Here is a 72,089-nt window from a genome sequence, read left to right as displayed (position 1 = left end):
GATATCAACATATACAGTAACCGAGTGCAAAGATTTGTCACAAGATGATGAAGATTGCGCTCAAGATTGTTGGCTAAAACTTGATGATAGTCTCAAAAAAGGAGCGCTTACTATATTCAAATTGACGTGTACGTACAAGCAAATCTACGAACTAGACCGCAGGCTTAAGTACGACGATCCATATTACAATGCTCTTTTTGTGATTCATAGTTTTCTTATACGACCAAAACCACGTGTGAAAAATGGTTTCACAGTAGAAGAGGCCGCAATTTTATACGAAGACATCAAAAGTTTTGCTTCGTTCTTCGGGAACCTTTGGAACAATGCCTGTCAACCAGCATACAATATTGTCAGTCAAGAAGAGTTACAGAATGAATATGAACATCAACCTCGTATTGGAGATGAAGTTGCAGTACCGAACCTTTACGATTTTTATGTAGACAAATTGCATTTTTCCATGGATTTCATAACAAATCACTTGTACAATATTGGTTTCCAATACGAGCGGAACACGGAAAAAGTTACATTTTCTCCACCTACCGAAGATTCAGCCGCTCACCAGTGAACTAAAAGAAAGATGAAGTTAGATAAAGTAACATTTTACATATTTTTTGTCATATGGAAATTGTAAACAGTTTAATAACTTTAATAAGATCCGTTATATATGTCATTTTATTGTCTTATAATGCTTAAGTTATACCTGCCACATTTTACACTGTCTTTTAAATCCAATTTAATCCAATTAAAGTAAATCAAGTAAGAAAAATCAATGTATTGCCAGATATTTTCAGTACGTTGATTAGGGCATATTGTAGAGCTGAATAAAATCATGATGTTGATGAAGAAATAAATACTGGTTTAAATGTTGCCACTTGTATTTTGAATATATATACTTCGGTTATAGTTTATATCTAAAATGGAATGTGTATATGTTGCATAAGATATACATATAGATACCATACGATGTATGATACTATCAAAAAGTATAAGTTGTGATATTATAAAAGTGCATTCGATTAATGATAATATATAACAAAAAGTGTCCAATGTCTCATCCAATTTTAAAATTAAAAATAAAATTAATGGAAAACCATTTTTTTTACGTATATTATAAGGTAATATGATAATCAAAATTCAATAAAATGTCAAAATTGAAAAATAATCTATTTTTTGTTATGTGCTATGCAATTGAGCATTATTAAAAACTAATAAACATTTTAGAAAAACTATCGTTTCTTTGTAGAAATATCCTAAATGTTTTATTTGATATTTTAATTTTGCTTTATTATAATATTTCTATTATATTTTAGTTTTTATCAAACGAATAACTTAGACTTTAAAGTAAGGACTTTAAAGACAGACTTTCATTTTTACTTCAATTCAATAGTCGTTTATATTATAACAATATCTAAGACGGTCAATAAGTAAAACAACACATAGGGCGTGAACATTTAGTTGCCTATACAATACGCCTGTTCTAACTGAATTTTTTCAAATTCATTGTAATTGACTTTCAAATGATACCAAACCACGAATTTCGGTAAAAAACTATTTTTTTAAATTAAAAATGTTTTTATTATTACCTATTACAATGTCTTACAAATAGTTTAATGAGAAATTAATGTATCTCAGACAGAAATTATGAAAAGGTAATGCTTTAAAAATATTACAAAAACGCTTATATAATGCATGGAATTCAACGTGGTGAAAACAAATAAATTAAAACAACCTGTCAAAGTTAATTAAATGTATATTTAAAAAATGCTTCACCATTTTATTGTTAAAATATTATTGATTATCATGTGATATTTTTTTAGAAGTATTTTGCGTGGCTTACAATTTTATTAATTACTCGATGAACTTAATGTAAAAAATAGCTAATATACCACTATTGTAAGTGGCCTTTTCCTTGATATTGTTATGTTTAGGGTAGGTATTGTACGTGACAATATAGAGCAACAATAAAAAAGCCCTTACAAGTTTTATAGAACCTATTATACAACTATCAACAGCAGCTGTTGTAACACTAACGAGAGCACAGGTCCACATTTAGGTTCTAAATAGTCGTTGAACATTTCCTTATTAGAAGATATAAGGTTAGATATATATTTAAAAAAAACAATAAACAGAGAATGTTTGCACGGACTAAAATATTAATGGGTTATATTTGGAATTTTGCTATTTTCTTATTGAGTTAGTAATATTATGTTAGTAAGTCTCTACTCCAGTTACGTTTTAGCCTGCGTGGAGGGTCGTCAGGGATATTGGCCGTGTGCATGCGTTTTATTAGGAGGTTTGAGTTTGAATTTAGTTTTGCGTGGAATCTAAAGTAATGTATTTTGGCTAGTTCGTTAACAGTGACTATTTTTAGGTCTTTATGTAAGTTATTGTTTGTTATTTACCAAGGTGCATTTGTAATTATTCGCAGTGTAATATTTTGGAACGCCTGTATTGGTCTTATAGTTGTCGGTTTAGCTGGTCCCCATATTTGTATTCCATAAGCCCATATTGGACGAATTATTGACTTGTATATAAGCAGTTTAGTCTTGAGTGACAGATTAGACTTTAGCAGAGGGCGCAAAAGATGTAGTCTGATATTTGATTTTTTCCTTTTTTCTTTGAGGTGTGGTCCCCAGGTTAGACGTTTGTCAAGAGTTAGACCAAGATATTTTGTTTCATTTTGAGTAGCGATAATTGTATTGTTAAGTATTATAGCGGGACTTATTTCTGGACGGAGGGCGAAGGTGACTTGACTGGACTTGTTTACATTGATTTTGATTTTCCAATTCCTAAACCATTTCTCACAAGCGTTAGTGTGTGATTGGAGATGGTGAGCCGGATCGTTTATATTTTTGTGACGACTTAGAATAGCTGTATCGTCAGCAAAAGTAGCTAGTAATGTGTTACAACTTTGCGGCATATCAGCAGTAAATATGTTATAAAGGTCGGGAGAAAGATCGCTACCTTGAGGGACCCCGGCCTCAATTGTGTAGTAAGATGAATAAGCACAACCTTGTCTGACAATGAATTTTCTATCTTGTAAATATGATTTTATAATGAGATATAAAGGGGCTGGAAATATTTTTTTCAATTTGAAAAGTAAACCATTGTGCCAAACTCTATCGAACGCTTGTGTGACATCAAGAAATAAGCCAGTACAATATTGCTTGTTTTCAAAAGATGAAGCGATCGCATCTGTCAGTCGGTGGATTTGATGAATTGTGGAATGCCTTGCACGAAACCCAAACTGGGCATTAGGGATTATATTGTGTTCCTGTATGACCGGTCGAATTCTTTTTAATAGTAATTTTTCAAAGAGTTTGCTAAATGTAGGCAATAAACTAATAGGCCTGTATGACATAACTAAGTTTTTTGGTTTGCCGGGCTTAGGTATGACAATAACTACGGCTATTTTCCAGATAGGGGGAAAGTAGGAAAGTCGGAGTATAGCATTATAAATAAAGGTTAAAAGGAGAATACATTTTTGGGAAAGGTTCATCAATAATTTATTGGTAATAAGATCATTACCAGGAGCTTTGCCTTTAGGTAATTTTTTGATTGTCGCTTGAACTTCTCCTGGGCTGAAAGGTTTGACAGGCTTGGACATTGGCAGAGGGCTCGATAGAAAGTCATTGACCATATTAACGTGGCTTATATCTGGTATGATGTCTTGGTGTGGTTTGAATGTATTACTAAGATACTCAGCAAATAATAAAGCTTTTTCGTCATCTGTTATAGCTAAGGTACCATCTTCTTTAAGTAATGGTGGGATAGTTTCTTTAGTTTTAGTTAGCCTTTTGGTAGCTCGCCATAGAGAGTTGTCCATGGGGTTGAGAGATCTTATGTAATTTACGTATTCTTCTGATTTATATTTTTGGAGTTCTTTTTTAAATTTATTAGCTAAATGATTAAATACGCGTTTATTAGAATAATAACGAGTGTGTTGCAATGTGGCTCTAGCTCTTCTTTTATCAACAATTATGCATTTTATATGGAGTGGGAGTTTATAATTAGTTGTGCGTTTATTAGTATTTGATTAAGTAGCTGCATTATGTGCTGAGTTTTTTAAGAGTTGAACAAAGTTATAAGCCGCCTTATCAATGTCTCCTTGAGTTTTTAGTGTAACATTTAGATTAATATGTTTGTTCAATTCTTCTTGAAATTTTCCCCAGTTAATAGGACCATTGGTGAGGGATGGTCTAGAGGACATTGTAACTGCTCCAACTATGGTAAGAATTACAGGCGAATGATCACTAGAGAGATCACAACTGTTTTCTATACTCGTTATTATATGGTTTGGTATTTTAGTAACAAAAAAGTCGAGAATATCGGGATGCCTATTGATGTGAGTTGGCCAGTAAGTTAGGCCTGGAGGAGAGATGAATGAAAAATGTTTATTGGTTATTAATGAATGGAGAATTTTTCCTCTTTGATTATTTGAGTAGCATCCCCATAATGTATGTTTTGAGTTAAAGTCTCCATCAGCTAAAAACGAATGACCTATGTGTTGAAAAAATTTTGAAAATCGTCTTGATGTATACTATAACTGTTGGAATAATAATTAATATTCTATATATCAAGAAGTATTTCACAATATATAAATATGTTGTTTATCTGTATAATAAAAATACGTAGTTGTTAACCAGGAAATGTTATAGAAAAACAAAGTTGTTTTTGTAAGCACACGTGTATGTGTAGACGCGTGCAACCTTGAGGGTTAATATAAATAGCATTTGATCTAAGGGCTCGGGGCTCAGTATTTCTATTCAGTTTATACATATTACTAGTGTATTATTGTTTCACTGTGTTGTATATATTCTATGTATAATATATCTATTATTGTAATAACATTATTTGTGTTGAATACTTGATTATCATCTAGTACTACTACTCGTATTCTGATACTAAATTTATGTATAGTATTACAACAGGTTATGGGCCCAGACACACAGACATACAGTCAAAGGCACACCGGACATCGAGAGTCAAGTATTTGAAGAACAAAATTTTTTTTTGAAGATCACCAAGTAAGTGTATTATAGTAATTAAGCAGCACCTGACGAAGTGTATATTGGATATACATTTATCAAAGTCGTTCAAGGGTACTATACAAGTACGTAATCTATTGATATGGAAGAATCAATAAAGATTGCCAAGCTATGCAATATTGAAGGTTGGACACTTTGGAAATTTCAGATGAAGGTAATACTAACTTCATATGAGTTGGGTAGTTTAATTACAGGAGAGTATACAAAACCAGTGCTAACAAGCAAAGAAGCTGACGCCCAGAAAAGATTTAAAGAGGATCTATTATATTGGCAACGTGCTGACTCTAAATGCCAAAAACTGATAGTAACATCGGTTGACAACGGTCCAATGCAATACCTGATTAACTGTAAAACATCGTATGAAATGTGGACAAAATTACTCGCTGTCTATGAGCAGAAAAACGAGGCGAGTATACATTTAATACAACATAAATTTTTCAGTTACGTAAAGGACTCGGCTGACGATATGTCGACGCATATTACCAAATTGCAAAACCTACAGAATCAACTTAGTTTGATGGGACAACCAGTCACAGAATCTATGCTTATGACGAAAATTCTAATGACTTTGCCATCGAAGTATAAACATTTTTACAGTGCATGGGACTCAATGCAGCTAGAAAGTAAGAATTTAAATGAACTAACATCTCGGTTACTTATTGAGGAGTCGAGAATGAATCAAGGTAGTTCGGTAGTTGAATCTGTAGAAGAAAATAATGCTTTAACTGTTAGAAAGTTCCAGAAGAAATTTTCTAAAAAGACAGGCAGTGAAAAATTTGGTGAACGGAAAGTTGGGAATCCAAATGTGGGTACTAAAAAGATAGGACTCTGTTTTTATTGCAAAAAGGGCGGTCATTTCAAAAAGGACTGCAGGAAGTATAAAAAAGACCAAGACGATGCCAAGGGAAATTCGTCACAATCAAGTGAAACAGGACAAGCTTTTTACAGTGAACTGTTATTCACAGAACAAGAATCGGATAACTGGTATCTAGACTCTGGTGCTACTAATCATATGACGGGACATAAAAATTGGTATGTTCATTATAATCAATTTAAATCGCCAATTAAAGTGAAAATAGGCGATGGCACTATTTTATATGCGCAAGGTTCTGGTCAAATCAATATTATATGTTATGTTAGAAATAATCAGTATAATAATTTTATGACTAATGTTTATTATGTACCTGAACTAAAATATAATTTATTCAGTGTTGGTTCTACGTTGGACAAGGGCATAAAAATGAAGTCAGATAATAAAAAATGTATATTTTTACTAAACAACAAGATCATTTGTGAAGCGGTACGCAAAAATGGCTTGTATAATGTTAATATTAGAATACAGAACCAGCCAATTAACAAAACGGGTTTCGTCAACGATGTGCAGCCAGAAGCAACGGCCGTAGTAGCGGGTTCATTAACATTGTGGCACGAACGTATGGCACATCAAAACATTGGTTACGTAAGAAGTTGTTTACTTAAACATAATATTAAGGTGGAGAGTGACAATAACTTCACATGCGAGGCATGTATTATGGGTAAACATAGTAGAAAATCATTTCAAAGTCGTACGGACAAATCACAAAAAGTGGGAGAATTAATATTTACTGATCTTTGTGGACCTTTCCAGACAGATTCTCTAGGCGGGTCAAAATATTATCTTGTTTTTAAAGATGATTTTTCACACTTTAGAACTGTATATTTCTTAAAACATAAAAATGAAGTTAAAGACAAACTTGAATTGTTTATTAAATGTTTTAAAAATGAGACAGGTAATAAAATAATAGCAATACGTTCGGACAACGGCGGAGAGTTTGTTAATAAACAGGTTTTAGGAATATTAAACAAGTATGGAATCCGTCATCAGAAAACAATAGCTTACACACCACAACAGAATTCTTCAGAACGCGAAAATCGTACGTTGGTGGAGGATGGTCGATCAATTTTATATTCCAGAAATATGGATTTATCATTATGGGCAGAAAGTATATCATACGCTAATTATACTTTGAATCTCACAGGTAAAAGCTCAATTAATAATAAAAATTCATATGAGTTGTATTATAATAAATTGCCTGACATAAATCACTTAAGAGTTTTTGGAACTAAAGTGTATGTACATGTACCCAAGGAAAAACGTCAAAAGTTAGATGCCAAGTCTAGAAGCGGTATCTTCGTTGGATATTCTATTGACAAGCGCGGGTACAGGGTTTATTTTAATGATACGAAAACGGTAAATGATTGCCGGGACGTTATATTCACTAAGGAAATAATAAATACAAATGAAGTTAGCATAAGCGAAAGTGTTACACAGGTTGACGACGAGAAGGAACAAGTCGTGAATGAAAAACCAGTTCAAAACGAGGAAACAGTAACCATACCTATAGTCACGGACACTCATGGGTACAGTTTACGAGACCGCAGCCAATTACAAAAACCGGTAAGGTATCGGTGCATGCTAAGTATATCAGAACCAGTTAACTATTATGAAGCGATAAACAGTGAGTATGCAAATAAGTGGGAAGAAGCAATGAATGACGAGCTTAAGTCGTTAATTGAAAATAAAACGTGGGAACTTGTCGACAGACCGATAAATAAAAGTGTTTTAAACAATATGTGGGTATTTAAAATTAAGTACAATGTAAATGGTCAAGTCGAGAGATTTAAGGCGCGTTTGGTGGTTAACGGGTCAAGACAAAAACCAGGCGTGGATTTTGGAGAAGTTTTTAGTCCAGTATGCCGATATGAAAGCATACGTACAATATTAGCAGTTTCTGCGGCTAAGAAACTTGAACTCAAACAATTCGACGTGAAAACGGCATTTCTTCATGGAGAATTAGATGAAGAAATTTAGATGGATCAACCATTGGGTTTTAATGACAACTCGGGTAGAGTATGTAGATTACTTAAGTCTTTGTACGGATTAAAACAATCACTAAGAAATTGGAATTTTAGATTTAGACATTTTCTAGAAAAATATAATCTTAATCCAACTGATTCAGATCCATCTGTGTATATAAATCATGATAATAATGAAATAGTTATTTTAGCTATATTCGTCGATGATGGTTTAATTGCTTCAAACAGTATTGCAAAATCACAAGAACTCATTTCAAGTTTACAGCAAGAGTTTCAAATCACACAAGGAGATTTAGATAATTTCCTAGGTATGTCAATAGAGAAACAAAATGATGGCTCATTATTCATTCATCAGGCCAAGTATGCAAATAATATTATTGAAAGATTTAATATGAATAATGCTAAAGAAGTTTCTGTCCCCATATCTCAAACAGACACGTCATTCGATAACACAGATACGCAGGTATTACAGCCAGGTAATAACTTTTATAGACAAGCAGTAGGGTCACTGTTATTTCTGTCACAAGTAACAAGACCGGATTTAGCGTTTGCAGTTAATTATGCAAGTCGTTTTCTTGCAAAACCTACAAATGCACACTGGCAAATGGTCAAGCGTATAATGCGTTATGTTAAACATACTTTAGATTATGGTTTGTGTTATAAATCAGATGATAATTTATTGTTGAGTGTCTACAGCGATTCGGATTATGCCGGCGACATTCAAACACGAAGATCTACTTCGGGACATTTATTTGTTGCGGGACCTTGTACAATAGGGTGGAATTCACAACGTCAAGCATCAGTTACTCTGAGTTCAACTGAAGCTGAGTTCGTCGCTAGCTGCGAATCGATAAGAAGTTTAATTTGGTTTAAAAGATTGTTAACTGAATTAACTAATGAAAAGGGATTGTATAAACCTATTTTGTATATAGATAATCAAAGTACTATTCGTTTGATTAGGAATGCAGTTTTTCATAAGAGGTCAAAACATATTGATGTTCGGTATCATTTCATTCGGGAGAAGTTTGAAGAAGGTGTATTTGAACTGCAGTACAAAGAAACAGAAAACCAACTAGCTGATATCTTCACGAAGCCATTAGCCAAGGAAGTGAAGAGTGAAGAGGATCACAGAAGATTAATATAGTGTTAAGAAAATATTAATTAAGGGGGTGTGTTGGAATAATAATTAATATTCTATATATCAAGAAGTATTTCACAATATATAAATATGTTGTTTATCTGTATAATAAAAATACGTAGTTGTTAACCAGGAAATGTTATAGAAAAACAAAGTTGTTTTTGTAAGCACACGTGTATGTGTAGACGCGTGCAACCTTGAGGGTTAATATAAATAGCATTTGATCTAAGGGCTCGGGGCTCAGTATTTCTATTCAGTTTATACATATTACTAGTGTATTATTGTTTCACTGTGTTGTATATATTCTATGTATAATATATCTATTATTGTAATAACATTATTTGTGTTGAATACTTGATTATCATCTACTACTACTACTCGCACTCTGATACTATATTTATGTATAGTATTACAACAATAACGAGGAGGACAGTATACAGCGGAAATAGTAGTAGGAACATTGTTAATTTTTATTGACACACTTGTCGCTTGTATATGTGCTTCTTGGTACGGTTTAATTTCGTTATGTTTAATGGTATTTGATATTAAAATAGCAGTACCAGCATGAGCTGTACCATCAGGGTGGTTAGTATTGTATAATTTGTACTTATATATTTTAAAGGGTGATTTATCAGTAAAGTGAGTTTCACTAATTAGTGCTATGTCAATATTATTGTCGTTAAGTAAAGTTTGTAGTTCATTTTTGTGTTTTAGAAGTCCGTTGGCATTCCAAAGAAGGACTTTGAGATTGTTATTATTGAGATTAGAATTATTTGTCATTTTTTAGAATAATTTTATTTATTACTGTTGTTAATAGGGATATTAAGGGATTGATTAAAGATTTAAGGTCGGATAGAAATGAAGAAAGTTGTTTAGTTAAATCGTTGTCAGTATTAGTTTTGTTTTGGGTTTGAGTATTGTTATAAGAGTAAGGTTGTTGAGTTACGTTGGCATATGTTCTATGTATGTTGGGGGAATGTACATTGGGATCTATTATTTGGGTGTTACCAACAGGGGCCTTTACATTGTTTACAAAATTATGTTCGATATTATGATTTAAAATATAATTATTTCCGTTAGATTTTAAATTTGATGTTCTACGCTGCTGTTCTTTTTTGAATACCACACAGCCTCTGTAGTTTGCTGGGTGATCACCCCCGCACAAGACACATTTGGGGGGCTGGTCATTGGTTTTTTGGCATGCATCCGTTAAATGTAAGCCTTCACATTTTTCACATCGGGGCTCGTGATTACAATAACGCTTGGTGTGCCCAAAATTTTGGCACCTCAAGCACTGTATAGAGTAATTATTTAATTTAGGTTCTTCAAATTTGACTTTTGAGTAACAAATTGAGTTTACTTTGAAAATATCATTATTGTTAATACTTGGTTCGAGATCAATAAAAAACATTGGAAGGGGTTTTTTGGATTGTCTTTGTAGAACATTAACTACTTGTTTGACATTGAATCCAAGTTGTTTTAGTTCATCTTCAATCAATTTTATTTCCGTGGAGTGATGAAGGTTTTTTAGAACAACGCGAAATGGCTTTTCTTGTTTTAATTGATATGTGTGAAAATCAACATTGTACTAGAATACGTACAATTTTACGGTATGACTCAGGAGAACTGAGATGTAGTTTGAGTCCCAATGTATTGCTTTTACAAGTGAATTCTTCGGAACCAATATTTTTTTAATGATTTCACAAAATTTTAAATAATTGAGTTCAGTTTTGATAAATATTGGAGGTGGTTTGTGGATTATAGTTCGTATTGTTCGTTAGTTTGTACGGTTTCCATATCATTGTTATCAGTTTGAAGTGGTGTATATCGGTTTAAGATTTTCAATTTATTATTTGTGCTATGTTTAGGAAAGGTGAAGAATCGGGCGATAGTGAGTGCGGTCTTTTGTTTGACGGTAATACTGTAGTCCAGACGTCGTTTAAATCATCTGCGTTTACGGATTTTAGCGAATCATTTTTATTGTTATTTACTTTATGGCTTCGGTTTATTATAGTTATCGGGGTTATCGGAGCGTTTATAGTTTTAGATAACGGCGTTGACGGTGGCGTATGATTACGACTGCCCATTTTGAGTCATTAAAAATGTGTTGTTGTCTTACCCAGAACCCGAAGGATCTCGATGATTTCGACGAAGCAAAAACGTCCACGATCGGTGTAATTAGAGCTTTCAAACAAGACTAATTAATAAAAAACTGAGTATTCCACATACACTTAAGTTGATAAAAACACGATAGTGAAATTAACATGTGTGCACAATACGAGAACGTTGCGGTGAAAAAATGTTAAAAAAGTTACAGTGTATACAGATAAAAAGAAAGCCCACATCAGAGTAAAACCAATACCTTCTCGATTTGCATCGAAGCTAAAATATCCATTGCAAAAACAGCTTGATGGATCAAACCTTTTGATTTTGAGTTTTTATTTGAAATAGTTTAATTAAATGTAGAAAATAATGTTTACCGTGTTACAACAGACATTTTACCATTTTTGTCTACACATAGTATATGAAATTGTATAATTAGTACACCTTAAGTCATTTACCTATGTCTAACAAAAGAAATTTAAGAAAAGATGCTTAAATTTTCTGGATGAAACGTTTTATGATGTTATCTTAGGCTATCACTGTACTTCACTTTTATTATATTTAAGGATATTTTTTATGTTCAAAGAGAAAGAGGTGATAATTTAAAACTTCTGAATCAATAATGTACCCTTTTTTATTCTAATTTACAGTTTCTTTTTCCTTATCCAGAAGTTGATTGTTTTGCACGAAATTAAATTAAACGGTGCACTCTGAATAGGAATAAATATCACATTAGGAGTTGCTAGGGCTGGGTATTTATCACCGTTGTTGTTTGTAAATGATTTGGGACTTTTTTTGGAAATTTGAAAGCGATTTCGGAACAACAATTATTACCAGCTGATTAGGTATATTATGTCCTAAATTGTCGTTTTTTACCTTGTACTGTACTTATTAACATTGATGAAAGTTATATTCAAATAAATAAATACATTAAAATAATTGTATGTTTTAAACACATTTAATTAACATTTATCAATTTAACACAGATTTAAATACATTTTATTTTATTCTTTTGGGGCGCTTTTTGTAGCTATTGCAAAGTTTTTTTTTGATTCAGTAATTATAGAAATAGATGGATTTTATGAACTAATAACAAATATCTGTCAAATGTTATATAAACCAATAAATGAATACACAGTTCTTATAAGTGATGCACTCTTATAAGAATTGTGTATATATCTATTGGTTTATTTAATATTTTAGATTTTTGTTATTAGACCATCAAAATCATCTATTTCTATAATTTCTGAAACAAAAAAAAACTTTCTTTAACTCCATACAAACAGTTTCTTAACAATTATTATTAAATGATAAATGAAGTAAAATAAATAAATACATTAAAATAATTGTATGTTTTAAACACATTAAATGAAGTTGAAAATTAAAATTTGTCAATTTAACAAAGATTTTAAATCTTCAATATTGTCCTGATTGTAAAAACTGAACGTGATTTGTAGCTATTGCATCCCTTATTGGACTTGCGTATGCATCTATTGCTATATGTAATCTTTGACAAATATTTGCTATTAGTTTCTGAAAAGTAATTTTTCCTATAGTACCTGAAAAAAAAAACTTTCTTAAACTTAAAACGATAGATCAATTTATATAAATTGTTAGAATACAAACAGCAGTTATACACCGCACAACTGACTAAAAAAGGTTAAATGCGAGGAATTTTTACAAAAAAAAATACCTTTTCTATTTCACGTTAACTCTAAATAAACAGTTTCTTAAAAATTATTATTAAATGATAAAGGAAGTAAAATTAATGTTTACGGTCAAGTGGCACTTCGTACTCTGTGGTACCAACAAATTCCGCTGCCGCATGCACCGCAGTTTCTCTGGTACCTGTAGGATTACCCACATTATCCAAAAACTGTTTTAGTGTTATGACATTTTTTTGGGCTGGATGAGTATGGTCAGCATTGACATAATCTAATATCTCTTGAAAAAAGCAATCTAGGGTCTGAAATTTAATTACACTAATATTATCGTTCCATCGTTACTGGTTACATAAAAAACTGATAATACAATTTAAATTCGTTTAAACTAGAGACCAACATAAATCGAACAATCATTAACATAATACAAGCCAGAGAACTGCATAATTTCAATAAATGTATAATTAAATAAATTCACGAAAAAAATAAAGTTTTTCCATTATTCAATTAATCAAGATGAACTTAAATATTTACCCATGAACTAATTTTAATATTATCCACAATTAAATTAGCTATTTACTTTAAAACAAAATTTGTATGACTAAAACTCATTTAAGGTTTACGAACATGGGTCGGATGAAATTCCAGATAAATAACGTTTTTTATTCGCCAACTAAAAAAAATTGTATCTCCATAATGAATCAAATATATTTTACAGAATTTAACCGTTTGATTTAAATGAAATACATACTCGTACAATAAAAAGAATTATTAAATTATAATTATCAATAATCTAAATTAAGATTTAATGTTATGTAGAAAAAATCACTTGGTAACTAAAAAAAAAAAAAAAATTATAAATAAAAGTATAATTTTTGTACATTAAGGAAAACGGAAAGCATCAATTTTTTTTACAAATAAAGGCTAAAACGCAGAGTCACTTTCTGAAGTGTCTACCGAACCGATTTCAATAATTTTTTTATTGTTTTATAGTTTAACATTTTCTCTATGGGGGCTTAGAGACAGATTTTTTATTTTTGTTTTCAAAAAATATTTATGAGCATTTTTATGTTTACTTTTTTATAGTTTTATCTAATACATCTAACTACTTTTTTAATCGCTAAATAAAAATCGGCTTTTTAGCCCCACAGAAAAAATAGTAATCTTCGTATAAAAAAAAAAACTTCAAATTCGTCCAATAAATACGCCAGAAAAAGACGAAAGTAATTTTTTATCAAATTTTCGTCTAACTCGAAGAAAAATAACTTTAGAAGTATTATAATTAGAAAAAATTATAACATATGTTCATCTTGAAATAAGTAGGCATATGAAAAATGGCTATTAGATCAATGTTTGCCAAATATTACCTATCCTATGCCCCTTAAAAAATAGCGCTTTCCGTTCCCCTTATCATTTTATTTATGGGAAATACTTTTTTAAATTTGGAGCATTTTTATTTACTAGAGCACCTGGTTATTAGCTATTCACTTTTATCACTTTTATTTATAACAATTCTTGTAGACCTGTGACCTCTCCGTCGCCTCTATGCTTTGATTCTATTATGCCTGTTTTCTACAGTACCAATCCTCTCGGATAAAATCACTTTCAAAGTAACGCTTTGATGCTTTTTTGTAAATACAGCACCTCAATTTAAACTTTCTAACTTTGCTATTAGTATGGCCATAGAAAATTAATTGAACAAAAATTTAAGGAAAAATGGTTAGGTATGTGCTCTAAGATTATTGTGATGTTTATTTGTTTTATATTTTCGTGCAATTAATTAAGCAGATTAAGGTATTGAAAGCGGGCGGGTTTTAATAAATTTCGACCATATCAATTTGTCTCCAAGTTCATTTGTAATATGTATGAACTTGGTAGTATTAGTTTTAACGTATACAATTGTTTCTACGACTTAAAGTCATTTTGCTAGTACATGAAACCAATTTAGACTTAAAGACCGGACATAATTACGCCTACTTCGGGTGATCGGATTTTAATTCTGTAAAAATATTTAAGCTTATCCGCTTTTTTTCCATGTTATTGTGGATGTAAATTTTTGAATAATTATTTCATTTACTTAAAAAGACTAGAAAATGAATAGGATTTAATCATAAATTTAATTGAAATATTAATAATCGATTCCATCAGTAAGCTAGAAATGAGGCCATTAAGTTCTAATATTTTTACAGAATTTAAATCGGACCATCCTAAATTGGCGTAGTTTTGTCAGGATTTTACATCTAAAACGTCAAAAATACGTTTCAATGGAAGAGCTAAAAGGCCGATTTTTAATTAAGCTATTAGAAAATAAGTTAGAAAAAAAACTGTAAAATACAAATGATTATAGTAAAATTTTAAAAACAAAAATTAGCCTTTAAGCTCATTTAGAGAAAATAGTATGATGAAGTAAAAAATAATTTAAGCACCCATACAGGCTGAAACAAGCGCCCACATAAGAGCAGCCAATATGACCTGGTTTTTTTAATGTCTTAATACACTTAAGAGATTTGATAATAGTGGAATACCATACATGTTAAACGTTTAGTTTACTGTACGTAATTTAACACAAATAATCTACAAAATATGTATAAGTAATTGTTGGAAAAAACTATATATACCTGTTTTTCCTGTTTTGTTATCTTCACAACACAGTTGACTGATTGAGTAAAAAATGTTAGACACAATAAAATAATAAACTTCATATTCATAATTATTGTAATAATATTTTTTCGTTTTCAATAAGGCTACAAACTTTATTTGAAATCTACTACACAATGATTCTTATGCTCAAGAACAGGCAGTTTTAAAGTAAAAAGTTTTAGGTCAACCATGTTTTTACTATATTTACATATGTCAAAGAAATTCACACTACGGTTCACTTCGCAAAAAAATTCCACCAAAGAGTGGACTATTTGTTTAACATGTCATGACTGTGTTGTTGATTCAATAGAAAACTTTTAGAACAACAATTTTCTAAACGTTTCTTCGGGACTATTTTTTAGTGTTATAAAGTTTGAATTGCAATCCAACAGAAAAGCCAAAATGAATATATGTAGGTAGAGTCTTTGAAATCAGTTGACAACTACTACATTTTTATTTATGTAAACATTGGGAACAAACCCGCACAACGCCCAAAAACTTGATTTTCTCATAATTTGATGAGAACAATGTATCTCAGTTTAAATATGGGCAACATTTTTTTTTAACGCTCTGTTGTTTTAGTTTCGGATACGTCCAGTAAAACATCAAAATTTAATAAAATCTTATTTACTATCTGATTAACGCTATTCCTAATATATATTTTGATTTATAGCAGATATCAAAATGACAGGTTTGGGAAATAAGTTTTAGAATACGGCGTGACCTACTAAGTTATTTGTCTTACAACGATTTGTTATTTGGTTTCTTCAACGGTACAAAAATGTAATAATGATAAAAACTCATTGGCGTGTCGCTACAATATTATATTTGAAGCGTGAACTTGATACGCATAATAAACTAGAAAACCATAGGCTACTTGTTTTCTTATTTATTTTTTTATCATGTCCCTTACGCCTGTAACACATGTGTTTAAACATTAAGTATTTTTTACCCATACAATTACTTGTTATTCTGGCTTTTTTCATCGGTGCAGAATAAATAGCAATACTGTGTTTTGTATCAATCTAACGTAAGGCATTTGTTTTGTGATGAGCTGTTTTTCTTTTGTATGTTTACCACCGAGCCAAATTCGTCTGTATCTTAATATTTATTTCTAACTGTATAAAGCGTTCACCGAATACTTTATATTCAACGGCATAATGTGCACATCAGTTTAACAATAACATATTTTTTTGGGTTACAAAAAAACCTGCTTTACGCTTACAGGCGGAATCAATCATTTTTCGTAGCAACTAAATGGCGTAATGCCATTTTAAGACTCAAAACTATTGACGTGTTTGTTCTTATATACTACTAGGAGTTTTATACGATTTAAAAGCCTTAACTCAACCCGTACAATAATTTTCAAAATATGTAGCAACCGTTTAGGTTAGGTATATTATGAACTTTAATATCTTTAGGAGATTTACATACATATCCTATACATTTACATTTAACGTGTTATCCATTTTTATTTAGTTCACTTCAGTTATAATAAATTTCCAAATTGGTCACGTGACGGTTTCAAATTTTCTAAACCGTTATTTTTCAAATCAAAATATATACTTAAACGACGACGCGCCATACACAAATAAAAATTTAGAAAATGTTTTGAAAAAAAACAGAGAATAACAATCGACATTATGATATTTATGCATGTGTTTGTACACCTACTAGATTGCTCTTAAATCAAACCACAACTACAAAATGTATAGTTTTTAAAACTTCATATTTAGGTCATAGCAAACTCTGGGTTTATTAAAAAACAAATTATTCAACACAGTTTTAAATAATGATTAAAAAAAGATTAAGACAATTATTTATTTTAACGAATATCCAACTAGTAATTCCATATAAATTTCTATTCGAACATATTTAAAATAGGTAAACAAATTAAAAAAACTGTTTAAATAAATTTATAAAATGAACAAAAAAAATGCAAATTTAATTTATTTAATTACAAGAAACTGAAATTTTTAAATGAAATCGGGTTTCTTGCATAACATAGTAAACTAATCAAAGAACTCGAGTCTCTTTACAGAATTGAAATTAGACCATCCTATGTAGTCAAAATAGACGGGGACCCGTTAGGCGGATCGCACGTCAAGTTAAAAAAAAAAAGAGAGTGAAGGGGAAATAATAAAAACAAATATATAAATTAACAACAAAACATGTTATCGTGATGGGATATATTAACCATGATGTAGATGTTCTACTTGATAATAGTATACCTGTTGTAATTTTGTAGAAATTTGCCCCTTTTTAAATTACTACACAAGTTATAGTCATTTTTGTTTTTTCTTACAAATAAAAATAATATTACACAAAATGTAAATAATTAGTCTTTATTTAAAAAGAAACAGTGATTTTTTAATTATAAAAGCCGTTAAGACGTATTGTATATTGAAAAAAACTTTTTTAATAACATTTAAAGAGATTTAATATTATAATATTATTTACTAATCATCACTTTCGATTTTAATTTCTCTAAGGACAGTCCAAGGAAACAATTTGTTTCAATCTAATTCCTTATTATCCTTTACGGCATTTTTTTTAAGTCTTTTGGGAGGCCGGGGTGGAGTGAAACAATTTAATCATACCAAAAGACCCTTTGTGATTATTCAGAGGCATATTAATTGTTTTGGTGTTTGAAGGTTTTGCCGATGACCAGATAATAATACCATAAGTTCATATTGGGTTCAAAAGGGTAGTGTAAAGAAGAAGCTGGTTTTTTATTAGTATTTTTGAGTTTAGAAGAGGTCTAAGCATATCTAGTTGATAGTTGACTGCTTTGCGTTGTTCTTTTAAATGTTGTGACCCTGTTAGGATCTCGTATAATATTAAGCCTAAATATTTTATTTGAGAGCATTGGGGAATGGGAGTTTTATTTAAAGACACAGTGTGACACGAGCTGATTTTGTTTCGTTTAATTTTATTTTAAACATATTCTGGCTGGCCACAACCACATTGGTATTGGGTTGGCTCAAATAAAATTTATACAAGAACAATTCAGAGTACGATAATTAATCCTAAATAATTTAGTTTGAAAAGTATTCTGATTTCGTATTATGTTTCAACACGTTATCGTGAGCTAAATTCCAAGTTTGTAAAATTGTTATTGTGGTCGTGCATTGATTTAAAAAAGTGTTTTTGTGTGGGCTATTACTCATATGTTATTCACTTCGATACGAACCCGAGAAAACGCCAAAAACAATGATAAATAATTGTGTTTTTACTCACAATACTTCAATTATTGGATACCTACATTTGGGCCTCTGGTTGAAGAGTTCTGCAAACGTTGAAAACAAATTGTTCTAAATAGAATAAAAAAAAATATTATTGGTATATCCAGTAAAAAAACAAGTTTTGTAAATATCTATGGTGTTATTAGCATTTTGAGAAATAGGCTGGAGGACTATCGTTCGTAATAGAAATTATTAATGTTTTTTTGTTTAAATTTTAGACACTTAAAATAATATATCTAGGTCAATGCTAACGACATTGTTTTTGTTTTGAATAAAATTCTTATTTAGTGAAAATGGTGTACCTATGACTATCAGGGAACTGTTTGGACAAGCCGCTACAAAACATCACATACAAATAATATGTTTTCTTCTTATTTCAATGAATAACACTTAAACTGTGTTTTCGTGTAAGAAACTATATATATATTTTTTGGAAAAGTAATAACAATAATAAAACCATATATTGTTTTCAAAAGGGTTTAAATGAATTAAAAAATAAAATAGTCAAATTATTCATGACCTGATGCATACATTTTTAGGTTCCCTTAATTTACCAATTATTGCAAGTGTAAAAAATATAATTCAGCAATGTTCTAATTGCAAAAGTTAAAATGATATGCAATTTGGGGTAGAAGGAATGTTCAAAATTGTACAAAACTATATGTATAGTGAGGTCACAAAATAAAAATATGAATACATGAAATTTTAATAGTTGTGTAGCTAGAACATCTTAATATTATTTCACAAATCTGGAATATTATTTAAACATAGTACCTACTACCTACCGATAAACATTGACAAAACCAAAACATATCATAAACCCTTTCCACTAAAAGAAATAGACATTTCTTTTTTTTTCACTTTTTCAACCAAAGTTTTAGGACTTAGGTCTGAAAATTAGACCGGAGAAAGATCTAGAACAAAGCTATAGCATAAAATTTTCTCAAAAATCTGCAGTGAAACTTTTTTCTATTAAGAAAAAACTCCAAAAAAAGAGGAAATCTTAGATTTGGCGTTGGTAAATTTCCAGGTTTCCAGATAAAGAGCATAACTGTCATTTGGTGCAATGCTTTTATCGATATTTGTATTTAATAATTCTCGTAGACCTGTAGACCCCACTATGTCCTAAGCCAACTGTACTGACTTTCTTTAATACCTATTTTTTTGTTATTATTGTATTAAATATTAATTTTACAAGTGTAGGCCTATGTATTCTAACAGAATCAGCGAAAGGTGTTTCCAAAACGGATAAAGACTTAGGTAAAGACATTAATACATTTTATAGGATGTCGATGAAGGTAAGTTTACAACAAGCTTTTAAACCGGAGTTGAGAATTTGAACCGTTTGCCTCCTAAAACGCGCGACAGTTTACCTCCACGCTGTTGTGTACCTCAACCTGTGGCAATCACTCGTTATCACACATACACTATCACAAATCTGTTTAGAAAATTTCAGCGTTGTCGTGCAGATAGCACCATTTTTATTAAATTCAAGTTTTGTTTTGACTTTTTGTTAATAATTGAGTTTTTGTACACTGAATTTCTGTGAATTATTACTAGTTAAATTAGATTTAGTGCCATAGGAACAATTTGTTTTCAGCATTGTTGCTACGGGTCCGATTCGTGAGAATCAATAGATTTTAATCATAATAACTTGGCCGAATTCTGTGATAAATACCTAACGTATTGAGTCGTGTTTTGTTATTTTGTTTCAATTTGCGTTACAATTGAGTTTTGTTTTGCCTGTTAATCATTTATTATACATTTTTAGTAGCAGCCCTTGACAGCGGCTTACGGTTCTACGTTGTGTGAGTATCTACTATTTTGTATTTCTAATTTATTCACATTATTACCGTGTTTTCTGGCTTCCATTGACTTAGAATACTGCTTGTGAATAAATAGAATCATAATCTTTATGTGTTTATTTATTACTTACTATTTACTCGGAGTTCGGTTGAATGATACAGCATCAGCACAACTTTAAATTAATCTAGTCGGCAAAATTTTCTAACAATTATTAGCTTTAATCTTTTTCGTGTTAGCTATTTACCTACAAGTAATACTTTTAGTTTTGTGTAATTCATCTAGTTTAAGTAAATACAAATTTTGTTTTAAATGTTTAAAAAAACCAAAATAGATCACTGAAAACTTGGTTGGTTTTTTATTTTTGAAATCATGTAAACTAAACTATTATTAAACGTTTAAAGATATTTGTCTAATTGTATATAAGTCAGGGTACTTTATTTACGAATTCAGTAATTTAAACAACCAAGATGCATCATGTAATTTCCTTCTTTTTTCGAGTGAGACAGTACCATATTGACTCATTAGTTGTCAAGAGTTAACAAATTTTGTTTGTTTTAAATGCATGTAACCGGAAGAACCTATTTTACACACATTCTATTTTATTTATTAAACCACCTTGATATGGGTTCAAAATTACTGAACCGTATTCTAGTATAGAACGTACCAGAGTAAAGTATAATATTTTTAAACAATCGGATTCTTAAATTCCGAACAATTGCGCCTTATAAAACCAAATGCACAAAGAGATTGATTACACATTATATTTATGTGTTGGTTAAAAGATTGTGTTAGCTTCTTACCTACAAGTCATTTTTGTAGTTTTGTTTAATTCGTCTAATTTAAGTAAATTAAAATTTAGTTTTAAATGTTTAAAAACAAAACAAAATATACCACTCAAAACTTTGTTGGTTTTTATTTTTCAATTAAAGTAAACTAAATTATTCTTTATTTTATCATTATTATTACTATATTTGTTACTAAATGAAATAGTTAAAATTGTTTTATATGTATAAACATTTTTAAAATTTAATTTAAATATAACACATTCCCGACGTCACAAAACGATTCCCTGTGCTGCCACAATAGTTATTGCAAATGCACAGTGGTGGATCCAGGAATTTATTATTGAGGTGTTCAAAATTCTATAAATCATATACGTACGAGTATTTCGTATAAGTTCATAGCAATTTAGTTACCACAGCACATTATAAGTAGTAATATCCGCCGCGTTTTGGTTAAATCACGGCAACGAAATATTATGCAAAGGTTTAATAACATTCAACGTTTGCTATATTGGCAATGTTTGGCATATAAAAATATATTGTTATTTTATTTCACATAGTTAAATATGCCGTGTTTTGTGTAAATAAACTAAAACAAAAATCAACTATCCAACAATATATTATAAATTTGGTAATATTTACATAAGTTTGGTGACTATGTACACATTTTAGAAGGATTTTCTCCCTTGAATGAATGTAATCGCTAAGTATAATGTATGGAAATTATTATTTTTTATTTGAACGAATAATGTTATTATATGAAGATTAATAACATTTATCGATGGCTATATTGTTTTTGTTTTTAAGCGAATGTAAAGCAAATAAATATAAATTGTTATTTTATTTCACATAAGTAAATATGCAGTTATTTTCTGGGTTACCGGTTGGCAAACACACCGTCACCTCACCTCACAATCTCGCCGCACACCATACATACAGGGAGCCGGTAAAATTCCATGCACCCGCACTATTGTAGCCGGCCGGATTAAAAAAACATCATTGACCTAGTAACCAGCAGATGCCACAGGCCGCGCAAAATAACCGACAAAGTAAAAACAACAAACAAATATTGCCTAGATACCGCAATCATAGTAACCCGGAAAGTATTTACACGAATCTGCCAAAATTTAATATTTGGTAAATTAATTTTGACAAAAAAAAAAAATAACCCTGCCTTAATGAGATGTAAAAATATCCGTCGTTGGCGATATCAGCAAGTCTGTTCTCAGCCAAAATAATCTGGCATACCGGCAGTCCCAAAGGACCCAAATCAGCGACCTTCTGATTTTTCCGGAATGGAAGAAGAAGCCCACTGGAACCGACAGTACGCATATTTACCCACCGGTTCAACATCGTTAACTAATTTTGTTAGGTTTAATATAGAAATTGTGAATATGTGACTAAATCGAAAGACGTTAACATTAATTTTCAAAATATTTCCATTTAGTTTTTAAGTATTTATAAATTGGAAACATTTATAATCTAATGAAGATTTAATAACGTTCATCGTTCGCTATTTTAGAAGGATTTTCTCATCCCTTGAGTAAAACATGTAATCGCAAAGTATAGCGTATGAAAATTATTTTGTTTATTTAAACGAATAATATTATTCTATGAAGATTTAATAACATTTGTCGTTCGCTGTATTGTGTTTGTGCGATTAAAAAAAAATACAAATATATTGTTATTCCATTTCACAAAAGTAAATATACAGTGTTTTTCTAGGTTACACTGTGCTTACAACTGTATTTGGGTCGAAAACATTACTTAAAGTGTGTAGCATGTAAATAAAATGAAACGAAAAACCACTATCTACCAATATTTTCTATTTCTAAAATTATGTTGTTTATATCATTTGCACCATATAAAAGACACCCCGAGTCGAATCTAATTTCACCGTTCACCCAACTTAGGTGTTGAAGACTTAATTCTGGTTTAACAAAGTATTTGAAAAATAAACAACCATTATGCATTTCAAAAGTGCTGTTATCCTTTGTGCATTGTACTTCGCGACCTTGACACAGGTTAGCATAAAACCAGTGATATTCCTAAGACTGATTATCTAAATTGATTTTTATAAGTGACTTAGCAATAAACTTTGCGGAGTTCTTATAAGGCTTTTTTTAAATAAAACCACAAGAAATAAATTATGGGTTCGTTAAAGGCTTGATGAATTACACGTATAATAATTATTATGCTTTTGCCTGGCATGACATTTAACATGTCTAAAAAAACCAGTACAGTGGGGTCGGGGCATAGTGGGGACGGAGCATAGTTGGGTCGGGGCATAGTGGGAACGGGGAAGTCACAAGTTTACAGGAATTTTTAAATCTGAAAGTGATAAAATCACTTTCGAAAAAACGCTTTGATGCAAATCGGTAGTTAGTATTTTCAAGCCAGTACAGTTCAAACCAAGCACAGTATAACCAGCAAAGTAAGAAAGTTTTAAATTAAGGTTCTGTATTTACAAATGAGCGTCAAAGCGTTAATTTGAAAGTGATTTTATCCGAGAGGACTAGTACAGTAGAATATAGACATAATGTAATCAAAGCAATGAGGAAACGGAGAGGTCACAGGTCTACAGGAATTATTATAAATAAAAGTGATAAAATTGAATCAATTGGTACTTGTTGGAACAAGTACCAACATAATATTTTGGTTTCAATGATAAATAATATGAATGTACATTAAAACATATTTTGTTTTGATTTTAGGACCCATGTATGGTCAGTTTATGACGCAACTAGAAATAAGAGTTACAAAAAGTAAGTATAAAATTTTAAATACTGATAATTAAACATATTTGTAGTTCTAACGAAAAACTATAAAAATCGATTTAAAACTTTAATTATTTAAGCTATACATAGGTACTATGTGGAGCACGCAGGCCCCCTAGTAGCGCCTTTTGGTGTCAGAAAAGTGAACTAATTTTGGTTTCAATTGATAAGCGTTATCACTAAGCCTTGTAAAACAGCTGTCTATCTGAAAAGTGATAAGATGTACCATTGTTGCCAAACTAACCCAACCCAACATCATATCGTATCGCATCATAACATGTTTACACTTTTCGCTACTGCTAGAATTCAGACGTTTGGTCGTTTTATCGGGTTTTTTGTACATTGCGTCGGTCGCGTGTAGTATGAACTCTAACACTTTTAAGTCGTTTTCGGAAAACTCGTTTCTATTCGGAGGTTCGTGATAAGTTGGCAAAATCTAAATTACATAAAGTACATCAAAGAAGAAGAGGAAGAATCAAAAAAACAATATATAATATATAAAATATTATATTTAATATAATAAAACTTAAAACTAAAATATGTTTTGTTATTTCTTCTTTACACAGCCATATAATAAATATTTTCGTAGATTTGGTAGGATCAAATTTGGCAACCCTTGTAGAAGTGAGAAGAGTTTCTGGAAAATCTCTAGAAAGTAACATCAGTCGGCGTGTATTAGGTAAGTTTTAATATGGAGTTGTATGAGTGACTGTTAAGTTCTATAAAATAAATACACCGGGTTTTATTAAATGCATAATGATTTGATGTATTTGTTACAGGAAATGATAATCCGGAAGTTGTTGAAGACCCAAGTAATTACTATTTTTTTCATAAACTATACACTAGTTGTACCGCTGAGTTTAGAAAGCGCACATGTCCAATTGTTTTTTGGCAACATTAGGTATGAGAAGCCAAGCGATTTTGTTCCTAAAAGTTTCTCCCCTTTCAGGGAGATGGACTTATGATATTTTTTTAGTTGGCTAAGGTTTACCACTAATACGTTATTTAAAGAATATTCCATACAAATTTATAGCTACTTCGGCTATTGTTAAAAAAGTTACACTGAGTGATCTATTAAAATAGAACTCTGTAGAGAAATGATCCAAGAATAAGCTGGGAAGATGTCATAATAAAATATGTTGAATATTTGCGTTCTAGGTGGTTCTAATTGGAGGAACCTAGCGTTGGACAGAGAAGGATAAAGACTTCGTTGTGAGACGGGGTGTTCCTGAGGGCCTAATAAACCCAAGGAGAAGAAAAGAAGAAGAAGACTATATAATATTTAAATATTTTATAGTATAACATACTACATAATACTGTAACTATAATACTATAAGTACATAATACTATAAGAACCAAAAGCGGATTTAGGTGAAATATCGATTCGGTCCACTAGTTACTTATAAATTAGCCCCCGTTTTGAGTAGGTTATTAATTAAATTGTTAATACTTTGGATTAGTGGTCTAGCTATCATAACCCCGTGGAATTCTGATAACCGTCTTGTTTTAAAAATAAGTCGCCGCCATCTTAAATATTTTTTCATGGTCATTTATAAACAATTTTTTATAGAATTGGGCTCTCAAAATAAAATATGTTTTCATCATAGTTCTTAGACGGTATGAGTACAACAAGAATTTTTTAAACCCAACCTAACCTCGCTTCAAAGTACTACACCGTCAAAGCGGGAATTGTTTTTATCGTTTAACTCTCAAATCCAAAACAAATATCAAACACTACCACGACAAAGTTTGTGTTTATTTTTTTTATTTTTCTCATGTTAAAAAGACAGGCTTTTGTATAATATCGAATTCTTGCCTTGCCGAAAACGCAATTTTTTTGCTTTAAAAAACACTTGTGACATTCGTTGTGCGTTTCCCTTTCCACCGTTTATATAATATAAATGAAAATATAGACATCTTTTATATGAAATATTTTCACACGTTCAAAAAATAAAAGTAAACATTATTTAAATACCTATATTGAGCTTGCATTATAAAACGTCGACTTGTACAGAGTTCTTAGAATTTCTTGACCCAAATGACTTAAAAACAACCATATGTGAATCATTTTTGTTTTCTATCATAAAACGATATTTTAAGGGCGTTGTAATTTTTTCTCCCTTATGGCCAAAGATAATAATATAGCCGGATAGCGGAGACGAAGAAAGAATTAGAGCTGGAAACGTTATAAATTGATTCGGACAAATTGAAAGTAAACAAAAGAGAAAGTTTGCGATGAATTCGTTAACGGCATTTCCCAAATTAGTCTTTTAAAAAACATAGTTTTCGGAAAACGTAAGATTGATACACTTTGTGGGTATTTAGTATTTTTTTTAAACATTTTTGTTGATGTATATTTTGCGAATTGATAATATAATAAAGTGGGGATATGCAATAACCTTGGATATTAAATCCATGGCTACAATATAATACTATGGTCCATAATAACATGGATAATTCTGTATACTTGTGTAAGGGTCGAAAAGTTGGTAAGTGGTTCTAATTGAATGAACCTAGTGTTGGACAGAGAAGGATGGAGAAAGTTGGTTGTACGAGACGGGATAATATAGGCACATAAATTTGCTCGTTTGTCCGAAGCTTGTCTTATGTAGCTTAGTTTTTTTCCATAAAAAGTACGTTTTAATAGATGTTTTTACTATAGAAAGGTGGCGGTGCAGTAAATTGCGAAAAAAGCGATAAACAGTGTTTACAATTGCAATTAAACAGCTATTAACGATGCTAGTAATGCCTTTAAAAAAAATGGTAAACCAACGAGGTTTGAACGTTTGTTTTATCTCCAGCTCAAATAATAATATTGTTATTATTCATAATTTGTAAAGTAATATATTATAATTTGGTAATGGGTTAAATAGGCATGGTAGCTACTTTCTGAGATTGATTAAGATTTTAATTTTACACATTTACTTAATCCTAACCAATCCGATAAGCCGTCAAATCAATTAATTCGGGGTTGTATAATAATTTAAAGATCTGGTCATCGTTTTAAATTAAATATAATTAACATTGGTTTTTAAATGAATGTACATTTTTTTGTAAAAATCAAACAATTTGTTAGGCACAGCTAGTGAAACCTGCGTTGAGTACTATGTAGGTATAACATGATTTGTATTACTTATTCGGACTTAATAAGAAATAAAAATAACGGTTATATATTTTGAGGTAGTTGTTTGACACCTGGACTACATCTAATCTACGACTTAACAATGAAGTGGTACTTATAACGATTTGATTACAAACCACTACAATGAACAAAAAAATGACGTAGATATTATACATGGGCCGTTAAGCAGGAAATAAAACAGTTATGTGAGCCAGCAAATCGGTTTTAATGGAGACACTTGATGTTGTGAAAAAAATATATATATTTCAACACCTGAAATCGGTTATATGCAGACACTTTTTGGTTGTAATACGATTAAAATATTTTTTATCATCCACTTGGAAGACAAGTACGTCTAGGCTTATTGTTATAAGGTCAAATTACCTACGTCCTACATATTACCATGGCATTGTAGAAAAGTATTTTTACAACTCAAAATTTAAAAAAGATGTACAAATATTTTATGTAATTTATAATGATAGCCATGAAATTATACACTTTCCAATATTTCATAGTACAGGGTGATCCATTTAGCGCATGACACTGGTTTTCTTTAAAAATAACTACATTATTGTATTTTGTATTGTAACGGGGACACTTGATTCACTTTTCAGGAAGCCTTGTAATGTTATTTTTTGTTTTTGTTTCCCCTTTCTCCCCACTCCCCGCATAACAATCACTTTTACTTTTGTTTAACTTAGGTCTGAGGTCAGACCTCGATAGGGGAAGGGCAGCTGTAACGGGGACACTTGACACCCCGTTACCACTCGTCCTAAAATACGCTTACTGGACATCTATCAATAAGACAATAGGTAGGGGAGACAGCGAACACACAGGACAATAGCCTCCGCGCGGACCCCAACGAGCAGTTGAGACTTGACCATCCTCGAACCGCGATAAACGACCATTTTAGCCCTCATCCGATTTACGCACTTTACCACGCTTTAACGCCGCCTATTACCATCCCGCATCGTGTGTGTTCGCTCGACTCCACTTCTACAGGACCAGCTGACAATCTCAGGGACCCAGGTAGAAGTGTATTGTATATATATATTGTATAGTTAGTTTTACCTTATAAATAAATAGTTATAGTTGCATACTTCAGAGTTACGTCATTCAAAGGCACGACCGCCCGTTTAGCCCCTCGTACGGTGCATATAAATATATAAAGGGGACTTTGGGTTTTACTTAAGTGTAGACACGGGGTAGCTTCCCGTTCTCAAGCCGAGATCCACTTACTGGATCCCATCGGCGACCGTTCAGTCTAGGATAAGCCCCTAGGCGAGCAGGCTCGTTACAGTATGTTTTTTTTTTGAGACATTTAATTTAATGTTTTTATACAAAATTAAACAATATTGAAATTCGTATCGTTTTGTTAGAGTACTTTCAACTTTTGAAAATTAAATGGTAACGTATACATTAATTTATTAACATTTTAAATTGAGAAAAATTTACTAAACATGTGGGCTGGTCGACAAGTAGTATTAAGTAATTATTGTTTGTAATAAACATTTAAAATTTAAGACCAAAAGAAACGTGTATATTTATTATTTGCACGCGTTACTCAAACGCACTTCAACTACCGACCTAACCAACAAATATATAACTAGGTAGGTCTAGGTATGACCCTATTATATAAACAGTTTTCTCAAAAATCTGTAGTCAAACCTTTTAGTTATTAAGAAAAACCCCAAAAAAAAAGAAATAATTACAATATAGACCTGAGACCTCCACCGCCTCTATATACTTGTTCCACAGTACTGTCTTTTCAGTACTTAAGCCTTAGGTAATGCTACAACGAAACATTTTTTGCTATTTTGATCTACTAAAAGAGTGAAATATGAAAAAATGTACATTTTGATTACAAAAATTTACATTAATACATCCATGCAAGTTTTAAAAAAAATAATAATTGCATTTTTCGTTGAATGTACGTGCCATACACAAACGACTTCAGTTGGTCCAATATTTTAAAGATTTATTTTTATCTTTCGAAAATATTTAACAAAAGTTTCAATAATTCTGCGTGTATTTAAATAGGAAACTTCACCGTCATAAAGGTACGGGTAAATATTGAGTTGGATCAGTGAAGCTTTTATGGCCTTTTTTTACTCACTAGAACAGCTTGCGATCTTGGGAGTATAACTATTCGAAAAAGTACAAACTAAGGGACACCCTAGTATATATTCATTTCATAATTATTTTTGAAGTTATAAATGTGTAACGCAATAGTTGATGATGATACTGTTTGATTATCTTTATTTATTTTTAGTTATTATATTTATGTACACATTTACATACCTATTATTAAATTTACGATCTTCAAATTCTATGGTTAAGCACCGGTTTTGAAATCATTGCTGGTAATAATTTTTTTTTTTATTAAAATAAAGACAATATTTACAATCTGTATACAATAAAAACAATAGGTAAAAGAGCTGAAATAGAAACTAGACAAGACGACGTGAAAGAAGGGAGCGTCCATTAACACTACTTCCAAATAGGAATTTAAATTTTCAGTTTAATTTTAAAACTTAAACCTTGATATTTGCGCCATGGCGTACTTTTTTCGAGTAAATGTAATTTGTTATAGTAGTATTACATTATAGCTATTGTGAGAAAAACTTTTACTGTCAGTTATTTGCCAGTTTAAAAGTCTCCAAATGTGTAGAAACTGCTTTGATATGGTAGATGGTAAAATAAAAAGGTAAAAAATAATAAGAGGGTGTACCTTACAGAGTTATGTTAGCATTCTGCGCACAATCTAGTGCTTTATATTATAATTGCGACAACTATCAATATGATATTATAAGCAGCTGTTCATTTCATTCTATTAAACCAGTATAAAAACAAATCTTAATGATAAAACTCTTTTCTCGAGTGAACCGGCCCTCCAAAAAAAGCTACTAATATAATTGTAAAACAGATACATTTTCAGCTTTACATATAGATCTATCACGTCAAGTCCTCAAATAAAAATTATACATTTATTTATAATTTTGTCTAATAATCTTATTCTAGAATTATTTCTCCCATTACAGATTTACACCAATTTGATTATTTTAAGCTTATTCTTGGCTTTATTTTATATTTTCCAAATAGACAATAAACATACAAAAAAAAACATTACTTTTATATACGAGTATATAGTTCTAATGAATGTATTTAAGATATAATAACAAATTGGATTTAATTATTAAAAGTAATATTATAAGGGAATACCATTATACTAAAACAATATTATAACAAAAACGTTTGAAGTCTCTTCTGCTCTGACAACCAGATGCCATGTATTCTTTGTGTAACATATTTTACAATGAAGTCCTTCCAAAGTATTAACAAATACAAAAAAAAATCAACAACAAAATGTATAAATAATTTCGAGACTAAATTGAATTCATAAAAAGGTATTTAAAAAAAAAATATTATCATAATTGAATACCATAGGATTTAAGAGTAATATCATTGAAAGTAATGATATGACTAGTTAGGTTTAATGACTCTCCTACCCTATCAACCAATTGCCATTGATTTTTTCCTCTGTCATATCTTTCACAATGAAGTTTTCCTTGATTATTCACAAACACGAATAATCGTTTTTCATGATACCAACACCTGCATTTAATAATATTTATGAGTAAAAAAATGTATTATATACTTGGTTAAATATATACAGACTTGTTGAGCAATATCCATTACAATCCATGTTCATGTTAGGCATTTCTTCCCATTTGAAATTTTGTAAATCGAATTTAAAAACTCGTCAAAGTGCACAAGAACCACCAATGAGATAAAGGACTTTATCTATTCTTGACACGCCCATGCTATTGTAGTAATAAAGATGGTGGCTAAAAATAGGGATAGGAGGGGTAATCTGTGATGTCTTTATGATATTATTTTTAATATATGTATGTGTGCTTTTAAATGTGTCCTACTCTTCCATATCCTATTACTACAATAGTATGCTGGTGTTAATAAGCTTTCACGTACCTTATGGCTCAGCTATAGAGTGGAAATGCGTTGTCTCGCTGTCCTCCGTTGTTCCTTTGTTGTCTGTAGTGACTGAAAATAGAAGTCCCGTACGACACGCACTTACCGAACTCGTTAGTTTCTAATAGATACCGAAAGTTTTACTTAATAACACGCGTACTACTAGGTGTAATGTATTAATGATCCGGCTCGGAGTGTATTCCTGTTCGTCCAAATGAAGTTACCCTTTTCAGATATATTTTTAAGCGTCTTTAACTTGGTGATCCTCTAGCATGCTACGTGATAACTAGTCAGAGGACTACACAAATTCGTTTAGAAGATCAGACTACTAGGCTGCGATATTTAGAAGCAACAGACCTTAAGGGTCCATATTTAACCTCACTAAACAGCCGCTACTCTAGTTGTCTTCCCTTAGCTAAACACTAATTAATTAACTACTTAACTACTTAAATTTTCCAATCGCTGACGAGAACATCCAAATTCCAAGTGAATAATTTAATTCAAAGGAATTGGATCCCTAGAGCTGCTTTACGCTTCTCAAGAGAATTAAATGAACCAGGTCAGTCTCTCGGACTATGTTAAGATAGCTAAATTAACAGACGAATTATTAAATGAAACAAATAAATAAACACAATGTTTTGGTGTGCATAGGACTTGGAACATACACTGAGTCAAAACCATAAACAATTACGAAAAGAATCGGTTAGCTACGCTTACCCTGCCTTAACAATTAAATAATTGATAAGTTGCAGACGATTGTAGCTAAACGACTGAGCGGCGACAAGCCCGTCGTATTGTCTTATATAGGGAGTAAATACGTCATTAGCAGGGGGTGAGGTATGAAATGTTTCCTAGGATAATCATCCAAGCGTACAATTGTATGGTATGAGTCAGCATATGTTATGTGTCATGTTTATTTTAGTACATCCTTTAATACTTTTATAAAATACTGTATTTGAAATAATATATAAATAATTGTGTGCGATATTATTATTTGTGCATATAATTGATCTTATATAATTGACATTTTTGATTAGTGCATATATTGAATTTAGTGCATATAATCTTATCATATATAGAGGTATTTTTAGTGCATATAATTTCATGTATTGTGTGTTGTGTATTATGTATTATGATATTACATGTAAATGATTCAATGAGTACAATATAATCATTACACTATAATTACATATCGGCATAGGATCGAGTTGTTGCCAGTGTTTCTTTTCAAGATCATAGTACTCTACAGTTGCAAGAGAATCATAATTATCACATCCACCAAACTACAAAAAACAATAAAACTTGATTAAAACGCTTACAAACCACAATAGCTTGTTAAATGAAAAGTTTATAATTATTTTGTAATACAAATATAGTTAGAAACTTGTTTAGTTGTTGGGCATGGTATTTATGGTTAAATTGTGTTTACTTACAACATATAATTTATTATTAAATACTGCAGCACTGCACGAGGATCGAGCAGTAGACATTGGCTCAGTAATTTCGATCCATACTTTTGAAATTATATCATAGTATTCTACAGAATTCAAACGATTACTATTTGATAAATCATAGCCTCCAACCTATATCATGAAAAAAAGAAAATTTTGTTTGTATATAATATGCATTCAATATATTCTTATATACAATGTGTATTTGTAATGTTAACTACAGTAAAATTAATACATACGACATATATATACTGCTTGTAAGTACAAACAGCAAAATTTTTTCGCGATTGATTCAACGGCCATGTAGAAACCCATTGTTTTGATTTTAACTTAAGATCAAGCTCGTCTACAAGATTTACATTAACACCAGACTCATTTGAACCATTAATGGCAAGTATCATCCCATTATCAGAGACTACCATCTTTGAGCCTTTACGGGGAGGCAAAAAAAATAAATGATCGCTTGATTTTCAATTTAAGTCATTAACGTTGCTAATATCCATATACTTTACATAGGAACCGGCACTGTTTGAATGACCAGCGTTTGCAAAAATAATCTGAATACACATATTTACAAATGTCAGGTAATACAAGCACATAACTAGTACAATTATTGTGAACCTATACAATGTAAAAATCTAGTTTTAAAATGTCTACTTACATTTGATGATTCAATTTGAGTACATCTTCCTTGAGTATATGATGGTTTTAAACAGTCGTGAGTAATAATTGTTTCCAACATGCCTCTCATAACTAAAAACCATAACAATAATAATATTTATTTAAAAGAGATATCAATAGTATATTTCACCTATAGGCGCGTTTGTATATAAAAATAAAGGGCACAATTTAGATTGAATCCTGCCCCGATTATAATATCAACAATAAATGCTTACCATCATTATTATTTCTCACTAATGGTTCATTATAAATCTTTTGTAGTCCTTCTTTTGAAATTAAAGCCAAACGTAAATATTTCATAAGAACCGGTAACAAGTCATTACGGTCATCTGTGTTATAGCGTATCCAACCAATGATAAAATCAAATATCTAAAATAAACTCTTAAATTATTATTAAATAACTGTAATAGAACCAACATTATAATAAATAACTTTTTTATTTCTTCTTAAGTCACAATAATTATACCTTTTCTTCAGAATCGATTACTAAATCATCACGTGCAATAAACTCGACATCATCAAACTCAAAGTCATAAAGTGTTTCTAATGCTTGGTCCAAATTCACAATTGTACTAAAAAAAATCTTTGTTTTATTAGTTTATTATTTAAAAAATTGTTGCGAACATATGTCGTACCTGATTACTCACGTGAAATGGTTTAAAAAATATGACCAACAAAAATTGTAAATCTTTTCATCTGATATTAATTTGGAATTTTTCATAAAACTCACACAATTGGTAGGATTTATATTTTCTTTAATATATTTAAAACATAACTCTTTTATATGATTTAGACTATACATATTAGCAGCCATCAACAGTTTCTACAAAATATAATAACAAGTAAATAAAAATAGTGTAATATTTTATAAATTGTATATCATATTGCATATTTCCTACTTCAAAATTGTTTTCTTCAATATCCAGTTTACAAGTATATGCAAATTTGACCACTAATTCTAAAATTTCAGAATCTATGTCTTTTATAAGAATCTCATTTTCGTTTCTTTCTCTAAACTGACCGCTGAACATCGTATAAAATACATTACTCACAGAAGCCAATATATTTCTGTGTGCTTCTACTTTTAAGCCTTCACCGGTAACCAAGGTTACATCACAAAACTCTTTGTCCCTAGAAAAAAAGTATCCGTATTAATGTATTTATTTTTAATAGTAGTTAAAAAAAAATTTGTTATAAATAACTAAAAGATTTAAATGCACTAAAGCTTTCGTGGATTGATATTTCATTTGGATAAGTTATGGATATATTCACGTCAATAGTTATAGGCCGAGGTATGGTCACGGTAGCTGACCAGTCGAGACCATTATCGTCCTGAAAATGGACTCTGCAAAGAGTCCAAATTGTCGGCCTATTGACGTTAAGATATCCGAAACTCATCCAGATGAATGATTAAATATTAAAAAACCTTTTCTGAAAAGCAATATCAAAATATGCAATACAAATAATGGAATAAAAACTTTTCTTTTTAAAGAATTACCTTTTTAAATTGAGAATAATGTATTAAAAATGTTGACCAGTCGATAACCAGTTTTAAAAAACCATAAGTGAAATTATTGAAGTTTCAAGTTCAGGGCATGAGGAAAGGTGGGTGAAGTATTAATTTTATCTGTGAGCATTTCCTAACCTCACTACCCCTCCCATCCTAACTTCTAAACTCTTATAACTTGAAAAATAGTTATCCAAAACTGGTTATCGACCAGTCAAAATGTTTAGTACATTATTCTAAATTAAAAAAGTTAATGAAATGCATGCGTTACTATTTAAGTTTAAAAAGTAGTTAAAAAAAAATTTAAGTCGAGAGGTAGGTAAAAACAAAATTAGTTTAAAATATTTTGATCATATTGTATAAAAACTAGGGGTAGGCCTATACTAGAACCGGAACCTAGTCGAAATTAGTTGTATCGGTTTTATTGATACTGGTTTTTTTTGGAAACCCATATTAAGACCATAATAATCAATGGTAGGTTATATGAAATATTGGTTTTGTCTGGTATCGGTTTTGTTTTGATATCGGTTCATGGTTTTGCAAAAGATTTTTAATTTTTTAATATATTGGGAATCAGTTTTTTATCGGCAACATATATCGGAACATCGAGTACCGGTCAATCCCCAGTAACAAACAATAAAAATATTAAAAATTAAATTTCATACTAAACTCTAAGAGATATTGAGTGGCTCACGAAAAGTATGGTACACCCCTGGGGTGTACTCCGCTATATTATTTAAAAGGGCACAATAAAAATACAAACATTAATCGGTAACAAATAATACTTGTAAAAAAATTATCAATTATTTGATTATTATTGACTTACTCATAGAATTGATACATTTTTTCGAAGTGTTCTTGCATAATAACTTCCATAATTGTTTTTCTTGTATTACAATATAGATTATAAATGTACCTTTTATGTGTTTGATTGTTAACTAATTGTAATGTAAGCTTATCTAAAACATATAAAAGGTACAAAATACAATTAATTGTCTATTAAAAAGACAAGGTAAAAAAATAAGTTTATAATCAAACACATTAAGTTGCCTAATTTTAAATAAGTGTATCTCAAATGCTTTTTGAAGAAAAAAAAAATCATGTTTGATATTAAAAAAATAATAAATAAGCTGATGAAATTGTTTGACATGGTCGTTTAATGGTCACAGTGATTAATATGCTATGCAAGAAACTAATTACATTATTTGAATAATAAAAAACCAACAAAATTTTAAGTGGTACATTTTTTTTTTTAACATTTAAAACAAAATTGTAATTTACTTAAATTAGATAAATAATACAAAACTACAAGGATGACTTGTTGGTAAGAAGATAACACGATAAAGATTAAAGCTAGACCATTTTGTCGATTAGATAATTTTAAAGTGGCGTTGATCTCGTATTACTCGATTCAACTCCGAATAAATAATAAGTTATAAGCAAACACCTATAGATCATAATTCTATTTATTAACAAGCAGTATTCTAAGTCAACGAAAGACAGAAAACACGGCAATAACGTAAATAAATTAGAAATACAAAACAGTAGGTACTCACACAACGTAGAACCGTAAACCGCTGTTCAGGGCTGCTACTTAAAATGTATAAAAAATTAATTACAGGCAAGACAAAACTTAATTGTAACTCAATAACGAAACACGACGCAATACGTTAGGTATTTATCATAGAATTAAACTAAGTTATTATGATTGAAATCAAGATATTTTTACGAATCGGATCCGTAGCAACAACAATGAAAACAAACTGTTACTATGGCGCTAAATCGAGTTTAACTAGTTATAATTCACAGGAAGGAGAGAGTAAAAATGAAATCTCAATTATTAACAAAAACAAAACTTTTATTTACAACACGCAAAAATTTTCTAGACAGATTTGTGATAGTGTGTGTATGTGTGATAACGAGTGATTGGCACAGGTGGAGGTACACCGCAGCATGGAGGTAAACTGTCGTGCCTTTTATGAGAATAACATATCGAATTTCCAACTCCAGTTTCAAAGCTTATTGTAAATTTACCATCATCTACATCCTATCACGTGTATTAATGCGTTTACCTTTGTCTTTATTCGGTATGGAAACACCTTTCGCTGACTTGTAAAATTAGTATAAAATAATATTATAATTACAAATAAAAATTACTTTTGTATTACTTAAGCGGCTGACGGTTTAGGCATTCATCAACTTGATTATAGTTTGCTTATAATGTTATAATGAAAAACGACAAAATCTCACTTGAAAATATAAGCAATGGCAATGTATCCGTACGTCTAAAATTCAAACGTTGTGTGTTTTTCGATGAAGCGTGTACAAAAAAATGTCCTGAACAAAAAATGTGCCCGGTAGATTTATACGGTTTGATATATTATAACAGAACAATCGCATGTAAATACAAAAAAAAAACTAACGTATGCTACGCGACCGGCGAGTGACACGTCCCATATGTCCTTATCCTCGTGTCTAATGCTACCAGCCACTTGTTGCCGGCCGGTAGGACAACAGCTGCATTGGTGGGGGGTACTACGATTCAACAGAAATCGGAATACTGAACCCAAATAAACGGTTGACAAATAAGATTCCTAGTAGAAAACGTTTGGAATGCGACTGGCGGCTGTCCTTCGAGGTCATTTTCTCCCACAGCCCTAACCTACCCTACCCGCCGAAATGTGATTTCTATTTCACAAACTCTCTTTGTCGAATTCCTCTCAGCAATATTTATATTACATTAGGTACCTACCTACTTTGTTGTTACAGGATTTCTGTAGTCAAATTGAATATTACCTTACTATATTATTATATTATATTATGATCTCTGACGTCTAATTTTTATTTTGTACTACTCTTGTTCACTCTTAATGTAAGCAACCCCCCCCCCTTCCTAATTTGACGATGAACACTAAAAACTTAATTATGTCAGTAAATATGTATAAAATAATATTTTATATAATTATAAATTAAATATTTTTACTCACAATATTTGATTATTATATATTCTTTATACTCTATGTATTTTCCTTTTTAAAACAAAACTAAATTAAATTAAATTATAAAATCAAGGTAATTTTTTTTAAATGACGATTTGTCTTTATGTTGTTAAATAAGTGGTTTCATCATAAGAGAAAATGTATTTATTTGTTGTACCGGTTGATTGGTTAACTACGGACCACTCAATATCTTAGACGATATATATATTTTTTTTTATACTTTTATAGTACCTAATTATTAGTTGGGACAAATGTTATATATTTTTTAAAATTTTAACACCATCCCTTATGCGTTAAAACTATATCAACTTTGGATTTTAAATGGTAACGCCCAATTTTTTTTTGATGATCATGTTTTTTTTTTAAATTTAATTTTAGGCGCTAAACTAGTGTCGTATACGGTATAAACTCGATACGCACAACGTGATACCCTTTTAAAATTGTATACTAGGATCCTTTAAAGTTAATCAAAGCCAATGCCCAGACGCTTAAACCTTCCGGAACTATACTTCAGCCAGACGACTAACCTACACTAAGTAGTAATCAACCAGACGCCTAATACGGGTTTAATCGTAATTAAGGACTATTTTCAATTATACCTAGTGCAAGATTAATGACTATTTCCGTAAGTATAGAACTTTAAAGACTAAGGACTATTTGCAATTTTGATCACTAAAAAGGTTGTCCTAGCACACGTTATTTAAAAGTAAATTTTAATACTTAAAAATGAGACGCAAAAGGTAACACTACTAAATAAATACACAAGTCGAGATTTATACTTTAAAAATAAAGTATAATAGCACAAAAACACAGGTCAATACAATATGTTCTCCACCGTAGTTAATGGTAAGCGGAGAGCTCCTCCCCGGACCAAGCCCAAGAGAGTCCTCTCGACATCACAATTTGTAAGGCTTTAAATAATAGAAATAAATATAATTTTCGCTGTATAAACATTTTAACTGTTTGCTATTTGGCCTAGATACATTGCTTAGTTTCATAATTGTATTATAATAATAATAATAATACTATTTTCCCTCGCTCCTACTACACTAGCTAAATTGATTCAGTAGTTAACAAGCTACACAGTTTTTAAATTAAGGAGAGTGCGAGTAATCAGTTTAATATCTTGGAGACGCTATCATATTTAGGTGACTTGACTGCTCTCTGCAGGGCTGGAGTTAGGGGGGGGGGTGTTGACACCCCCCCCCCCTACTCGTTAAAATCAAGTCAGTCGGCATATTTAGATTGAACAAAAAGTCGGTAAATATTAAAACCCTCATAAAATTATACAAATAACATATCTATTATTTTTATTTTATAAAAGTGGGAAGGTACATTTTTGATCGCAATAAATCTTATTTAAGCCAACCCAATACCAATGTGGTTGTGGCCAGCCAGAATATGTTTTTCCACAACTCTCGCTCTCTCACTACATATACAATATAATATATATTTATACCTGGACTCACTAGAAACCTGGCTAAAAGTTGTAAAATAATACTAAACGAAACAAAATCAGCTCGCGTCACACTGTGTCTTTAAAGGAAACTCCCATTCCCTGATACTCTCAAATAAAATATTTAGGCTTAATATTGAACGAGATCCTAACCGGGTCACCACATTTAAAAGAACAACGCAAAGCACTCAACTATCGACTAGATATGCTTCGACCTCTTCTAAACTAAAAAAATACCAATAAAAAACAAGCTCCTTTACACTACCCTTTTGAACCCAATATGAACTTATGGTATTATTATCTGGTGATCAGCAAAACCTTCAAACACCAAAACAATTAATATGCCTCTGAATAATCACAAAGGGTCTTTTGGTACGATCAAATTGTTTCACTCCATTCCGGCATCTAAGACGACTTAAAAGAAACTGGCCCAAAACTGTCTCAATAACTACTAAAATTAATGCTTTTTTATCTTATTTGGTGTCTCAACTTTGAGATTCCTTATTTATGTTATTCATTGACTGTTTTGCATTCTTTTTTTTTCTTCTAAATAGCTAACTAGTTTACTTATAGTAAATATTTTATCAAAAATAAAAAATTTATTAATTTTAAAAAGATTTGTTCAGTTTTAGTTTTTTAGTTAATTAAATTCAGTTAAGTTTTTAATGGGTCGATGAAAATGGAGATGTTTCTATTGCTTGCTTACAAGCATTAAAAATTTAATTTTAAATTTTCCCGATAAAAATAATATTTTTGCGTTATTTTAGTAACCAGCACAGTATTAAGTGGTTGGTTAAAGAAGTATTATTTTAGTATTCTTAAATAGTAACTGATACCTAGGCCTAGAGGGTTTGATGAAGATCAAAACATGCTTTATAAAATATAACAGGCGTAGCTAGTATTTAATTCAGAAAAGCGGTTTACAGCAGTTTTTTGGAGAAGTTCATTAAAAATAAAAAAATGAACATTTAAAAAAAAACATTTAGATGTGAACAAATACTTAGTGAGATTTAAACCATTCTAAATATATTATTTTATAAATTAAATTTTTAACTAGTAGGTACATAGTTACATAAATATAAAATACATTCAGCTAGGTACTTAAATTTTATTTTTTGTCTATTTCAATCCCTTAAAATAAAAATAATTCAGAATCCTTTCTTATTGCACACCAAGACTATAATACAAACATACCCTGGACATTTCCAGTCGATAGCTATCATAGTAGACTGTGCGTTGATTATGAATCAGGCAGGACTTCTTACTTTATATATATACATTCTTAGTTTATATATATAATAATATTTAGATAACTCACACATAGCCAATATAATATTATTTATAACAATTCAGAAAAACTTAACAATATTAACATAAAAGTATTCAAAAATTTTAAACTTTAAAAAAATATTAGCTTCTTTCTGGGTTTTTCTAAAATTGTCTGCGAAAATGGTTTGAAGGAAATGATTTAATATCATCGTAATTAATAATTGTTTTGGTTACAGATTACTCTATTCTTAATATGGCTAAGCTATTTAATCTTTCTGACGACATAGTTGATTCTATTTAGGGTTTAAGTGTCAAAGGTCGATAGACCTTAGGATAATCCCAAAGAAGTTAAATATTTAGTAATTTCATAATGTTTTAGATAACATAAACAACATCTATTTTAAAAAGAGAAGACTACAAAATTGAAATTTTCTTAAGAAATATTGAGTGCTAGGCGTTAAATTGATCACCCTGTACATTTTAATATGGCGTTACGCCGTTTAGTTGTTTCGAAAAATGATTGATTCCACCTGTAAGCGTAAAGCGGTTTTTTTTGTGACCCAAAAAAAACATGTTATTAGAAAACTTGGTGTGCTCGTGTGTAAAAAACCAACACAGAGCGCTGAATATAAATTATTAGGTGTACGCTATACACAGTTGGGAAAAAGTATTATGATACAGAGAACAGATGATTTCCAGAAATTATATTATAAGATCACTGAAAGTAATAAAATATATTTCAAATAAATGCATTGATGGTAGGAATACTAAATATCGATAAATACATTGTAAAGGCAAAAATGTGCATTGAAACTATTTAAAAATAACAATTTGAAAAAGCTTGTCAAAAAGATACAAAATATGAATTTAAATGAATAAAAATAAATAAAAATGTTTACAATTAAACAAATTTGTCAATTTTAGATATTCTTCTTTCCACTTATAGATCACTATTCTAAACCGATGAACGGACTTTGTTGTTTAATGTCTTAATGAAACACCTTGGCATGTACGCGTGCAATGAAGAGTTTTAGAACATTATCTGGCAATAATCAATGTCGTAAATTAGGGATCACAAGGCGACATACACCTCATAGACAATATTGATTTCTCTATTTTATTTTAAATCTAATTTAAAGTTAGGTTATTATTGAATAACATTCAGTGGGTATATAAATGAAAGAAAAAAAGGAAATTTAAAAAAAAAATGTCATAGGTCTGCTACAGAGCAAATCCTTCCAGTGTAAATTCACCAAGCTGAACGTATAATTTTTAAGTACAAAATTACGGTTAATAACGATTAATATGAATCACATATTTATTGGAATTAGTTTATCAACGATTTATAATGATTATTTTTCAGCTTATTAATAATAAAAAAGTCAGTACAGTAAGGTATACAGGAATTATTATAACTGAAAGTGATAAAATCCTTTTTAAATAAACGCTTTGATGCGAATCTGTGGATAATAGGTTTTAAACAGTACAGTCAAACCCGAGTACAGTAAAAACCAGCATAGTGAGAAAGTATTATACATAAGTGCGTAATGACAATTATGTGCTTAAAAAATATTTTAGTATTAGGGTGGATACGATTAGGGTTGATCTTCTATACAAATTCTATACACATATCTATACAAATTTATTGTCATAGTTACCCGTATATTTTAATTAACAATATAATGAAAATGTTTTCATTACCTGTTGACTGTTGACTCAATCACACATAGCAACCGGAAAAAGTGTAGTTTTCCCTTATTTTTTTATAAAAAAAAGTTTGACTACAGATTTTTGAAAACATTTTATAACTTATAGTTCCATAGTAGATCTACCTTGGTCTAATTTTCAGATTTAAATCTCTAAAACTTCGCTTGAAAAAGTGAAATAAAGAAAACACTTCTATCCCTTCGAGGGAAAAGGGTTTATGATATTTTTTTGGTTTGTTAATGTTTGTCGATATTCTATGTTTAAAGAATATTCCATATAAATTTGTTAAATTAAAAACTACACCGTCGGCAACAGGGAAGAGATAGCAACCCACAACCTAACAGCAAAATAAATATCCGCTCGCTCTCTTCAGAGCCCTATCGCGACACCGCAACCCAAAGGCCGAAACTCGGGGTATACCGAGGCAATCACGGGCGCATATGCCATATAATGTGCCAACGGTTAGGCTGAGTTACCCAAATATCAACCCTAACTTTAACTTTCTCGAAAGACCGGTTAGTAGACAAAATATAGGATATTTTAAGGGGAGAACCGACAATCGAACCTGAAAATTGTCTTAGGGCAGTGCACACACTGTTGGCAACCCCTCTGGTATTGCGGTTAAGAACCAATTGTCCTCCCCCAGCCAATCAAGATATCCCTAGCAAACAGCCCCGGAGACATGTCCGTTTTCAGACGGATTTCGGAACTTTGCTATAGGACTCACAGTCCTTATACATAACGTAACCCCGGCTATTGCATTATAGGTCTGAACTGCGAAAACAATATCTCCCCTCTCACCCCCCCCTCCCACTCCCTTAACACTATAAAAATGACCGGAGACTATGCTGCTGCGACAGGCAGTTCCGTCATGAACAAAACATGTTATTCTACTATTTTCGATAAATCAAAATACATTAGAAAATTGATTGATTCATTAAGGACTGGACACTAGTTTTCTCTTAAAATAATAGCATTTTTGTAGCTTTTATAATAATTGGAGACGCTTAAGTTGGTGTTATTATACAATATTATAAAACTATTATTAATCATTTACCTTTTCTATTTTTTTTTTTTTTTAAAGCTCAGTATTTTTACAGAAGCGTAGTGCCAGCAGAAAAAATTATATTTCACTCCACCCTTCCTCCCGTTCTAAATTTTAATGTTTAATAACGCCCAAAGTAATTGGGCCAAAACTGGTTATCGACCGGTATACTGTTCAGAAAAATATTCTGAGTTTAAATAGTAAATTAAATAGGTACACAAGTTGCTATTTAAGTTTTTAAAAGTTGATAGGCTTATGGAAAATAATTTTAAAAAAAGGTTAATGTTTAGTATTTTTATAATATTGTAAAATATGATAACCAAAAATGTTTACAAAAAAGATATAATACAAAATTGCAATTATTCTAAAACGTACTCATTCCATCTTTAAACTATGACGAAAACAATCGGTTTGAGTGTCCAATAAAAAAGTTTTATCAATTTTAAAAATGCCTAATGCTTTGAGTTCCACTCCATTTGAAAATATTTAGAACGGCGGTGACCATAGGAGATGGTGGAAAATGTTCAACAAATTAGCGGTCTCGTCTTAGGTCAATGCGAATCAATAACTCATTAATGATAAGACCATTACATAGGTGTATAAATTATTTTGGTAATTGTTAGAGAGTGAGGATTTTGTATAATTTCGCACATTGGCGCATGTATTTCAAAAGTTACACCAAGTTCAAAAGTAAATAAAGATTTATATGTACGATTTTCTATGGATTTATTATTTATCGAATTCTCGCCTAAGCGTTAACTCGAAAACACAATTTTTTTACCATAGAAAAACACTTGAGTTGTTCGGTGTGCGTTCCTATTTGCACTGTTTACATAAATGGAAGTATACGAATCGACACATTCAAGGTCTTAAGAGATTCAAGGCAAACCCGACTTATTGACAATTTTCTAGAATAATAAAAAAAAACAATTTACGTGAATTGTTTTTGGTTTTTTTTGTAATACAATGTTATTTCAAGGTCATTGCAATTTTTCCCCCTTCAGTAAGAAGATTTTACGGAGGGGTGATTTTGCAACATCTTATAGCAGCTTGTATGAATTATCAATTTAGACATTTATGTTAATCTATTTTTTGTTTTTTAGTAAAATAGAATTTGATTGGACTTAGTAGTTTATAATATAATTTCAAAGAGCCGTAGTATTTCAATAAGTTGGATTATTATTATTTTTATTTTTATAATACATAAATAGTAGCGTTTGCATTAATCGAAGTAATTGTTCAGACTTAAACGCCAAAACAGTTCACTAAACTGCCATAATCTACTATGCAAGGTTCTACTCTAAACTCAATGGTCATCCAAACCAACTCGTTTACAACCTCCCTACTAGATCTCTAGTCTTTACTGAACATTTTGGTCTCCGCCAAAATTGGCCAAGGGGTCTGCTTAAGTAATTCAAAGACAAAGAAAGGTTAAACTGTAGGAATTTCCTCTCAAGAAATGTCACTGTCTAGTTTTTTTTTTATCTTTGTCAAAACATGTGCTTATTTTATTTTGTTACAGATTGTAAATATTCTCATATAAGTGTTATTTTATAAAAAAAAAAATAATAATAATTCTGTTATTATTAAAGTGTTTTGTTTTAATTATTTTGGACTATTAAAAGTTGATTTCCAGTCAAAAGTTGTATTACACTCCAGTCGCTTTGGTTTTTTTATCCTTATCATTTATCCAATATATCATTGCGTTCGAAAAGTTTTGATTTGGTAGATAATGGTAAACATTTTTTTTTATATTTAAGTATTTTTCGTCGATAAAAGCATAAACAATTTAAAGGACAAAGTCAGCTAGTCAGTCGATCGGTTTGACTTTTTCTATGTGCAATAATATTGTGTAAAAAGCCAGCACAGTGGGGCGGGGCATGGTGGTACTCATTTTTATTTTGTAAAAAACTGTTATGCGAATTTAAGGTAAATAGACGCAAACCAATATTACCGACCGTGTGTTGTTTACATACTTTATCGTTTTTTACAATACACTAGCACAACGACAATTCAGTGAATAAAATAAAACCTTACACATTATACAATTGGAAACCCAAATGTGGGCCTCTGGATAAAGAAATCTGTAGACGTTAGAAAAGAAAAGCCAGTATAATTAGGTCGAGGCATAGGGGGGACGGGGAGGGCACGGGTTAAAAAAATACTTCAATGCCAATCGGTGGACAGTAGGGTCAAACCAATACAGTCCAAGCCAAGCACAGTATGAAAGTATTATATGTAAGAGAATGAGTAGTAGTGAGTAAGTAAGGGGAGTGTCCGGTGTTCACAGATAAAAATACAAATATCGATTAAAGCATTGTACCTAACGACAATTATGTGCTTGAAAATTAATTTTCAGTATTAGGGTGGATACAATATTAGGGTTGATAGTCAGTCCACTATATACCGTCATTAACAATATAATGAAAATACTTTCATTACCCGTTGACTGTTATTCACTCACGCATAGCAATCTAGAAATTAACTACGGTCAAAGTGTAATTTCCAACTTTATTTTTTTGGTTTGTCCTTGATAAAAACAAGTTTGACCATAGATTTTTTAAGACAATTTTACATGTTATAGTCCCATTCTATATCTGCATGTTTAGCATGGGAAGGGGTTAATTTTTGTAATTTTCGGCCCAATAAAGTATCTTCTAGATACAATTTCTGATCTATAGAGTTCCTACACTAAGAAATCGGTCAAATTTTCCCGGTTTTGAGAAGTTGACTTTTTCTACTTTTGACCCACCAAATTACCAATCGCATACGATTATGGATCTAAAGAGGTGCTACTCAAGTAAATCGGCCCATAGGAATAAAGTTATCGGCTCTACAGAAACAAAAAAAAAAAAACTTCATTATTAAACCAAAATCTAATACAGGGTGATTTTTTTATTATGAACCACTCGGCATCTCATAGGGTTTAAAAAGAAATTAAAATGATTTTTTTCATTTTGTTTTTATACAATGTGATCTCAATTTTTTTTGTTTTTACCCCACTCCCAACTAAGTTTTATTGATAGCAACTTTTGAAACTTAAATGGTAACGTATATATTTTATTATCTTTTTAAAATGAGAATAACGTACTAAACATTTTTTAAAGTAATAAGAGTTTTAAAGTTAGGACGGGAGGGGAAGTGCGGTTGGGAAATGCACGCAGATAAAAATAATACTACACTCTACCTTTCCTCCTGCCCTAATCATAAAACTTCAATAACTTCAACAATAGTTATCCGAAACTGATTACCGATCAGTCAAAATTTTTAGTACATTATTCTCAACTTAAAAAGTTAATAAAATGTATACGTTACCATTAAAGTTTTAAAAGTTGCCTTAAAAAATACTTATTTGGGAGGGGGGGGGGGACAAAAAAAATTGTGAAAAACTGAGATCACATTGTACAAAATCAATATGAAAAAATAAATGTTAATTTCTTATTATACCCTTTGAAATATTGAGTGGTTCATGATAAAAAAAATCACCCTGAATAGTTATAATTAATCCATCGCATAACGTAAAAGCTGGGACACGTTCTTAGTCATTTAGATACCTCCTTAAGAGTGTTCTATTTGTACTGCTATTTTAAAACAACCTAAGTTGTTTACTAAGACTATTTACTTCCTGTTCAATTTTTTCACTCCTTTTTTTTATTTAAAAACAATTACTTTGTTTTTTCATTTATTAAAGTCTGAGTAATTGAGGATATTTTATTGGCTATTCAAGTTTTACACTCAACGGGTTGTTGCTTCCTACAACTATCCTAAAGTATATCTGATTCGAGAATACTGTCAACGTATGGTATATTACTAGGATGACTTTCGATTTTCTAAGATATTTTAACAAGCCCTAGCAAAAACACAAAAACAAGTCCGAGCGAAATAATGGTAGAAGTTGAAAATCATGTAAAAGTAGTAATGAAAAAAAGTAACAGATATACGTACATTATGCGCTTGACGTTGGATCGGCGTGAATACAATCCCCTAATAATGAGTAAAAAAACCCTAAAAAGTTGGTTTGACTTATAAATAATAATTAGTGGATAGTTATTGATACTATTTACATTTTTTGCGGTTTCTCTCACTTGTACAGTTTGACTGGTGTGTCAAATTATATAAATGGAGTAAATACAATGCCCCACTCAAGTTTAGATCATTTTTTAGTAGTTATTAATTTTATTTGTTGATGACCAGCCATAATTCGTACAAAAAACTACTTTTTCAAATGACCATTTAAATTTTTTAAACTTTATAAAAATTATACTTTTGCTATTTGTATATTTATTAATATTAAAATATATATATTTGAGACCTATAATACAATATTAAGATAATCATAACAACAAAATGGAATAGTATAACTGTAAACAAAAGTTATGTGCTATTGTTTCCAATAATACACTAATATTTCTATAATATTATACCTACTATGTATTTTAATATTTGTTTTTCCGAATCACTTATAATATATAGGAAAAAGTTTCCCTAAACAGCCATTCTTATCTAGTGAACTATTATAATCTTAGCTTAAAGACTTACAAATATAATTATTGTCATAAATATAATCAAAATAAGTTTTGAATATTGTTTCTTAAAACATTTTTCTGAAATATTAGATTAAAGTTAGAATCGTAACTTAATCATTCGAGTAAAATTCATTAAATACAATAAATGTTTAACCATACAAATGTATACATTTTACTACTTTGTTTAATACATAAATTAAAAACTCACATTGCTCCTTTCCCCAAAAAAATAATAATACATAAATCAAACTTACACTTGTATTTCTATTAAATTTATAAAAAAAATTGTTTATAAATTGTTTAATGATTCTTAATTATTAGCACGTATTTATTTAAGTCAACGCCTGCTTAAATTTTATAATCAGATATTTTATGGAATTAAACTTTGTGTTGATTAACAATTTTCAGATTATTGATGAGGTGTACAAGAATGCTATAAAATGGGTAGGCTACAAGTAAGAAGTGACTGAAGGAAGTCTTTCAATATGGAATTATTACTCGTACATGGGTGACAATGCAGAAGATTGGAATTTAATAAAACCGTACTTAGAGGAATATATAACAGAACATATGAGAATATATTGTAAAAACTATTTTCACACTTTTTATATAATTTAACGGATAATAAGGAATTAGATAGAAACGAATTGTTTCCTTGGACTCTCCTTAGAGAAATTAAAATCGAAAGTGATGATTAGTAAATAATATTATAATATTAAATCTCTTTAAATGTTATTAAAAAAGTTTTTTTCAATATACAATACGTCTTAACGGCTTTTATAGTTGAAAAATCACTGTTTTCTTTTTAAATAAAGACTAATTATTTACATTTTGTGTAATATTATTTTTATTTGTAAGAAAAAACAAAAATGACTATAACTTGTGTAGTAATTTAAAAAGGGACAAATTTCTACAAAATTACAACAGGTATACTATTATTAAGTAGAACATCTACACCATGGTTAATATATCCCATCACGATAACATGGTTTGTTGTTAATTTATATATTTGTTTTTATTGTTTCCCCTTCACTCTCTCTTTTTTTTTAATTTGACGTGCGATCCGCCTAACGGGTCCCCGTCCATTTCGACTACATAGGATGGTCTAATTTCAATTCTGTAAAGAGATTCGAGTTCATTGGTTAGTTTACTATGTTATGCAAGAAGCCCGATTTCATTTAAAAATTTCAGTTTCTTGTAATTAAATAAATTAAATTTGCAATTTTTTAAGAATAAAGCAAAAAAATCTGGCTATAATTTTTTTCAACAATCGAATAACAATAATAATACAAATTATTTAAAGTTAACTTTTATAAATTGATTTAAACGGCTTTTTAAACATTTTTTTACCTATTTTAAATGTGTTTGAATAACAATTATTATTTATAAGAAATTACTATTTGGACCTTCTTTAAAATAATATTATTATCTTAATCTTTTTACAATAATTATTTAAAATTGTGTTGAATAATTTGTTTTTAAATAATCCCTAGGTTTGCTTTGACCTAAATATGAAGTTTTAAAAACTGTACATTTTTTAGTCGAGGTTTGATTTAAGAGCACACAAGTAGGTCTACAAACACTTGAGTCGTTCAGATTTTAGCTCGGTGGTAAACATACAAAATAAAAACAGCTCATCGCAAAACAAATGCCTTACGTTAGATTGATACAAAATACAGTATTGCTATTTACTCTGCACCGATGAAAAAAGCCCGAATAACAAGTCATTGTATGGGTAAAATATACTTTATGTTTATACACATGTGTTACTGGCTTAAGGGACATGATAAAAAAATAAAGAAGAAAACAAGTTGCCTATGGTTTTCAAGTTTGTTGTGCGTGTCAAGTTAACGCTTCGAATATAATATTATAGCGAACACGCCAATGAGTTTTTATCATTATTACATTTGTTCACCGTTGAAGAAACCAAATAACAAATCGTTGTAAAACAAATAACTTAGTACACGCCGTATTCTAAAACTTATTTCCCAAACCTGACATTTTGATATCTGCTATAAATCAAATTATATATTAGGAATAGCGTTTATCAGATAATAAAAACGATTTTATTGAATTTTGATGTTTTACTGGACGCATCCGAAACTAAAACAACAGGGCGTTTAAAAAAATGTTGCCCATATTTAACTGAGATACTTTGTTCTCATCGAATTATGAGAAAATCAAGTTTTTATACGTTGTGCGGTTTTGTTCCCAATGTTTACATAAATAAAAATATAGTAGTTGTCAACTGATTTCAAAGACTCTACCTACATATATTCATTTTGGCTTTTCTGTTGGATTGCAATTCAAACTTTATAACACTAAAAAATAGTCCCGAAGAAACGTTTAGAAAATTGTTGTTCTAAAAGTTTTCTATTGAATCAACAACACAGTCATGACATGTTAAACAAATAGTCCACTCTTTGGTGGAATTTTTTTGCGAAGTGAACCGTAGTGTGAATTTCTTTGACATATGTAAATATAGTAAAAACATGGTTGACCTAAAACTTTTTACTTTAAAACTGCCTGTTCTTGAGCATAAGAATCATTGTGTAGTAGATTTCAAATAAAGTTTGTAGCCTTATTGAAAACGAAAAAATATTATTACAATAATTATGAATATGAAGTTTATTATTTTATTGTGTCTAACATTTTTTACTCAATCAGTCAACTGTGTTGTGAAGATAACAAAACAGGAAAAACAGGTATATATAGTTTTTTCCAACAATTACTTATACATATTTTGTAGATTATTTGTGTTAAATTACGTACAGTAAACTAAACGTTTAACATGTATGGTATTCCACTATTATCAAATCTCTTAAGTGTATTAAGACATTAAAAAAACCAGGTCATATTGGCTGCTCTTATGTGGGCGCTTGTTTCAGCCTGTATGGGTGCTTAAATTATTTTTTACTTCATCATACTATTTTCTCTAAATGAGCTTAAAGGCTAATTTTTGTTTTTAAAATTTTACTATAATCATTTGTATTTTACAGTTTTTTTTCTAACTTATTTTCTAATAGCTTAATTAAAAATCGGCCTTTTAGCTCTTCCATTGAAACGTATTTTTGACGTTTTAGATGTAAAATCCTGACAAAACTACGCCAATTTAGGATGGTCCGATTTAAATTCTGTAAAAATATTAGAACTTAATGGCCTCATTTCTAGCTTACTGATGGAATCGATTATTAATATTTCAATTAAATTTATGATTAAATCCTATTCATTTTCTAGTCTTTTTAAGTAAATGAAATAATTATTCAAAAATTTACATCCACAATAACATGGAAAAAAAGCGGATAAGCTTAAATATTTTTACAGAATTAAAATCCGATCACCCGAAGTAGGCGTAATTATGTCCGGTCTTTAAGTCTAAATTGGTTTCATGTACTAGCAAAATGACTTTAAGTCGTAGAAACAATTGTATACGTTAAAACTAATACTACCAAGTTCATACATATTACAAATGAACTTGGAGACAAATTGATATGGTCGAAATTTATTAAAACCCGCCCGCTTTCAATACCTTAATCTGCTTAATTAATTGCACGAAAATATAAAACAAATAAACATCACAATAATCTTAGAGCACATACCTAACCATTTTTCCTTAAATTTTTGTTTAAATAATTTTCTATGGCCATACTAATAGCAAAGTTAGAAAGTTTTAAATTGAGGTGCTGTATTAACAAAAAAGCATCAAAGCATTACTTTGAAAGTGATTTTGTCCGAGAGGATTGGTAAAGTAGAAAATAGGCATAATGGAATCAAAGCATAGAGGCGATGGAGAGGTCACAGATCTACAAGAATTGCTATAAATAAAAGTGCATAATGGAATCAAAGCATAGAGGCGGCGGAGAGGTCAAAGGTCTACAAGAATTGTTATAAATAAAACTGATAAAAGTGAATAGCTAATAACCAGGTGCTCTAGTAAATAAAAATACTCCAAATTTAAAAAAGTATTTCCCATAAATAAAATGATTAAGGGGAACGGAAAGCGCTATTTATTAAGGGGCAAAGGATAGGCAATATTTGACAAACATTGATCTAATAGCCATTTTTCATATGCCTACTAATTTCAAGATGAACATATGTTATAATTTTCTAATTATAATACTTCTAAAGTTATTTTTCTCCGGATTAGACGAAAATTTGATAAAAAATTACTTTCGTCTTTTTCCGGCGTATCTATTGAACGAATTTGAAGTTTTTTTTTTTATACGAAGATTACTATTTTTTCTGTGGGGCTAAAAGCCGATTTTTATTTAGCGATTAAAAAAGTAGTTAGATGTATTAGATAAAACTATAAAAAAGTAAAAATAAAAATGCTCATAAATATTTTTTGAAAACAAAAATTAAAAATCTGTCTCTTGACACTTAGCCCCCATAGAGAAGATGTTAAACTATAAAACAATAAAAAAATTATTGAAATCGGTTCGGTAGATACTTCAGAAAGTGACTCCACGTTTTAGTCTTTATTTGTAAAAAAAAATAATGCTTTCCGTTTTTGTGAATGTACAAAAATTATACTTTTATTTATAATTTATTTTTTTTTAGTTACCAAGTAACTTTTTCTACTTAACATTAAATCCTAATTTAGATTATTGATAGTTATAATTTAACTATTTTTATTAAGTATGTATTTCATTTGAATCAATTGCTTAAATTCTGAAAAAATATATTTGTTTCATTTTGGAGATACAATTTTTTTTTTAGTTGGCGAATAAAAAACGATATTTTTATTGAGTTTCATCCGACCCATGTTTGTAAACCACAATCATAAATGAGTTTTAGTCATACAAATGTTGTTTTTAAGTAAATAGCTAATTTAATTGTGTACAATATTAAAATTAGTTCACGGGTAAAGAGTTAAGTTCATCTTGATTAATTGAATAATGGAAAAACTTTATTTTTTCGTGAATTTGTTTAATTATACATTTATTGGAATTATGCAGTTCTCTATGGCTTGTATCACGTTAATGATTGTTCGATTTACGTTGACCTGTAGTTTAAACGAATTTAAATTGTATTATCAGTTTTTTATGTAACTAGTAACGATGTGTAGTGATATAAGTGTAACTAAATTTCAGGCTCTAGATGTCGCTTTTAAAGAGGTTTTAAATTGTATCAATGCTGACCATACTGATGTATCCCAACAAAATGCCATAACAGTTTATCAGTTTTTAGAATTTGTGGGTAGCTTAACAGGTACCAGAGATTATGTGATGATGGCGGTAACCAAATATTTTCGTCGCAGTCTGGACGAAACAGTGCTATATAACCGTAAACATTAATTTTACTTCTTTTAATAATAATTTTTAAGAAACGTTTTATATGGAGTTCACGTATAATATAAACGGTATTGTTGTTGTAAAAATTCCTCGCATTTAACACTTTTTAGTCAGTTGTACAGTGTATGACTGCTGTTTGTATGCTAACAATTTATATAAATTGATAGTTCGTTTTTAAATTAAGAGAGTTTTTTTTTGTTTCAGAAATGATAGAAGTAGATGAATTTGAGGGACTTGTAACAACTGTTAGTAAAACATTAGAAAAAGAAATAAACGATTACGTAGGTCTTATAAGGGAAGCAATATCTATAAAACACGCTGAGGTTATACGATTGAAGAATCAAAATCTTTGTAAAACTGACAAATGTTAATTTTCAACTAAATTAAATGTGTTTAAAACATACAATTATTTTAATGTATTTATTTATTTGAATATAACGTTCATCAATGTTAATAAGTACAGTACAAAGTAATAAACGACAATTTAGGGCATAATATACCTAATCAGCTGGTAATAATTGTTGTTCCGAAATCGCTTTCAAATTTCCAAAAAAAAGTCCTAAATCAAGCAACAACGGTGATAAATACCCAGCCCTAGCAACTCTCAATGTGATATCTAATCCTATTGAGAGTGTACCGTTTAATTTAAATTCGTGCAAAACAATCAACTTGTGGATAAGGAAAAAGAAACTGTAAATTAGAATAAAAAAAAGTACTTTATTTATTCAGAAGTTTTAAATAATCACCTCTTTCCCTTTGAACCTAAAAAAATACCCTTAAATATAATACCACTGAAGTACAGTGATAGCCTAAGATAACATCATAAAACGTTTCATCCAGAAGATATAAGCATCTTTTCTTAAATAACTCTTGTTAGACATAGGTAAAAGACTTAAGGTGTACTAATTATACAATTTCATATACTATGTGTAGACAAGAATGGTAAATTGTCTGTTGTAACATGTTAAACATTATTTTTACATTTAAATCAACTTTTTCAAAGAAAAACTCAAATTCAAAAGGTTTGATCCATCAAGCTGTTTTTGCAAGGCATGTTTTTTTTTAAGTTGAAAAAAATAATATTAAACCTTTATGTCTTATGTCAATAGTTCCTAACACTTTGAAATTTGCCTCATTCTATAGATGTTTAAGCGAATTTTCATGTTTATTTATTTTGGCTAAAAGATGTATTAAATCTTTTACACCAGTCTTACTCCAAAACAGTTAACACAAGGGAAACAAAATAACGTTAATAATGGCTTTGTGGTTGTGAAAGTACCATACTTAAACTTTTGATAAAGCCCAGTATTAAAGTGACGAGTGTATTCATTTTGTCCTTTTTAGTTAAATTGGGTAAACTTGGTACAGGTCTACCTAAATTGTTTATTTCTACTTTGTTTTCTAATGAAAGAAATTAAAATTTGAATTATAAAATATCTTGCACGGAATTTGTATTATATTATAGTAAAATACTACTTTAAAAAAAAAACTAAACGTTAATAATACGTTAATTAATTATAATTAAAATTAAAATACTAAATAATATAGTTACCGTTTTCCTCTGTTGTCCATACACAAACGTATTTTATGATAAAATGAAGACGCTTATCAACAACATCGCACATTATAGTTTATACGGCCGCCGCCGTCGATAATATGATATTATATTTATAGAATAAAGATACTACGAAAAATAATAAAGTATTCCTTAACAAAAAATATCAAATCAATTATATTATTTCTACTATTTCGTTATTTCTGTAAGAGGTGCGGCTGACCATCGCACATAGCTACGAGCCGCCACTGAATATAGTGTTAAAATCAAATTAAATGATGTTATGGTCTTTGAATGCATATTTTTTTCCATAAGATTGTGTGTACAATGGGTGACTGTTTGAACAAGTACACTAAAACAACAACAAAGTACGTTTTTTCTTATTTCAATAAATAGTTTTAGACAAATAAATGGCACGACTTACAATATGTTTTGAGAACGTTCCAGTGCTAGAAAATAAATACACAGTAACTGAACACAATAATAACGATGATAGAACTATACAATATTTCCAAAATATTATTTATATAAAAAACTCGTTTCTTATGTTTGAGCTGCATCTACAAAATAATATTTTCGTTCATTCAAAACTAATGGTAACTGATAAGAAAGTATCTTGATGTATATAAAACGTGACCGGCCTCGAGTTTGCCTGGATTTAACTAAACTCAATTTCCTTGTTTCCCATGTATAAACCGAAGATCTTTTTCATTATCATGTCACAGTTATTTTCCTAATGCTGTGCCATACTAGGGTCCATTAGGTTGCCTATCAGCAAAGTTGGAAGGCGCTATTAGGTCGCCATATCCGCAAATTCGTTGGGTGTCGACATACTATCCTTCAACTAAATTATACTTATTTAATCAAACATCGATTATACGTTTATCGTACATAAAGCTATAGAATTAATTTAATGATTCAATGGGAATTAAATAGTAATTATCATCATAGCAGTGATGATAAATTAGTTAACAATGTACAATACAATCTTTATGTCTATGTGAAATTTTAAAACCAATTAAATACTGAAGAATAATTGAACAATTGAATGAGTTTAATTACATTTTAATAAAAAATAACTTAAGTAGTCAGTAGATAAAGTAGTATACAGTATACCTAACGGCTAACATAAAAAAAAATGGTAGCATATTAGTATCAATTAATTTTGTTTACAATATTTAGAGTTAACATTCTATAATGTAGGTGTAACAGTTTGTGTCAATCCATTAGAGTCACTTTTTATTGATATTTAATTATTTGTTTAGATAAGTATATTTATGTAATGTTAAGTTAAAGTACAAAACTGGATATTTGATGTAAAAAAAACAGAACAATGGGGTCAACTCAGAAATGTATTTATACTACTAAATTCGAAAAGGATTCGACAACGTACTTAAATGTAAAAAAAAAAAAAAAAATATATAAGTAAATAAAGTACAAACTTGCCGATGCATGATAATGTCTTTATTTTGCAAGAACGGAGTATACATTGATTCATTAAATTTATAAAACAATTAAAATATGATACTTAAATAAAACAAATTAAAAATTTCGTTAACAGCTATTGGTTGAGTTTTTATCGGGGGATAATAATAATTTGAATAGAGTGGACTGTATATTACTTATTTTAACATATTATTTATAATAATTCATATTTCAATATGACAACAAATAGAAACTTTAATTATTAGAACGACATTTATTTTATACAAAAAAAAAAAAAACGTGGTTACACACACAGCGGTGTAAAAAAATTAAGACATGGCACTAGCTATTGTCCGATAACAAAAACACAGTGCTACACGGTACAATAATAACATGATAATTATAAGTCTAAACAGCTATTATTATATTACTACTTTCCGTGATATTATTTCTTCTATTGGATACCCAAAAAATGACTCTCTCTCTTCTTAGCGATATCGACTCTCGGATCTCTCTCTACTATCAGTTCATTTCTTCATAGGCCTGTGCTTGATATTTTTATTTTTATCTCTATTTCTAATATGCACGTATGTCTTTGGAGTAAGACGACGGTAATTATCGAAACTGCAATTGAGTTAACTGTCACTGTCGACTTAACTGCAGTTGGGTAAAATTAAAAATACAGGTTTGTCAATAGTAAACCAATCCGAGAACCGCCTTTGGTAGTGATAATTTTTCCCTCGAATATTTTTAATTAGGTACTTCTCCTAAACAGTAACGCAATATAAACGTTGTTCAGATATAAATGTTTTCTATTCTGTAAAATTGCTGTTGTGAGATACTCTACGTTGTTCTCGTGTGGCGAGTTTTTAAAAAAATTCTGATAAACTTTTTTTTTTTTGTCAACGACCGAGCACATATATAACCCATGCATTTCGGGAACAACAATAGAGCAGATCAGCTATTATACACTGTCTCACCAGAGAATGGTACTGCGCTGAATCCAAACTGCGTCTCTCCTGTCTACGTAGGCGCATACAAGAGCAACGTGATTTTGTTTCTGCACAATTTTTCCGTAAGACTAAGTAGGTATAATTGTATGATTATAGTTATTTACAATATCCAAACTTTAATAATTTTAATAAATAACGACCATTTTGATAGCTTTTCCTCCAGCTTAATTCTCAAAATGCCAATAACTGCATAAATATTTGTACAAAATATAATACCCACTTTTTACCTAATAATTGTTCAAAATACATCTAATATATACAGGGTGGCCCACAAAGACTTGACAAATGAAATGTCTTTTGTTCTAGTGAATATTTTTGAGATTTTTTTTTTTTTAATAATTTATACTCATTTGCGCTATAAGCACCATGATTTTTATTGCACTTACCTGTTTTACTTTTTTTAATAGTTTTAGCTTCGATGCAAAGCGAGAAGGTATTGGTTTTACTCTGATGTGGGCTTTTTTTTTCGCTGTATACACTGTAACTTTTTTAATACTAGACCAATTCCTTCGAATAGCAACTCTATTTTGTCTAGTTTGTACTTTGGGGAAGTAAAAGTTGAAAAAGTTTAAGTCTTCATAGACGAAAGTTTTTAAGTTAGAACTTTTACTGGCTATAGTATCGAGAAAAAGAGTGGGTTCGAGTTGAAATGTATAGGAAATATTTATTTGGTACGCCCGCGCACGTCAGTTTTGTCAAATTCAAAATATACCCATTTCCCGCCCCCCTAGGGGGGGTACAAGTTTTTTTGTTTTTCGGGGTTTTTAGCCGTAATTTTAAAACTTTTGGGTTGAAAATTTGCCAGTAGTTGGAACTCATATGTATCCATAACATATTAAGCGGGTGAAAAATTCGGCACTAATGTTTTTTTTTAATTGCCGGAAAACCGTGTTTTCGCACATTGCGTATATTTTAACAAAAAACACCTAAAATCTTTAAAAAAAATTGATCAAATCATTAAAACTATTTTATTTATATCTATGCAGAATGATACTATTAGGTTTTGTGCTCAAGTACCACTTTTGACTTAAAGTTTACACAAATTCCATTTTTTTTTTTTTTTTAAATCAAAACCCGGTGTACCAGATGTGAGAAACGAACAGACACTAAAATTTATCAGTTGGTAACGTCTATCCGTGTTAGATTAGTTTAGGGCCCAATGATCGGTATCATAATATTGTGTTTATTACATGATATCACAGGCGACTAAATCGTGTAACTGATTATAGTAGAAACTCGATTTATTGGGAAAAAAACCTATCCGTGTACTTATTAAGACACTTAATGATTCTGATACGACAAAACCACTGTCGTTATCTCGTTATTTTATAGCCTGCGTTATATAACCTTACCGAAGTGTAACTATGAGTATATAATGTCCAACTACCTGCAAATAATGAAGAGGACTGTTGTTTTTTGGATTCAGATTAAGTGTTGGTTTTTATGCAGTATACCGCCTCAAAATGTTTTTTTTATTATACAATTTTTTCAAAGGAAAACTAATGTTTTGTATATTGTTATACTGTTATTCATTTAAAGAGATTCACGCTTGATTGTTTAAATTGTCTAATATTAGATAATCTGCTTCGTGCTAATTTTAATTTTTTAGTTTATCAACTTGTAGCTCTAATTTTGTATAAAATATTTCATTATTTTATTACTATGTACTATTACTATTAAGATAAATTTTAATAATAATTAAGTCATAAATGATAATACTTTATTTTATGACTAGATCAAATCTCGTGAACATTTAACATCATGATACTGCTCCTATGCTATTATTAAAAAAACACAATTTTTAAAATCTCCATAAAAGGTTATTGTTAAATAACAGGCAACAGCCGATTGCTAGTGGTTATACACGTTAGTAATATTTAACTAATAAGTAATATATGTTGGTAAAATTTGTTGTTTTCTCCATCACAGTACCAGTATACGATTTATTTTAATTTAAATGTAAGAAAATCGATTTTTCCTTAGAAAATAACAGGCAGTAAAACGGCGATTTTCTAATGTATTTAAATGGTAAAACCCGTTTCACTATCCCACCTTTTACATTTTAAGGATCTATGAAAAGGTTTTTTTAGTTGCATTTTATTTTGTACATTGTCAATCTAGTAAAATAGAAGTATAATATAGCTTTGAAATAATATAACCTGTGAAGTATAAATAGTTTGTGTGAGATTGCTTTAATGGAAGTATATAATACATAAATATTAATTTTATTAAGAATAAGCGATTATAATTTAAACTATGGAGTACAAACGATTGAAACATAAATCGTCGACCATTCCAACAAAATATAACAATACATTGTATATGTGTTATTTGGTCCACTAAGTTTTTGCAAAAAAAAAAAACCAGTACAGTGGGGTCGGTGCATAGTGGGGACGGAGCATAGTTGGGTCGGGGCATAGTGGTGACGGGGAGGTCACAGGTTTACAGGAATTTTTAAATCTAAAAGTGATAAAATCACTTTCGAAAAAACGCTTCGATGCAAATCGGTTGTTAGTATTTTCAAGCCAGTACAGTCCAAACCAAGCACAGTATAAACCAGCAAAGTTAGAAAGTTTTAAATGAAGGTTCTGTATTTACAAATGAGCATCAAAGCGTTTATTTAAAAGCGATTTTATTCAATTTTATCACTTTTATTTATAATAATTCTTGTAGACCTGTGACCTCTCCGTTTCCTCATTGCTTTGATTACATTATGCCAACACTCTACTGTACTAGTCCTCTCGGATAAAATCACTTTCAAATTAACGCTTTGATGCTCATTTGTAAGTACAGAATCTTCATTTAAAACTTTCTAACTTTGCTGGTTTATACTGTGCTTGGTTTGGACTGTACTGGCTTAAAAATACTAACTACCGATTTGCATCGAAGCGTTTTTTCGAAAGTGATTTTATCACTTTCAGATTTAAAAATTCCTGTAAACCTGTGACCTCCCCGTCACCACTATGCCCCGACCCAACTATGCTCCGTCCCCACTATGCACCGACCCCACTGTACTGGTTTTTTAAATTTTTTTTTAATACATTTTTTATTTTTTTTCGTTTTTCCAATTTCTGTATTTTTTTTTTTTGTAACTTCAGAAAAACAAGTATATACAGGGTGAGCCACAAAGATTTGACAAATTAAATAACTTTTGTTCTAGTGAATATTTTTGAGATTTTTTTAAAAAAATTTTCATTTGCGCTATAAGCACCGTGGTTTTTATTGCACTTGCCTGTTTTACTTTTTTTAATAGTTTTTTTTTGTATGACATTTTTTTTTTCAAGATAACCATTTTATTCAAAATAATTTTTATAAAAGAATTGGTGAAAAAACTAATATTTTTATTCATCCGTTCAAAAGTTATATTCATTTGAAAATGAGGATGTTTGGTGGCGGGTGGTGGAGTGGGATAGAGTAAACCGCGCAGATCACTTGTTATCACACATAACGTGATATACACTATCACAAATCTGTTTAGAAAATTTCAGCATTGTCGCAGACACAAATTAAAAAATGACACCATAACGGGTGGCGTTCTTATTGGTTTAAATTTATTGACTGATAAGCTACTTTTTTCTTATCAGCTTACAGTGTTAAAACTTATAAGCCTTACACATGAACAAAATATTAGAAATTCGAGTTTTAAATTTGAATTTGTTTATTCGATACAGATTTTATAATTTTCTATATATTTATAATGTGAAATAAAAAATGTATCTAAATAAGAAGAATGAATAAATAAATAAAAGTGTTTATAGTTTAATTAATATAAGTTGTTTATTAATTGTAATTATAATTTTCCGGCTTGTTCGATTAATTAATTATTTTTTTCTTCTATTTCTTTGTTTAGTTTTTGTGTGTTTAAAATTTGATTTTGTTTTTCATCATAACTAAGTTTCATTTTTTCTTTTCTAGGGGCTCTCATAGGTGGTATTAGTATTGTTTTTGAAGTAGAAGGCCGATGTACTTTTGGTATAATATTGATAACTTTTGATATTTTTTTGGATCTTGCTTTTGCTGTGTTGTACTTTTCTTTGTATTGGGAATTTATAGTTCGAACAAGGATAAATGTCCTTGTGCGGACTAAATATGTCAGAACTTCTTTTGGTATTGGTAAGTTATTTTACGATTAATACAAGCAAAAGGACTACAAACTAAGATACAAATAAGATAGGTACAAATAACATATTAATAAGATATTTCAACCTAGTTAAATCATCATAAAAATATCAAATTTTTTTATTGAGTTACCTGTAACTAACATTCTATTCATCGGAAAGAATAAACTGTAGCTTTGCCGGTATGTAGCTGAGTAAATTATTTAAGGGACGTTTAAAGGTATTTGTCTAAGTAAGTCAGAGCATTCAATTTACAAATTCAACCTAACCAATCAAATTTAAACTAAAATTACCAACATGCATCATGTAATATTTCCTTCTTTTTTCAAGTGTCTTAAGTACCATAATGAATTTTATTTGATTATCTACCTTGATATGGGTTCCAAATTACTGAACCGTATTCCAGTATAGAATGTACTAGAGTAAAGTTCAATATTTTAATACAATCAGATTCTTAAATTCCGAACAATTGCGCCTTATAAAAGCAAATACACAAAGAGGTTTATTACACTGTAACGGTCACATTTAGCCGCCCGATACCACTCGCCTTCAAATATGCATTATTAGCAGTTTACCCCGATTAGCATGTAAGCTATTATAGGTAGGGGAGACAACAGACACACGGGACAATGCCAGGAGCACCGATGCCCAGTTAGTTGACATACTACCATCTTCGGACCGCGACCTAATTATTCTAAAGCCATTACCTATTATTTCACGTTACATTACTATTTTATATTTCTTTTAACTTTACCCGTACTCGTGTGTCCGTTGAACTCCGTCATTACCTGGACTAACTACAGAGAACGCTTTAGGATCCAGGTAGAGGTGTAATATATATATATGTACATAGCTTTATTTATTTAATAAACCTATTATCGTTTCGTTGCACACTTGAGAGTTAAGTTATTTAGAGGTACGATCGCCTGTTAAGCTTCTCATGCGATATAGCAAATATACAAAGGAGACTTTAGGTATATTTAAGTGTAGATACGGCCTAGCCATCCGTCCCGTCTTCGGGTCCACTAATTTAACCCTTTCGACTGTCGTTTCGGCCTAGCCTAGCCAACTAGCCAAGCAGACACGTTACAAAACTAAACATTGTACCTTTTCTTTTGTATAACTTTTACAAAACATAAAAAATCTAAAGCCACCCAATGCCCATGTAATTTTTTTAAAAACATTAAGGCTAGGTAATTAGGAAATTGGTGAAAAAAATAGCAAAACTTTTTAGAAAAATAAAATTGACAAATTTGTAAATGTTATGCTTATAAAGGTATTATTACTAAGAGAATAAAATACTTAATAAGATTTAATAACCTGAAATAATCACTGCGTGATGCTAACACACTACGATGGGCGTGAAATCGTCTTTTATCTACAACAACATCAGAATACGTATAAAAAATATTGAAGTATATGATTAATACACTTATGAATACTAAACATGAATAATGATTTATATATTATATTCGCTCCAAGATAAAAAACATTTTCTTTATATAATAAACTAATTGAAGAACTAAACCACATGTGTAAATCTAAAGTAATAAAAAAGGTAACGATTCCTATAGAATGAGTTAATTCACTTGTCCTTGTAACTCTACTGAAAATAATGATGCCATTAGATGATAGTTGCAGTTAGCAAACTAATTATTCAAATTCTCCTATAGTTATTAAACAGCAAACGGTAGTAATTAGACACGGTAAGAAAATAGTAAAACTTAAGATATATTTATGTTAATTGTTGATAATTTGTATGATTTATAAATACTTGTATCGTTTATATCTATCTTATTTTTCATTTATATGTTTTATTTTATTACCTTATTTGTTTTTATATGTGATAATATTATATTTTATGTCTAGAATGTTTTGTTTATGAGAATTATTTTAATTTACTAGATTGTGTTCTTTATAATTTTTTTAGAGGGCATGTTAAAGTAGGCAACACTGTTACAGTGTTATCATACAATATCATATATATATATACAACTCTCGGCACACACACGTAAAATTGTAACCATTAAATAAAATGTAATGTTCTGAATAAATAAAAACCACCAGTCTTTTTCACCTATTGAATCTTATATCGTAATATAACATAAATGTCGTAATATAACACATACTTTTCATTTTCATACAAATTGGTAATGTCATTGACCAAAGAGGGAACGTGATCGATTTGCTCAGAACCTGGTGGATTAGAGGGGGACGATGCATAACCGGTAGGACTAGAAAATGCTAAAAAATAAAACACATTTTGCAAACGAATATGAATAGTTTATTTACGACATGACTTAGCATCCAGCAATTTGATTAAGTATTTTAGCTTCGATGCAAAGCGAGAAGGTATTGGTTTTACTCTGATGTGGGCTTTTTTTTTCGCTGTATACACTGTAACTTTTTTAATACTAGACCAATTCCTTTGAATAGCAACTCTATAAATCACAAATTTTGTCTAGTTTGTACTTTGGGGGGGTAAAAGTTGAAAAAGTTTAAGTCTTCACAGACGAAAGTTGAAAAAACAAAAAAAAAACCGTACGAGTTTTTAAGTTAGAACTTTTACTGGCTATAGTATCGAGAAAAAGAGTCGGATCGAGTTGAAATGTATAAGAAATATTTATTTGTTATGCCCGCGCACGTCAGTTTTGTCAAATTCAAAATATACCCATTTCCCGCCCCCCTAGGGGGGGTACAAGTTTTTTTGTTTTTCGGGGTTTTTAGCCGTAATTTTAAAACTTTTGGGTTGAAAATTTGCCAGTAGTTGGAACTCATATGTATCCATAACATATTAAGCGGGTGAAAAATTCGGCACTACAGTTTTTTTTTAATTGCCGGAAAACCGTGTTTTCGCACATTGCGTATATTTTAACAAAAACACCTAAAATCTTTAAAAAAAATTGATCAAATCATTAAAACAATTTTATTTATATCTATGCAGAATGATACTATTAGGTTTTGTGCTCAAGTACCACTTTTGACTTAAAGTTTACACAAATTCAATTTTTTTTTTTTTTTTACTTAAGTTCTTTCCGGATGATTAAAATTGAGAACTGATATTAAATTCGTAATCACCGACCCAAAAAACATATAATTTGACCACTTTTGATGTCTTTTACACAAAAATCCAGAAAAATGTTTTAGCTTCGATGCAAAGCGAGAAGGTATTGGTTTTACTCTGATGTGGGCTTTTTTTTTCGCTGTATACACTGTAACTTTTTTAATACTAGACCAATTCCTTTGAATAGCAACTCTATAAATCACAAATTTTGTCTAGTTTGTACTTTGGGGGGGTAAAAGTTGAAAAAGTTTAAGTCTTCACAGACGAAAGTTGAAAAAACAAAAAAAAAACCGTACGAGTTTTTAAGTTAGAACTTTTACTGGCTATAGTATCGAGAAAAAGAGTCGGATCGAGTTGAAATGTATAAGAAATATTTATTTGTTATGCCCGCGCACGTCAGTTTTGTCAAATTCAAAATATACCCATTTCCCGCCCCCCTAGGGGGGGTACAAGTTTTTTTGTTTTTCGGGGTTTTTAGCCGTAATTTTAAAACTTTTGGGTTGAAAATTTGCCAGTAGTTGGAACTCATATGTATCCATAACATATTAAGCGGGTGAAAAATTCGGCACTACAGTTTTTTTTTAATTGCCGGAAAACCGTGTTTTCGCACATTGCGTATATTTTAACAAAAACACCTAAAATCTTTAAAAAAAATTGATCAAATCATTAAAACAATTTTATTTATATCTATGCAGAATGATACTATTAGGTTTTGTGCTCAAGTACCACTTTTGACTTAAAGTTTACACAAATTCAATTTTTTTTTTTTTTTTTTTTTAACTAAAAACCCAGTGTACCAGATGTGAGAAACGAACAGACACTAAAAACTATCAGTTGGTAACGTCTATCCGTGTTAGATTAGTTTAGGGCCCAATGATCGGTATCATAATATTGTGTTTATTACATGATATCACAGGCGACTAAATCGTGTAACTGATTATAGTAGACACTCGATTTATTGTGAAAAAAACCTGGTCGTGTACTTATTAAGACACTTAATGATTCTGATACGACAAAACCACTGTCGTTATCTCGTTATTTTATAGCCTGCGTTATATAACCTTACCGAAGGTTAACTATGAGTATTTAATGTCCAACTACCTGCAAATAATGAAGAGGAGTGTTGTTTTTTGGATTCAGATTAAGTGTTGGTTTTTATGCAGTATACCGACTCAAAATGTTTTTTTTATTACACAATTTTTTTAAAGGAAAACTAATGTTTTGTATATTGTTATACTGTTATTCATTTAAAGAGATTCACGCTTGATTGTTGAAATTGTCTAATATTAGATAATCTGCTTCGTGCTAATTTTATTTTTTTAGTTTATCAACTTGTAGCTCTAATTTTGTAAAAAATATTTCATTATTTTATTACTATGTACTATTACTATTAAGATAAATTTTAATAATAATTAAGTCATAAATGATAATACTTTATTTTATGACTAGATCAAATCTTGTAAACATTTAACATCATGATACTGCTCCTATGCTATCATTAAAAAAACACAATTTTTAAAATCTCCATTAAAGGTTATTGTTAAATAACAGGCAACAGCCGACTGCTAGTGGCTATACACGTTAGTAATATTTAACTAATAAGTAATAAATGTAGGTAAAATTTATTGTTTTCTCCATCACAGTACCAGTATACGATTTATTTTAATTTAAATGTAAGAAAATCGATTTTTCTTTAGAAAATAACAAGAAATTAATATACAGGATGAGGCAGTAAAACGGCGATTTTCTAATGTATTTAAATGGTAAAACCCGTTTCACTAACCCACCCTTTACATTTTAAGGATCTATGAAAAGGTTTTTTTAGTTGCATTTTATTTTGTACATTGTCAATCTAGTAAAATAGAAGTATAATATAGCTTTGAAATAATATAATCTGTGAAGTATAAATAGTTTGTGTGAGATTGCTATAATGGAAGTATATAATACATAAATATTAATTTTATTGAGAATAAGCGATTATAATTTAAACTATGGAGTACAAACGATTGAAACATGAATCGTCGACCATTCCAACAAAATATAACAAGACATTGTATTTGTGTTATTTGGTCCACTAAGTTTTTGCAAAAAAAAAAAAAAACCAGTACAGTGGGGTCGGTGCATAGTGGGGACGGAGCATAGTTGGGTCGGGGCATAGTGGTGACGGGGAGGTCACAGGTTTACAGGAATTTTTAAATCTGAAAGTGATAAAATCACTTTCGAAAAAACGCTTCGATGCAAATCGGTAGTTAGTATTTTCAAGCCAGTACAGTCCAAACCAAGCACAGTATAAACCAGCAAAGTTAGAAAGTTTTAAATGAAGGTTCTGTATTTACAAATGAGCATCAAAGCGTTTATTTGAAAGCGATTTTATTCAATTTTATCACTTTTACTTATAATAATTCTTGTAGACCTGTGACCTCTCCGTTTCCTCATTGCTTTGATTACATTATGCCAATACTCTACTGTACTAGTCCTCTCGGATAAAATCACTTTCAAATTAACGCTTTGATGCTCATTTGTAAATACAGAACCTTCATTTAAAACTTTCTAACTTTGCTGGTTTATACTGTGCTTGGTTTGGACTGTACTGGCTTGAAAATACTAACTACCGATTTGCATCGAAGCGTTTTTTCGAAAGTGATTTTATCACTTTCAGATTTAAAAATTCCTGTAAACCTGTGACCTCCCCGTCACCACTATGCCCCGACCCAACTATGCTCCGTCCCCACTATGCACCGACCCCACTGTACTGTTTTTTTTTAAATTGTTTAAGTAAAATAGAAATGATAGTTTTATTGTGCAATTGTATTATAGTTTTATAATTGTAAAATAATCTAATAATTTTAGCACTCGATATAAAACTAAGAACAGATTTTGAAAACCTTCTAAGAAACTTGTTAAAAATTATCTAATTAGACTCCACACGATCTTTTTTGAGCTTATCTTAGTCATTATAACTTGTCAGTAAGACGGTTTGTGTTCAGAACTAACGACTTAAGATTATATGCTTCGATTATAAGAAGACGATTATTTATGTAGACCTATATGAAATATATTACTTACCTGGAGCTGACTTTAAAACGATGAGCGCCATAAAATAAACAAACATCATTGTGTTATACGTGTTAATATGGTTTATGAATTCTATACAAAACACTGAGGAAAAACAAAGCGCCGTCCACAGATATTGTAAACCAACCGATATATATATATAATATATATATATATATATATATTGTTTTATTGAAAATACCTCATTTTTTTTTATTTTTGTACACTAAACAAAGTTTATAAACAAATATTTGTGTACACAACTATTGTACGTATTTTGTGTGACACGGGAATGAATTTCATTGTATAATAGCAAATTTAAAAATCGCGAAAATATGAATATAGGACACATTCAAGTAAAAAACATATTAACCAATTAAACAGAATTTCAATTTTTAGAAAATCAACGAAATGGAGAACGATGTATAAGCATACTTATTTTAAATATCTTCACTACTAGAAGAATGTAATACATACGATCCAACATCTTAAATGAGTTGGAAAAAATAATTTGTTTAATTACAGACATTCGTGAACCAATATTGTTATGTTTATAAAATAATATATAGACATAAGTTGTATGTGACAAGTAATTTGAAAGTTATATATATTTAGGCTTCGTGCGAGTGATGGCGCTATTAAGGACGTAAAAGCTGCGGTATCGACCACTACTGTTCTGGGACAGCGTTAATATCTACTTCAGCAGGTGCCACCAAAATTATACGTTTAAACAGCTAAAAAAAACAATTTATTAAACAGTTTAAACAACACTATTAGATTATTTGTATTACTTTGTCATTTTCTGAAGTGCGAACGGCAGTAACACGTATATACACTATCGGTCTTGGATCAAATTTTAACAACTGCCATAATAGGGTCGACTCCTTAGATTTATCTACAATAATATCCCAATCTTCATCATTGACCGAAACATGAATAGTGTAACCACAGGCTCGGCTTTCGCCACGATTAAGCAGTATCCTATAAATAATTATAATACTCCTGATCTTATTGCCAGAGTCGACCATAAATTCTTTTTTAAACAATAAAAAGTTGTATTCCAGGCGCAAACAATATAACAAATAAATAATAGAAACCAAAGTACATGTTAAATGTTATTTAAGCGATTACCACATTGATCTAAGCAAATACGGTTGGGCGAGTTGAATTTGTAAACATTCTGGTTGATTTATGACTATGGACCTATCCATAGATGGTGAAGTAACATCGTACTTTGGTGCTAATAGGATTTCAATCAGTTCATTAGACAAATATGTTTTTGTTTTATATTAATCAGTGAATGAGTACGTATTGTCCTTACCCACTAATCCGTTTTTGATTTCTACCAAGTGCAATTTTTCCGTATTGTACATGACTTTCAAAAAGTTAAAACTCTTATTACTAGTATTATTGGTGCCAACAATACGGATGTACCTAACAAATCTTCGGTTAATCCATAAACGTTGAATTGACCGACAATGATAATTTGAATGATCTATTACACGCAACCAATTTTGGCTATCCATCGATACTTGAATGTAATAAGTGTAAGATCTAAATAATCAAATAATTCGATCAAATGAACGGTCGTGTATTTTTTTATAAGCAAAGTTATAAAAGGGCAATTATTTTTAAATAGTTCGGTGCTTAAACAACATATTTTTGATTATGGATAAAAAAAACTATATTTTATTTGAGAATAAATTCAATTCGCGAATAAACAAAATTATGATTATTGTATGATATTATTTGTGATAAAAATATATATTAGTTCTCATTTTTATTAAAAAAAAATTACATTAAATCTTTGATTAGAAATATTGATAAGTGAACTATACTTTGCTTGTTTGTCGCTTAACTCCATTTCAATATAGTTTATTTTCGATGGATGATCCAACATGATCATGGTACCGCCATCAATTTGAAAAAGCTCTTTGGGTGTATCTTCAGCGAAATTCACATTAGGTTCTAAAGAATATAGTAGTTGGTACTAACATAATTTGCTAAATAAATAGTTGCAATAGACATACCTAGTCGTCCTCGACCATTAAATGCTTGTGGGAGGGATTCTATACTCAATTTGATGACATCCAAAATACTCGAATCCGAACTAACCAGCTCTGATCGCCTAACTTCCGAAAGTTCTTCATCATCCATAAGCTGATATCTGACTGCTGATAAAATTTTGGTTTTAGCTTCAGCATCAATTTCGTCTTTTTTTTTTTTTATCCAGTGACAAACCGCACGGAATATATCCAAATCATTAGCATACACCATGTCACGATTAAGAATTAGAAGTAATGCTTCCTAAAAAAAAAAAAATTCTGTCACAACTGGTTACCTAACACGAGCAATATTGATATTTAATATAGAAATATCGTTACGGGCGTCAAAGAAAAGGAATCTTCAGATTGCAATACATCCAAAGAATGAATGTCGATAAAATTAAGTGATTCGATTTCGAGTTCTTTGATTTGATAGCAAAGTCCCACAACAAACAACGAACTTGCATTGTGTTCATCGATTTTACTCAGTAAATACTCAGACAGTGAAAATTGTAAGTTTGAAAAACGATATACATTCGAGAGAATTAATAATTCCACAATAACTTTACTCTAAAAAATTAAAAAAAACATGTGTATTTGATAATCGTTTTCTGAATAATATTTTTTTTTCCAATTTAACACATAAATTACAACCCAGTCTGTTATTAGCGCTGATGATGGTAACATTTCTGCCGAAATACGCATACACGCTAAAGTGTATTATTTTTTTGTGGTTAAGAGTTTCTTTTCATCCCGAACCTGATCGTTGACCATGCAACATCGTGTTCCGTTATTTCATCTAGTTATAATCAAACATCTCGTTACATTTTTCACCGTTTTTCTCGTATTAAAAAGTAATCTTTTTGAAAAAGTGCCTGCTTTTCAACGAGTTGAACATCTCATTTCTACATCACCTCTGAGCCTCATCATTGTCTTTTTGGTAATTTATTTAATTAATATATTATTAATTGCTAATACTGCCATCGCGGCCGCGCTCGGACGGTCCGCTTAAACCAGTTATTGCTATCGCGCGATAAATTTACCTGTCGCCATGAACGAAAATAACAAAACAGTACCTCCGTTAACAATAAAAGCGTCACGTATACAGAGCGTGCCAAATCGACTTTCGCTTTCTTCAGATCTATCCGATCATACTGATGGACTTATTACTCCTAATCGCACTAAGCGACTCGGCTCTCCGGGCCTATCACCCAATAATAATAAAAATCAAAATAAATCAACAAAAAACGACTCTGAATTTCAAACGGTTAAATACAAATCTAAACCGATATCAACTGAATCATTAGCAGGGAAAAATAAAAAACACATAACTGTTTTTGCTTCCTCTAATAGGTTTGCTCTACTTGACATCGATAATGTTGAAGACGAAAATGTCGAAATAGATCAGACGGGCAACGACCTAAATGAGGAAATTGAACAAACAAAAATCAAACCTCCCCCACTTATTTTCATCCGTGGAGTATTAGATTTTCACACACTTCGAACATGTTTAATCGATCTAATCGGCGCCAATAACTTTGTTGTTAAAGCAACTACCAAGAACTTAAAAGTCCAAACTACCAACTCCGACTCATATAGATCAGTCATCAAATATCTAAAAGAAAATAAGGCTGAGTTTCATACCTACCAAGCTCAAGAAGACAAACCCTTCCGAATTCGTAATCTCCACCCTTCCACTCCAACATCCGAAATAGGCTCAGCGCTTGAAGAAATTGGGGGATATACAGTCCGAAATGTCTCCAATGTTTTAAACAAAACTACAAAAAATAAACTTTCAATATTTTTCATTGATTTGGAACCCGCTGAAATCAACAAGGACGTCTTTCATATTAACTCCTTACTAAATACCAAAATAAAGATCGAAGAACAATATAAAAGACGCACTGTTATACAATGTACAAATTTTCAAGAATATGGTCATTCTAAATCATACTGCGCACACCCTCCAAGATGTCTTCGTTGTGCCGCTTACCACCCAACTTCTTCCTGTACGAAAACCAAAGATCAGCCACCAGTTTGTGTTCTCTGTGGAGGAAATCATACCGCAAATTACCGAGGATGCCAAATCCACAAGGATCTTCAAAAACTACACTATGGTAAAAAAATTCCAAATAGAAAATATAATTCAATAAAAGATGTAAACTACAGTAATATTGTTAAAGAGGGGGACGACTCCGGTTATAGAACTCGTCAGGATCCTCCTGATATTAAAAATACCTCATCTTTTCCAAACCTAACCCACCAACATCTCCATTCCAACGCTCCAAATAATACACCCCCAAACGCAACTATTAATCCACCTGAGTTTAATATAGCTACTCAACTTTCCTCCATCATTTCTGAGTTTAAATTAATAATTAACCCTCTCATATCACTACTCACAACAGTTATAAATAAACTTATGAAAGATGGTCAGTAATCAACCAAATATAAACGTACTAAAGATATTGCTTTGGAATGCTAACGGTTTAAAACAACATGATTCTGAACTGTTAAACTTACTATCAGAAAAACAAATCGATCTGGCACTTATTTCTGAAACCCACTGTAAACCAAACACTAAACTATTTTTCCCTGGTTTTAAGGTTTATAGAACTGATCACCCCGACAATACTGCTCATGCAGGATCTGCTATTATTATTTCCTCTAAAATCCAGCATCAGTTACTCCCTATTAACCAAACCCCTACTAT

General features: G+C 30.3%; 1 protein-coding gene and 2 long non-coding RNA genes across 6 annotated transcripts; 2 read left to right on the top strand and 1 right to left on the bottom strand.

The window, feature by feature from the left end:
* Window positions 1–20,316: 20,316 nt before the first annotated feature.
* On the top strand, window positions 20,317–24,733 carry LOC126841200 (uncharacterized). The gene is made up of 3 exons (XR_007686144.1): window positions 20,317–20,499; window positions 23,994–24,044; window positions 24,646–24,733. It is a non-coding gene; the product is annotated as an uncharacterized LOC126841200 (long non-coding RNA).
* A 5,602-nt stretch (window positions 24,734–30,335) lies between these two features.
* LOC126841198 (kelch-like protein 2) lies at window positions 30,336–37,153 on the bottom strand. 4 transcript variants are annotated; one of them, XM_050577523.1, is made up of 11 exons: window positions 36,363–36,881; window positions 35,633–35,765; window positions 34,199–34,430; window positions 33,947–34,122; window positions 33,766–33,871; window positions 33,515–33,668; window positions 33,280–33,371; window positions 32,858–33,175; window positions 32,601–32,750; window positions 31,168–32,450; window positions 30,336–31,025 (listed from the first exon to the last, which is right to left on the bottom strand). In XM_050577523.1, the coding sequence occupies exons 2-8, from the start codon at window positions 35,680–35,682 to the stop codon at window positions 33,089–33,091; spliced, it is 897 nt and encodes a 298-aa protein (XP_050433480.1). In that variant the 5' UTR covers window positions 35,683–35,765; window positions 36,363–36,881; the 3' UTR covers window positions 30,336–31,025; window positions 31,168–32,450; window positions 32,601–32,750; window positions 32,858–33,088. The 4 variants fall into 4 exon arrangements, 3 of the variants coding, with proteins under 3 accessions (XP_050433480.1, XP_050433481.1, XP_050433478.1); XR_007686142.1 differs by having other exon boundaries at window positions 30,336–32,450; window positions 33,935–34,122; XM_050577524.1 differs by lacking the exon at window positions 36,363–36,881 and adding an exon at window positions 37,057–37,153 and having other exon boundaries at window positions 30,336–32,450.
* A 13,277-nt stretch (window positions 37,154–50,430) lies between these two features.
* On the top strand, window positions 50,431–53,474 carry LOC126841199 (uncharacterized). The gene is made up of 3 exons (XR_007686143.1): window positions 50,431–50,513; window positions 52,902–53,094; window positions 53,307–53,474. It is a non-coding gene; the product is annotated as an uncharacterized LOC126841199 (long non-coding RNA).
* Window positions 53,475–72,089: the final 18,615 nt, after the last annotated feature.

This window comes from Adelges cooleyi, unplaced genomic scaffold (assembly GCF_023614345.1).
Source record: "Adelges cooleyi isolate 19-005CV unplaced genomic scaffold, UGA_ACOO_1.1 ACOO_flye_CR_arks_rails_tigmint_CR_PRNA_378, whole genome shotgun sequence".
In the NCBI taxonomy this organism is placed as follows: Eukaryota; Metazoa; Arthropoda; class Insecta; order Hemiptera; family Adelgidae; genus Adelges; species Adelges cooleyi.
This window is presented reverse-complemented; position numbering and strand designations above follow the sequence as displayed.

Bases quoted from the DNA above. Each gene is read 5' to 3' on its own strand.
- LOC126841198 (XM_050577524.1), bottom strand. From the start codon at position 35,682: ATGGAAGTTATTATGCAAGAACACTTCGAAAAAATGTATCAATTCTAT. The intron at 33,872-33,946 runs GTGAGTAATCAG...GATTTTTTTTAG, and splicing joins TATTTTTTAAACCATTTCAC to TACAATTGTGAATTTGGACC. The intron at 33,176-33,279 runs GTAAGTAGACAT...ATGTGTATTCAG, and splicing joins CTCAAATTGAATCATCAAAT to ATTATTTTTGCAAACGCTGG.